This window comes from Balaenoptera acutorostrata, chromosome 3, assembly GCF_949987535.1.
Source record: "Balaenoptera acutorostrata chromosome 3, mBalAcu1.1, whole genome shotgun sequence".
NCBI lineage: Eukaryota > Metazoa > Chordata > Mammalia > Artiodactyla > Balaenopteridae > Balaenoptera > Balaenoptera acutorostrata.
Genome location: NC_080066.1, coordinates 104,667,694 through 104,730,280, shown reverse-complemented (window position 1 = coordinate 104,730,280; position 62,587 = coordinate 104,667,694). Strand labels below are relative to the sequence as shown.

The following is a 62,587-nucleotide window of genomic DNA, read 5'->3' as shown; positions in this document are numbered from 1 at the left end:
CTTCAGATTGCTGTCACTGAAGAGAGTAGTGCAAGGGAGGGGATGTGAGAGATGGCACTGCAAAGGCGGGGGCCAGATCACAGGGATCATTGCACCATTTAAAAAAGCTTGGAGCTGATCTTATAGGACGGAGATGACTGAAGAGCTTTTAAGCAGGGAAGCTATGTGGTCACGTTTATGTGGCTATGTGAAAGATAGAAACTATTTAGGAAGCTTTTTCTGTAGTAGGTGAGAAGTGGTGGGGGCCTGAACTAGGGCAGGGGTGGTGGTGATGAGGAGAAGACTGATTCAAGAGCAGGAAGAAAATCTATAGAGTGTGGTGAGCATTTGGCTACAGGAAATGAGGGAGAGGAGTTTAGCATTCAGCTTATATGACCAAGTGATCACACCAGTTAAGATGGAAAATTCAGGGGCTTCCCTGGTAGCGCAGCGGTTAAGAATCCGCCTACCAATGCAGGAGACAGGGGTTTGATCCCTGGTCCAGGAAGATCCCACATGCTGTGGGGAAACTAAGCCCGTGCACCACAACTACCGAGCCTGCGCTCTAGAGCCCGCGCTCCGCAACAAGAGAAGCCACCTCCATAAGGAGCCCGCGCACCGCAACAAAGAGTAGCCCCCTGCTCTCAGCAACTAGAGAAAGCCCGTGCGCAGCAATGAAGACCCAACACAGCCAAAAATAAATAAACAAAAAATAAATAAATTTATTAAAAAAAAAAAGAAAAACAAATGACGGAAAATTCAGAAGGGAGAATGGGGGCACAAAGAGAAGATTTAAGGTTTTGAGTGTGCAGTATGGTTCTTGCAGGTCTTTGTAGGTTCTTTTTAAATATAAGAATCTTGGAGAAGTTAAACACTAAGTTCTTGAAATCTTTCTGATCATATCTCTCTAGGGCATTGGTTTTCATGCCCTATGAGGGGGCAATTTTGCTCCCCAAGGGATACTTGGCAATGTCTGGAGAGATTTTTAGTTGTCACATTTAGGGAGAGGAGTGCTACTGGTATTTAGTGGTTAGAAGCCAGGGATGCTGCTAAACATCCTACAATGCAAGGGACAGCCTTCCACAACAAAGAATTATCTGGCCCAAATGTCAGTAGTGCCACAGTTGATAAACTCTGTTCTAGGGACTAGAGGAATACTTTACACTTTCGCCCAGCGCCGGTCATTCAGATGAGAGAGTATGGACGGGTCTACTGAAAAAACACCACCACTGCTGAGAAACCAAATCTTAGTGTCGGAGGAGAAATTAAAGGTTATGTATTCCAACCATTCAGTTGATATTTGAAAACTTGCTTCAACAACCTATCTGTGCAGAAGTGCATTGCACAAAACACCTCAAACATACCCAGAGGTTGACAGCCTAACTTCAAAGCAGCACATCTTTTGAAAGGTGTTCAGTTTCTCTTTTTTGGTCTAAAACTGGCCTCTGTATAATATGTAACCATTGGACCCAGCTTCACTTCTTAGGTTCACAAAGAACAGTTTCTCTTCCTCATAATTATCTTTGAGATTTACAAAGACATCCATCCCATTTCTCTTATGCCATGACTTTGAGTCCTCTCACTTTACCTAAAGCATAAGAGTGGGTGCAAAGTATTTCCTTATAAAGCGAGCATCTTCCTTATAAAGTGAGTACATAATTATAAAGAAGCAAAACAAATTAAATCATATCTGGGGAGCTTGGACTTGTGGAAAAATATTATAAACAAGAAAACTTTACAAAGGCAACGAAAAACAAACAAGAATCAACAAAGACGACTCATTCCCTCTGGACAGAACACAGGAAAAGTTTCTGATAAGAAAAATAAACCAAAGATTCAGATGATAAGTAGAATCAAGAATAACATGCAACACAAAATATAAATATGGCTGAAAAAATGTAGGCAAAGAAGGAAAAACAAGAGAAACAGAAGACAACTCTCATTAAGTAAGCGGCATCTGAATTTTAAAGAGCGGCAATGCACACCAGTTTTAGTAGCCTAGGAAATGGCGGAGGCCATACAAGGAGGCCCTTCCCCCTGAATTTTTATACAGGGAAAAGCAGATTAAAACAAACACTAAAGGCAGCGGTTTCTCCTCCCCTCTCCTCCTCCTTTTGCTCCTCCTCCTCTTTTCCTTCCTGTTCCTCTTCCTCCTCCAATCCTGGGGTTAGGGATAAGGGGGGCCTGGTAGAGTCAGGGCTCTCCAGAAGAAGCCGAACATGTGTAAAGCATACAGGTGGGGCTAACAACTAAGGGACAGTTCTACACATTTACTTTAACAATTGGAAGGTTTTAAACACATTATTATAATGAAAAAAAATTAGCACCAAATAAGATTTTCCTGCCTTTCCTCCTGCATGAGTCACTCACTGCTCAGTCACCAGTAACCCAGCTACTAGGGCAGTCTCCTAGATTCCCTGTGCCCTGGAGATGGACCTCTTATCACTACAGTGCTCAGATCCTGTCATATTTATAGGAGACACTGCCTAACAGTGACACACTGCCACTGTCCTGCTCAATCCAGCAATCAAACATCGAAATTGAGGCAGCACCGCTGGGCAAGTCAAGAATGAAGCGCGTGTATACAAAGCAACCCAAAATGGGCCTAGACAAGAAAACGAAATCCAGAAACCTGACGGGGTAATCATCTCTTTTCACTAAGATAAAGAATATCCCAGCCCCGGCTGGCGAGTGGCGAGAGGCCGCGGGGCATTCATCAGGCCAAGCAGGCGAGGTCAGCTCCGATTACTCCTGGGTAGTTGAGTTTACTGATTTCGTGGCTCGAGTCCAGGATTGCATAACACATAGAGGCCCAAGGGGCTGAGAATGACCCGGAAGGGCCCTGCGCCTCCAGCCTACTCGCGACGCACCAAGCGGCATGTGTGTCTGCCCAGGTGGACTCACAGCAGGGGAGGGATTTGGGAGCACGCCCCACAGTGAGCAGAGACTCCTTCTCCAACTAAGCCGCTGACACACGCCATTACCTTGCGGGAAGGCCCTTTGTGAGACCTCGACCGGGGCAGCAACGAGGCCACGAGATGGCAGCAGAGGACGCAGCCCAGGACACAAAACCTGAACCATCTGCAAAAGCAGATATTTCACTGGGGAAAGGTCACTTGTCTATAATCATGTATTCGAGGCCAGAATACATTACTGAATTTCAAAGAAATGAGGGTAAAATTCATCAACATGGAGAATTTCCCAACCACCACAGAATTCAGCTGCATATGAAGCCACATATTTCTCCAATGCTTAAAGCACGGATAGGGGTCAAGGCCTTTAAAAACTGACGTCAGCAGGAACCTTGTCACAGTCACTTCTTTTTGTGAAGTTCCAATGGGCAGCAATTCAAGTAAAATACGAGTGACTTTCACAAAGGCTGCCAAACTGATGAAGGGGCAGATACAGAGGTTGCTGGGCAGCATTGCAGCAAAGCAGAATGCTTTCATGGAGCAGCTGGGGACTCTGGCAATAGGCAGCGTTGGATGGGATGGGGGGGTGGGCATAATGAGGCCCACAGGCCAAGTCTCACACAGTCTTCACTTGCAGTTGGCAGAGGATAATGCACAGGAAAGGGGATCAGTAGCACTGGGAGTAAATCTCTGATCTTCCAACTTATCACCTAATGCCCCTTTGGTTATATATTCCTCCTCCCCCCAAAGCTGTCACTACCAAAAACTGCCAAATAACCCCTGGGGGCAAAATGCCCCCTCCCTGAGAACCAATATGAGAGGGATATGATAAAAAAAAAAAAGGTTTTAAGAACCTAATGTTAAATCTCTCCAAGACTCTTGAATTTCAGAACAGGCCTCAAGGGCCTACAAGAACCATACTGCATATCTAAAACCTAAATTTCTACCGTATGTTTGTATAATGGAGAGACAATAACTGAAGGACTATGGGCCAAATCTGGTCCTCAATTTTTAAAAAATCAGTTATCAACATTTTAAAAGCAGAAGATTTCACATTTAAAAAGTCAGAATTTCTTACTTTTATAGGAAAATTGGAACAATGGCAATACCAAGCCCACAGTCCCACATGGCAAATGGGTAGAGATGAGTGCGGTGAGTCTTTAAACAGAATGTGGGCTCTCTAGTTTGCCATAGTTCCCACCACTCCCTATTAACTCATACCTAATCTGCTTCACTCATTTACACCACTCCTCGTCCCTATAGGCAATTTATTTTCAACCTCTGAAGTGCTTTTTAGTTTTAAAGTATTTTTTCATGTGTGATTTTATTTGAGCCTTGGTACTCCAGTAAGGTAGAGAGGGTAAATATTATAATCTCCATTTAAGCAAAATGTAGTTCAGAGAGGTCTGACTTGCCCAAACTTACACATCAAAACCAGAGTCTAGATTTCCTGACTCCCAGTATTATTCTGGGAGGAAAATTTCTATTAAGAACTTCATTTTAGGGGCTTCCCTGGTGGCGCAGTGGTTAAGAATCTGCCTGCCAATGCAGGGGACACGGGTTCGAGCCCTGGTCCGGGAAGATCCCACATGCTGTGGAGCAACTAAGCCCGTGCGCCACAACTACTGAGCCTGCACTCTAGAGCCCACGTGCCACAACTACTGAAGCCCGTGCGCCTAGAGCCCATGCTCTGCAACAAGAGAAGCCACTGCAATGAGAAGCCCATGCACCACAACAAAGAGTAGCCCCCGCTCATCCCAGCTAGAGAAAGCCCCCCGCATAGCAACGAAGACCCAATGCAAACAAAAATAAATAAATCAAATAAATAAATTTTAAAAAAAGAACTTCATTTTAGTGGTTCATGGAAGAAAACCAAAGAAGTAGATATGGGCATAACTGCTAGAATGGATGAATTCCAACTGCTAAGCTGTTCAAGAATCATTGCAAATTACTACCTCCCCTTCTTTTAATGAAGTATTTCTACTCCCCTTCCAGGCATATGAAGAGATTGCCCTTCTCACCATCCTGAAATTGGGTGTGGCTATATGACTTGCTTTGGCCCATGAAATGTGTGTGGAAGTGATATGTAACCCTTTGAGGCAGAAGCATTTAAGAGCCCATGAACAATTCTTCATGCTTACTTCACAACTGGGGAAGGGGGTGGAGATAGGCGGGATTAGTCTCATGGTTACAAGATAGGATCTCAAAATGGTGGCGCTCCATGGGCTTGGTTACCTGAATCACTTACAAGGAGCAGAGCACCCTGCCAGACTACCCTAGACATGTAGTGTGAGAGATAAGCCTTTGCAGTTTTAGGCCACTGAGATTTTGGCATTGTTACCACAGCATAACCTAGCCTAACCTGATACAAGGTTCATCTGCGTGGGGACTGAACTTCTCCAAGAACTAAAATGCAATTTCTAGACATCTGATCATATCACTAAAAGCTGTTGCTCCTAAGTGGAAGACAGTGAGAATGAATTGATTTTTACCCCCAGCTTCCTCAGCTACCACCACCTTCTGATTTTGAAGAAAGCATTTTGAGTCCTTCACAGATGAGCTCTCCATTATTCTGGCATTTAGACTTGGAGGAGGAGAAGGGGGAGGCCCAGATCTTGTTTTCACCATTCCAGAGCCTAATCCCAGAACTGTCCCCACCCACTAATAGTCACACAATCTTGTCATAGGGCGACTATTACCACTCCCAAGGTGTCACAAACAGAAAGGAGCTGCCGCTGGCGCCACTGCAATGTCAGGGCAACGCAGCCAGGCTGCGCTCTTTCCTCACTGGTGCCTGGGCTTGGCTAAGCCCGGAGAAGCAGCATTCTCTAGGGAAAGAAGCCTTCTCAAGTGGGAACAAAAATGAGTGTGAGGCGCACACCCATCCTGGGCACTATGTGAATTTGGGGTGAGTTCTCTTAGTACTGCAGCTCTGGTCAACTTCTAGTTTTTCTAGCCGCTAGTAAGCTGTGGGGCTGGTGCTACAGGGTGCCCCCGTTTTCCTGGGCTTTTCTCAAGCCCACCTGAGCCTGCCATCCTTGCACACTTGCAAAGATCATAAACGGTGGGGTTTGAGCAAAACCAGAACTTCAGCAACCGCCCCGCAGCTGGGATCAAAGGTCGGCTGGGCTGCCGAGAGGCTGAGCCTGCGCAGTCCCGCTCCCACCTTGGAGAGAAAGGGTGGCGGCAACGCGGGCTCCTTACACCGGCGTGCTCGCAAGAGGCGGGAAACCTTAGGTCGGGTCGCCGTGTCCCTCCCTCTTCCTGCCCGGTCCACCCGTCTGCCCAGCCAGTCCGTCCTCCTCAGGCGCGTAGGCCCCGGGGGAGGGGGATGAGAAGTGCCCTGGCCTTCTGACTCATCATCTCCAACCCCTTTCTCGCGCGCGCTCCAAGTCTCAGGACTTTGCACCTGGGCACTGTGGGAGGGGGCACGGCGGCAGCATCTGGGAAACCCTAGCTCTGCCGACGGCCAGCCCTCAGCCCCTGCCCGTCTCCGAAGCTGCCGGATGTAGGAATGTAGACCCACAATCATCTCTCCGTTACCGAGGTTGGGGTGGTGGCGCCCCCACGCAGAATAGCCCGTCCGGCTCCTCCCTGCACGCTGGGCCAGTGGTCGCGTCCGAAGAAACTCTCAGCCAAGCCCCGACTTCCAGGGTTTCGCGTCACTTAGCAGATGCACAGCGCCCCTACCGCGGAGGGAAGGTTCTTTATTTCCCAGCGGGCCACAGGGTAGCGGGGCATCCTGGGATTTGTAGTCTCCGCTAGAGTAGAAAGGAACCGGATCGAAGCGAGAGAACGAAAGCACCCGTTGTGAATTGATTTCAGAGAGTGGGCGTGTACGGGTTTTTAGTGGATGGGATTGTGAAAGGTGGAAATCTTGGAAATAGTGAGATGAGGCACATGTGAAGCAGGATGGGGAGGCAGTGGGGAAGGAGGGTGAGGATAGAAGGGAGAAAATGGGTCTAGCTGAAAGTTGGTTTAAGGATATCCTGCAGGCGGGCAGATTTTCAGGGCGGTAAGGTGGTTTAAGACTCGGTCTAGGTATTGCTTTCCGCAGCAGGGAAGGAAAAAGAAAGGGGCCTAGTCTGAGTGAAGATTGAAGGCACTCCACCAGACTTCAAGTAGGTCTCAGGGGATTCCATCTAGTTTGAGTTCGGTGGGATGGGGTGCAGGAGGGTCTGGAGAACGCTCCCGCCGGGTAGGAAAGCAACACCTGTCTGCTTCCCCTTGCCAGCTCACTCATTTGTTCTGTTTGCTCTGCTAGCCACCGTGGGACCAGTCTCCAAATCAGGAACTTCCTCTAATTCTGAGAGACCCTGAAAACCAGACAGGTGTGAAGCAAGCAAACTGTAAGGGTGAGAAATGAGGAATCCCAGACAGATGCAGCTTCCTCCTCTCCCATTTTTTTTCTCGTGTTCCCAATAGCCCTTCCAATATTTACGCAGATTTCTAATGCTCTCCCACATTTTTAGCCCCATTTAGATACTCAATTCACTCTTACCCACCACTAGGGGAGAAATGTCCAAAGCCAGAAAACCAGTCAGTTTCAGTTTAGGACCCCTTCCTTTCCCTGCTGCCCCATTGTTTTCCCTTAAGTACCATCGACCAGGATAGCCAGTGAAAAAATGAAGTGCTAGCTAGCTGCTTCCTCCCTGCCCTCAATACCTCCTGCAGCTCCTGGTAGTGCAGACTCTGGCTCCGGCAGCATCCTGGCTTCCTCTGGCTCAGCAGGAACAGGGAGTATGCTGAGACCAGCACTCCCCCTAGGGTGAAGGCCTCAGCACTGAGCTCCAGCACCAGCAAGCCGGCTAGCTGTAGGTAGATAGGGCTGAGGGTGTGCTGCAGGGGACCCTGCACCTATTTGCCCCTGCCCTTTCCCCTCCTCTTGCCTCCTCATCCTCCCCCATTCTCCTTTATTCACTTGTACCTGGGAGGGGACAGTTGGGGCAGACATCAAGGCTGTCTTCACCACTTCGACCACGAACGCAATGAAGCCCAAGATCAGATTGAAGGTGTTGAATAGCATCATGGCGTGCACCTGCCAGTGAGTTAGTTCAGCCCTGCCTAGCCTAGGGGACTCAACTGCAACCCCAAGCCCCACCTGTAGCCTAGCTGAAAACAAAACTCAGCTCCTATTCTTCCACCTCCAAACGGGACCATCAGCCCTCCAACTTCCTTGTTTCCCTCCTCAGTCTTTTAGACCAGTCACGGGCAGATAACTAACACAATTAGTCAACAGTTAGAAATCCACTTCCTGGGCTGAGGTGTGTGTGTGTTTTAGGGGGTGGGAAAATAGTACTGCATTCTCTTCCCCTCTCACCTTCCAGAGACGGGGTGCTCTGCGCAGCTCAAGGGTTACAATCCCAGTGAGGAGACCCTGAATGATGAGAAAGGCAAGTGGTGAGCTCTGGCCCATTAGGGAGGGGCCCCCAGGACCTTCCTTCCACCCTCCCGTATGGTAGTTCTTACCAGTACGCCAGGCCCAAGTGGCAGTGCTGTGGCCATGTGACAAGCAGAGTTCAGGCAGGCAACTGAGATAGCAAAGGGCACCACAGCCACTGCCAGCCATAGCTGGCTCACCTGGAGGCCGGATGCAGGGTAGTTGAAGGAGAACTGTTAGGGACTCCCTTCCTTCCTCCCAAGTGGTGGAGAGTAGTCAACCAAGAGCCATAAAAGAAGGGGATATCATTTAATTTTTTCTGCCTCATGTCATAGTTCAGTTACTTAACTATGTGTTTTCCCCACATGATGGAAGCTACTTGGAGATGAAGGGTCTTGCATTGTTTATTCTATGTTTCCTCCACCCTCCTCCCACTCAGAGCCTAGCACAGTTTCAGGCAGATGATAGGTGCTCACTAAACATGGGTGGAATTGAATTGGGGTACAAGTTGGGGTGGGGCAGCCTGGCCTCACCGCCAGCACCAAGAGGTGCCCACTCTGCCTGTGCCTGGCCCAGTGCTGTAGCTTTTCCAGACGAAGGCTGGGTCTGTCTTGCTCTCGCTGACCAGCTCTCTCCTCCATGGCTCCCTTGACCACTAGAGCTCAGTGCTTCCTAGCCTGGGAAAAATTCATTATGGCACCTATCAGGAGACAGGACATGCAGCAACATCTCTTTCAGCTGCCCCTCTGCCTGCTTCCAATATCCAGGGACTTGAGGCTCGGGGCCTCACACTTACCTAGTCTGAAGCAGCTGCTCCAAAGGGATGGGTCCCAGCTGGCCCTGGAGCTCCTGGTAGGGCCCGGTAGCTCAGAGCAGAAGACAAACTTGTCCTGGCAGAGACAGGCTATCAGGTCTGGGGTGTGGTGGGGCAAAGGTCCCTATGAGGGCCTCAGGATCCAGGGAGTGGTGCTGGGTAGACACCAGCCTCAGTTCACTCCACAAGACACCCAGCCCTAACTCATTCTGTTCCTGTTTCCTACTGACCCCATCTCTGCCCATCCTGGGTTCCTCTTCTGATCACTCACCTTATCCACTCACCTTATACATGGACACTACCACCCTGGGCCCCAATTTCCCCCCATTTCCATCTAATCTTTCTCCTTTTTTTAGGGGGCTTCCTCCTCAAATTACTTGCTGTTCCCTAGGGAAATCCCACATTACTCTCTGAATTAGTCCCGTCATTACTGCTTGAAGATTTGTCCCAAGACCAGCCAAGACCTGGCTTCCTGTCTCTCACTTTCTGGACAGTTTCTCCTCTCTCATTCCTTTCTTGAAGGATTTACTCTGGATCGGACACTGACTAAGTGGATGGAGAGCTCTATTTATAGTAGGGATTGCTTTTGACTCAGTGATAACCTGCAGCTAGACATGTATAGAAGATGGTCCTTAAATGGTCAGTCTCGGGAAGGACACTATTGCAACAATTAATATTTTTGAGGGACAGAAGTTGCCTTGCAGCCGGGCAAACTCTGCCACTTTCTGAGCTGTGTGGCCTTGGATACATTATTCTACCAATTGAACCTCAGTTTGTTGAAACTGAGTGATTAAAAGGGGGATAATAATATGACTGTGAAGGGTTGCTGACTCAGGGTAGGTGCATAATAACCATTAATGGTGCTGATGAGGTCATACTGATGTACCTCATATACTACAGGGCTTATTCAGAAGCTAAGCTAGGGTCATTTATTCATACAATAAGAAGCAGAATCACATGGGCCCAAATATATATTCTGTACATCAAAAATAGGAAAAGTCCATCTTGGTGCAGAGCCTGAGGTCTGGGGGCAATCAGACCTATGTTCAAAGCCCAGATCTACGTGGGTGACCTTGGGCAAGGTACTTAATCTCGCTGTTTCCTTATCAATAAAGGGAATACCAATCTCAAGAGATTGCCTTAAGTATTAAAAGAGAAAATGCATATGAACCAACTCAGTCCAGCACCTGGCACATACATGCTCAGTAAATGTTAGTGGCTATTATTATTATTATTGATTACAGAAGACGACTGAGCCAGAAGACCCCCAGGAGTTAGTACCAGGAGGCAGGGTCCTGGGAGGCAAGTGGCCTTTGTAAGCCACTTCTGCCCTGCTCAGTGCTGGGCCAACACTCACTGGAACACTGTGCCCACTCTTCTTTCCTGGGGAGTGGAAATCACATTTAAAGGGATCCTGAGAACTGTTGTGTGTCTACCCCCTCCTCGATCCTTATGTACATTAATTTTATTTTGTGGCAATGGCCTGATAGAATGTGAGATGTTGGGCTGAGCATCCCTGAGCTGGTAGGCCAGTGGAAAGCGACTCTTTTGGCCTCATTTCCCTTACCTGTAAATGCAGACCAATTATATTTCACAGTGTTATTGGAAGGATTACATACTATTAAATATGTGAACAGGCATTCGGTAAATATTGATTAAATCTAAGTATCCTACTTACAAATTTGCAGTCCCTGTCTGGATTACAATCTCCTCCAGGGAGGGTACTACATTCCCCTCATGTGTTCATCCCCCACGGCGCTGAGCATAGGTGCCTGGTACTTAGTAAACACTCAGTAAATATTTGTTGTATTGAAGAGCCATTAAAGTGACTTAAGGAATGGAAAAACAGAATTCGAGAGGAAGGAGCAGGAATTGTTTATCAAGAAGGGAAAGGACCGGAGAGTAACTTTAATAATGTTTCTTATACGGCAGACATTAACTATCTCTATAATCGCCCCTCCTCCTCCCCCAAAAGAGAGGCAGAAATTGTAAGGGAGAGGCTTTGAGATAAAACCCTAGGAAGAACTTCCCGAGTCTGTGCATGTTGGGGCAGAAAGAGCGGCAGAGCCAGCTCCTTCCCTGGTATGTCCGGGTTTAGGGTGGGAGGGGCAGTCCGCTTGGAGGCTGGGGGAAGGACGAGATGACCTTTCAAAATCTCTTCCAGTCTCCTGTTGGAATCATCCGTGCGCCCCACCCCCGCTCCCTCCCTCCTTCCCTCCGACAGCGCCCCCAGTCTCCAAACGGCCCGCACCCCGCCCCTGGCGGCCGCCTCTCGCGGCTCCCGGGGTCCCCAGCTCCCTGTCCCCGGAGCCAGAGCCCCGCTCCCGCTCTCGCTCCCGCGCGGCTCCCAGCCCCGCCGCGCCGCCCCCCGCATGCTAATGGCCGGGCCGCCTCCCGCCGCACACAATGCGGGCCAGGGCCGGGGGCGGGGGACCGGGGAGGGGGCGGGGGCCGGGCCGGGGGCGGGGGGGCCGGGGCCCGGCGCATCTCCCCCGGCCCCACGTAACGCTGACGCCCGCGCCGCCGGCCCGCCGCCCGCCGCCGCCGCCGCCGCCGCCGCCGCCGCCGCCGCCGCCCGCTCCGCCGCCGCCCGCCCGGGGCTCGTGAGTAGCCGCTCCCCCCACTCCCGGCCCCCCCTCCGCCACCCGGCCCCCGCCCCCGGCCCCCGCCCCCCCTCCCGGACGGGGGGGCCGTTACGCGCTCCCGGCTCGGAGCAGGTGCAGGGGGCGGGGGCGGGGGAGGGGCGCCGGCTCGGCCCCAAGCAAACTTCGCCCAGAGCTCCTGGGGGGGCGGGGTGGGGGCAGCGGCCACGGAAGCCTGGAGAGCTAGGGGGGCCTCGAGGGAGGGGGGGCAGGTGGGGGAGCCGGGAAAGCGGACACCAAAGGGGAAAGGCCAGCGGGGGTGGGGGGGCGGGCGTCTTTGTAGGGGCCCGAAGGCAGGGCGCGAGGGGCCTGGGGTGCGGGGCGGCAAAGCTGGGAGCCAGAGTGGATGAGTGCCCCCCGGCCCAGGTAGGGCTGATGGAGGAGGGGGAAGGGACCCAAACTCTCCGGGAGCGGGGGGTGGGGGAGGGGAGAGGATGGGGGGTGCTTCCCTCTCTGCGTCCCAAACAAAGTGTCACAAAGAGCTCGGCCGGCGGCAGCGGCGGAGGCGGCTGCAACTCAGCTTTTGTTCTCCCGGCCCGGGTAGCTGAGCCCTGGCCTCCCAGTCTCCCAGCCCTGTCCCCCATCATCCTTCTGGTTTATCTTCCCCGGGAGGGGTCTGGGGTGCTGCTGGAAGAACCTCTTGTGCAGGATGAAAGGTCTTGCCCTACTTGCCAATCTACTTCTGGGAGGGAGATTTTCCCAGAGGCTCTCCTACCCACTCCCCACCCCCTAATCTGAGAACTGAGGTTCCTATGGGTGCCAAGACTCTGACCTTTCTAGGGTCAGCTCCAGCTAAAGGGGCTTAGGGCTGGCTACATGCCCCCTCCCCCAAATCCAGGTGTTCCAGAACTTTCAGAAGAGGGGTCAAGTTGGGACATGCCCCTGGGATAAGATTTTCCATGGTGGGGTGGCAGTAGGTGAGCAGGTGTACCTTCCTCTCACCTCATGCTGTACATTTGAAACCCATGACTGAGGTCTGTAACCCCAACTCAGGGCAGTGAGGATGGAGGGAAGGAGGCTTTCCCAAGAACTCGATCTAAAAGGTGGGCAAGCTATGCTGTGGGGTCAGTTTGGGGGAGCCACCTGAGCAATGAGGTTCAGAGGGCCATGGAGAGGAGACCATAAAAGTGAACTACTGACATGTCTGTGTGATAAAGGTGGTCTTGACTCTAGACCACCTAAGGAGTTCCCTTTCCTTTTAACTCCATCTAGTGCAGCGTTAATCAATTGTTAGGGGACTTGGAAGGTATAAGGATTCTCAGAGGGAAAAACATCAAGTACAATATTAGAAATGACCAGAGGCAGAGACCTAGTCACAAATATACTTCAAGTCCTGAACACTTGCCCCTTACACTTTGACCCTAAAAACTTTTGAATCACAAAGCTTGAGGGACAATCTTCATGGTCCTCCAGTCATTAGATGCTTCTATGTACTTGTCCCAGTTGTTTCTAAGAGTCTTCTCACCAACCCTTCCATCCTTCCCTACTCAGTAAGGTATGATGGTCCACACCAGCTCTCCTAGCACATAAAAGGAATTGGCCTGTTGCTTTGGAAAGATTTTAGATCCCTATCCCTGGCCCTGCATCCCTATAGAACCCAAATAAGGGTAAGGTAACCCTTGATTCCCAGTGGGGGTGGAAAGTAGGTCAGTGCTACTGTCTGGCTAAGTCTCATGGCTGGTGTTTAGGGCCTGACTATAGAAAACTCTGACTGTTGCCCACAGGCAGTACATGCATGATCTAGGTCCCAGGTCAGTTCATAAAATCTGGGGCTCTGTCAGTGCTTTCTCCTATTGAGAAAAACTCATGGGATCAGGTTCTTGGGACCCCATTTGGTGAGGAGATGATTCAGGAGAACTTGACTGGGCCTAGGAGGGTCTCTCAGTGGTTTTGTTGATTTGAGGCCACCCTCTGGGGAAACTTTCCCTTCTTGGGAATTCAGCTTCAATTTGGGCCTTCTTGTATATCACTGGATTTCCATCCTGGAAACTGCTATGTGCAAAGCAGGTTTTCTGTTTTTGTTTTGTTTGGGGGAGGAAGCTTTTGCCCAATTCCTACTCTACTTGCCTTGGATATGAGGTCAGCCTCCCGTGAGGTAGTTTGTTTACTATCCTATAGGCAGTTTTAGGGGCCCTAGAATCTTCTCAGAATCAGAGTATGTGCCCATAGGTTAGTCAGCTATGACCATGCAGTATTCCCAGCCTCCCCCCTCCTCCCCCACCATCTGCTTCCTCTGAATATACCAGATTGGCTGTACACCAGGATGTTCCGGGAATCCCCAGGAGAGCAACAGAATGTGATGGACCCACATACGATGCCTCAGTAACTCATTCCAGGATGTACAAACTGTAACTGTCAGAACACTCCTTAAAGCTAATTAAAATTCTTCTAGTTACATCTATTTTCTATTATATCTGTCTATTTTCAGTGACATCCAAAAGGCCAAAATAATCCCTCTGGTACCACTATTTTTTTTCCCCCTCTATGGTTTTACAGATAGGAATTTTTACAAATCCTCTGGCTTTTCTCAGTGCCTTATCTGTGGTGCTAAAATGGCAAATGTGGCCCCTCTAGTACTTCATTGCTCTATGGTACGGAGGTGGCCAAAGTGGCTCCTCTGGTAGCCCACTGCACTCTCCATGGTACTGAAGGAATGACCATTTGTTTCAGCATCTCTCTGGGGTCCAGAAGAGTCCTGTGACTCAGAACCACAAAACTTTTGAACTGGAAGGGACCATCAGTATAAATCAGTCCAACCCTCTTATTTTACAGATGAGTAAACCAGGAGGTTAAGTGATTTACTGAGGATTGCAGGGCTATTAATGGTCTGACTGGGCCCACAATAGTCTTGCACCCCTCAGTTGTACTCTAATTCACCTTTCATTATACTACTCAGCAAACTTGGCTAGGCTCTTGGTCTCAGGAAAGGGGCTTATTTCGAGGATCCAGAAAATGAGGGTGGATGCCTTAATTTGGAGCTACAGAAATACAGATATTAAAAGTGGTGCTGGAGGTTGTTTACTGATCCTTGGACAAAGACATTTTGTTAATTAATCTCCTCTTAATAAAATTCCCATAACACAGATTCCACATGTAACAGGTACCTGCCCCTTCATAGAGTCTTATCCTATCTACTAAATGTCAAAAATTAAAGAAGCCTTGGATCTCCAGAGCCTTTTCTCGTTGCAGGGCTGACTCCTGGCTCAGTTCTCTTCTATTAAAGATCCTTAAGCAAAGTAATGCTGAGTCCTTTTCTTTCTCAGTAACCGATTTCAGTTTCACAATGCCTATTGTAAGGAAGTTCTTTATATCTCAAATATTCTTTCTATCTCAGGCAAAAAAAAAAAAAAAAAAAAAAAAAAAAGGTTAGGCCCACATTTGTCTAGCCTTGACCAGATACAATTCTATATGTAAGTAAGAAAGATAGACTGGATGACTTCTGGTCCATTCTCCTAGGCCTATCTCCATGAATCTTAATTCTGGGGTTGCTTCTAAGTCCTAATGCTAACCTCCTCTGCAGCTTAGAATCAGGAGGTTCCACCCCCAACCCCGCCCCCCCTCCAGCCACCAAGTCCTCTTCCTCTCACTGCTCTTCATCCTCAGAACTGGAGCTCTGCACATCCCAGGCCCAGAGAATTTTAGCCTGGAGAACTTTAACCCTTTCCAGCTCAGAGTATGTGCTGAGCCCCTATCTGTGCAGATGGCCCAGCCCCGCCCCCCGTCCCTCACTCCAGCCTCTTGAGCTCAGAGCCTGTGTAATCCTCCTCTTGTGTGAGGGAGCCTCTCCCCTGCAGAGAGGAGGAAAGCCTGCTTTGGAACAGCCCTGGACAAAGGGGCTGAGATGCCCCATCAAACTGCAGGCTCCAAGGTTTGAAACAAGGGGATGAATCCTATCCGGTATTTGCAGTTTTTAACCCCTTCCCAAAGCCAGCAGCGCCCCTTAACTTCCACTCCTCCCCCAACTCTCTCTTCATTCCCTCTCCCTCTGGCTCTCTCCCCCTTCATGCCCCTCCCCCTCTGTCTGTCTCCAGACTCTCTGCTGCTGGGAGGTGTTTCTCTCCCATGCATGAATGAGTCTCTGTAATGAATGGAAATGAATGGATCAGGAATCCAGGCGGAGGGAGGAAGAAAGAGGGGGAAAGACAGAAAGACAGGGTAAAGGCAGAAGGAAGAACTATGGAGCCTGGAAGAATGTTTGGCTGGCTGGTCAGTTAGCGGTCTGAGAGCAACTGGTCCCACTTGGATAACTGGGGAGCATGGCAAGCCCACCCCATTTGCTCTTCAAGCTGCACAGCCCAACCTAAATGAGAGAAGGGTATACTGTGATGGTCTCCTCCACCACGAGGGTGGAGAGGAAGTGGGCGGGGGGGCTTGGTGGTGGTAGTGGTTGTTCTGGACAAGGCATTTAATACGAATAATTTGGGGGAAGAAATCTGGGTTATCAGGGAGACTTGTGGGCAAATAAAGGAGTACAAGTTTTGAAGACAGCAGCCTCCTCCTGTCTCAGGATGTAAGGAAGGAGAAGGGATAGGTTTCAGGGTGCTAAGAGTCTGGGGTTCGGGGTGACTCTTCCCACTGCTGAAAACCAGGGCTCACCTCTTCCTCCAAATCTGTCTCTCTTGCTTTAGCTCTTCAGCACCTGTTGCCTTCACTAGCAGCTTTTCCTCCTCCTCTTCCCTGCACTCCTCAGAACCAAAGAATGTGAAGGGGGTCCATGGAGGTGAGTGAAGCTCTGGCCTGAACCTATGAGTACCTGCAACTATACTTCCTCCCCTCCCTACCTCTCTCTCTCTCTCTGTTTGGCCTCCCATTACCAGAAGTTGTTTTCGTGGCCCTAACAGCTCAATTCCCATTCATCCCCCAGCCTCCCCAAGGTGAGTGGGAGGGGCACCCAGTGTTCGTGGTTAAGGCCCTGACCCACCCTCCCTCGGGTTCCTCTGGCTCTCCATGTCCTTGCTTTCCCCACAGCTCTCCCTTCTCCACCTTTTTGCTCTACTCACATCTTTCTCCACAGGGCTCACGTCCCCGCGCCCCGGGCGGCCACCTAGCGCCGTCGCCACCGGCCTTCGACGGCGAACTGGATCTGCAGCGCTACTCCAACGGGCCAGGCGTAAGCGCCGGGTCTCCGGGGATGGGAGCAGTGGGCTGGTCTGAGAGTCGCACAGGCGAACGGCGCTTCCCCTGCCCTGTATGCGGGAAGCGCTTCCGCTTCAACTCTATCCTGGCTTTGCACCTACGGGCGCACCCAGGCGCCCAGGCCTTCCAGTGCCCGCACTGCGGCCACCGTGCTGCGCAGCGGGCGCTGCTGCGCTCGCACCTGCGCACGCACCAGCCTGAGCGCCCGCGAAGCCCCGCCGCGCGCCTGTTGCTGGAGTTGGAGGAGCGCGCGCTACTGCGGGAAGCGCGGCTGGGGAGACCCCGAAGCTCAGGGGGCCTGCAGGCCACCCCTGCCACTGAGGGCCTGGCGCGGTCCCAGGCTCCTTCGTCGTCCGCCTTCCGTTGCCCTTTCTGCAAAGGCAAGTTTCGCACCGCGGCGGAGCGCGAACGCCACCTGCACATTCTGCACAGGCCCTGGAAGTGCGGCCTGTGCAGTTTCGGCTCCAGCCAGGAGGAGGAGCTGCTGCACCACAGCCTGACGGCCCACGGAGCTCCTGAGCGCCCCCTGGCGGCCACCTCGGCTGCACCCCAGCCTCAGCCTCCACCCCAGCCTGAACCCAGATCCGTCCCTGAGCCCGAGCCGGAGCCTGAACGTGAGGCAACCCCCGTCTCCGCTCCTGCTGCTCCCGAGGAGACCCCCGCGCCTCCAGAGTTCCGCTGTCAAGTGTGTGGCCAGAGCTTTACGCAGTCCTGGTTTCTCAAGGGCCACATGCGCAAGCACAAGGCCTCCTTCGATCATGCATGTCCTGTTTGTGGCCGCTGCTTCAAGGAGCCCTGGTTCCTTAAGAACCACATGAAGGTGCACGCCAGCAAGCTGGGCCCGCTGCGTGCCCCGGGGCCTGGTTCTGGGCCTGCCCGGGCACCCCAGCCTCCTGACCTGGGCCTGCTGGCCTATGAGCCTCTGGGCCCCGCGCTCCTCTTGGCCCCGGCGCCCACCCCGGCTGAGCGCCGTGAGCCTCCGAGCCTCCTGGGATACCTGAGCCTGCGAGCCGGCGAGGCCCGGCCCAATGGTGAGGGCGCTGAGCCTGGGGCTGGCCGCAGCTTTGGAGGCTTCCGCCCACTGCCCTCTGCTCTCCCAGGCCGGGCTCGCCGGCACCGCGCGGAGGAGCCAGACGAGGAAGAGGAGGTGGTGGAGGCAGAGGAAGAGACCTGGGCCCGCAGCAGGGCGGTGGGCCCTCTGGCTTCACTGCCCCCGCGCTCAGGCGAGGGCCCAGGGCACTCTGCGACTGCTGCGGGGGCCCCGGCGAGGTCCACCGCCACGCAGGGTACGTAAGGGTCTCCTTTCTCTGAGGATTTCGGCATCCTGGGCGCACTCTGACGCCACCACTGCCCTCCTGTCCCCTCCTTTTTAAAAAGGACCTGTTTCTTATTTCCCAATTTTCCTCCCCTGGAGGCTTTACAACCTTTTGAGGGTACATTTCCACTCACAGCAAATCAGACCCCTCAGGTTCCCGCAAACATGCTGTTTCCTTCTGGGCTGGGAGGGGAAGCAATACTGTGGGTGGGTATGGGGACACACGGCCCTAATAGGGTTAGGGCATAGGGTCCCTCTGACTTCTTTTAATGTGTGTATTGCAGAAGAGAATGGGCTCCTAGTTGGAGGGACCCGGCCTGAAGGGGGCCGGGGGGCCACCGGCAAGGATTGCCCCTTTTGTGGAAAATCCTTCCGCTCAGCGCATCACCTCAAAGTGCACCTGCGAGTGCACACAGGTGAGGGGGGCAGCTTCCGGGGTGGGGAGGGGACTGGAGGGCAGGAAGGGGGGTGAGAGGTTCTATGGGAAACGCCGGGAGATGACATTCGGCTGCCTAAGGATTGTCCAGATGAGATCGTTAGGAAACGCCTCTTAATTAAATCGGAGGGGTGGGAGAGGCGCGGTTTTCTTCCTGGCCCGGAGGTCTGTACGTGGAGTGAATTGCGGGTTAGGGCTGGCAGTGATGGTGACTCGGGCCCTATCGCACCCCCCTCCCTCCAGGAGAGCGCCCCTACAAGTGTCCGCACTGCGACTACGCGGGCACCCAGTCCGGGTCGCTCAAGTATCACCTGCAGCGCCACCACCGGGAGCAGAAGAGCGGGGCAGGCCCCGGGCCTCCTCCAGAGCCGCCACCCCCTTCCCAGCGGGGTGCAACCCAGTCGTCGGGAGCCAAGCCGGCTGCGCAGCCTGCGACCTGGGTGGAGGGCACAGCGAGCTCCCGGCCTCCCTCGAGCGGCGCCGCGTCGGGGTCCCGTCGGAAGCCCGCCAGCCCCGGGAGGACCCTGCGCAACGGGCGAGGCGGTGAGGCCGAACCCCTCGACCTGTCCCTGCGGGCAGGGCCGGGAGGCGAGGCTGGGCCGGGGGGTGCCCTCCACCGATGCCTCTTCTGTCCCTTCGCCACTGGAGCCCCCGAGCTCATGGCCTTGCACCTGCAAGTGCACCACAGCCGCAGGGCTCGGGGCCGCAGGCCGCCCCAGGCCGATGCATCCCCGCCCTATGCCCGGGCACCGTCCGGAGAGACCCCTCCCAGTCCTCCGCAGGAAGGGGAGGAGGGCCCCGGGCTGTTGCGTTCAGGAGAGGCTGGGCTGGGGGGGCAAGAAAGGTAGGGAGCCCTCTTACGGGCTGTTAGCTTAGTGAGTTTACCCCGCAGGAGCGGGGCCGCGCTAGAGGTAGTTGGGTAGAGCAGCCAGCAGGGGGCAGCGTGGGACCCATATCCCAGCCCCGGGCGGACCAGAGGTGGAGGGGGCAGAGGGCGTTAGGAGGGTAGGTGGGCGATACTCACCCAGCCCAAGAGAGAGTCACAGTGCCTTAGAAGTGGCAGGGGTGAGGATCAAAGAACGGGGTCCCAGAGCTGGCAGAGAGGAGTGTTCCTGGTGAGGGGCAGCTTTGCCAGTCTTTGCTGGTCCATAGGCGTGAGAGTTTATTTTTGTACAATGGGTGGGGGTGGGGGCACTGTACCCTTCTAGCCCCTCCAGGGGCCCTGTAGACGTTGCTATTTTTGGTACGATTCCTGTCATCCCTGTCGCAGAGTTGTGTCCCCAATAAACAGGTGTCTTGAGGCACAGGGCACTGTGTCTGCCTGCCTATGTCCTGTCCTCCTTGGGCCACTGTGTCCAGAAAATAGTCATCTCTTCAGGCACTTTTTATCACCCAAAGAGCTTGGTAAGAAACTTGGGCTTTACCCTCAGGCTTTGGCTTAAGTAGCTCAGGGACAGGGCCCAGGAACGAGCATTTAACAAGTAGCCTAGGGGGTTCTCATGTACTGTGATCTGAGGACCTCATTTTGAGAACTGCTGAATGGTGCTGGACCCCAGCTTGACTGTAACCAGCTAAGCCTCAAGAAGTGGGTGCAGCATGAGAGCAGGAACTTCAAAGGGTGCATTGAGCCTCTGGGGGCCACTCCTCTGGGAGGGCGCACATTCACCCAGGCACGGGCCCAGCTTTGGCCCAGTAAGGGGTACAGGGTACCTTGCAGCCTTGGTTTTATCTTCTGTGTTCTAGTTAATGGTTGGGTGAGCGGAAGTGCTCAAGTTAGTGGTATCACCCCAACCCTGAGGTCTGCTCTAGCTCTTCGGAGACAAAGTGTGAGTAAATATATTTAATATAACAATAGTATTAAAATAACAGTTATTACATATATAAAGTTTGCAGTTCCCTAGCCCACCCTTCTATAATGGTTTGCATAGCTCCGTTTCCTATGACACCCCAGAATGGAGTCACCAGGAACTGGCAGAGATGAGTCTTCTCAAGGAGAGTCGGGGCAGGACGAAGGGGCGAACACAGGCTGTCGGGGAAGGGCTGACATGGAGCGGTGTCTTGGGAGTATGCAGTGGCCCCGGATGGGGAAGGACTGGACGAGGGATAATTTCCCCACCTCCAGGGTATGAAGGCAAGCAAGTGTGGACACTCTGGTTCCTGCAGGAAGGCACCTGGCTGGGGAGAGCTAGAGACAGCAGTAGCAGGGAAACACACTGGTCCTTTGACCTCCTTTCTGTCCAAGAAGCAGAGGGAAGGAATTCAATGCTCTTCCAGTCCTCCACTATGTCCTCCCAGCATCCCAGCCCAAAGCGTGCTGAGAGGAGGGGCTGTAGCCAAGTTCCGGATCTTCTCTAGATGCCAGGAAAGAAGAGGGAAGATGGGTTGGGAGAGAGAAGAAGCTGACTCCCAAGCAGCTGGGGAAGGGAAGAGGGAAGGCTGTAGGATGTGGTAGAAAGCGGTACCAACTCACCCAGTCACAGAGGTGTGGTGGGGTCACTCAGGGCTCGGGCATGACTCTGAGGGAAGAGAAACTGCGGTGAACTTAAAGGATAAGAAACGACCTCTTATATAGAGAGGTTATATAACCTTTCTCTCTCTCCCAAGCCTGTCAATTAGTTCACCCCTCTTTCCTCCCCAGCGTTCCTGAATTTTGCTGATATAATCCAAGTCCAGGCTGTTGGAATTCTCCCCTTTCTATCACTCCTGCCCTCCACTCCTTATTAAAGACTCACTTATGACCTTGAGCCCTCTCAACCAGGCCTGGGGAAGAGGAGAAAGGCAGACTGGACAATACATCCATCCAACCTGTAGCCTTGCTGGGAGCACAGGCTCACTGGTCCCCCTGCCCCTCATGGGTTGAATGATCAGAAGAGCCCACCCAGAAAGTGTCCGAAGAGACTACCCCGTTCTCAGCCCTATTGCAAGGACCTACCTGTCGGGATAGCCCTAAGATCCCTCCACTGGCCAAGATGGGAGTGCTGCTCCCAGGGTGTGGGCGTTGCAGGCTGGGGCTGTTTCTTGGTCCTGGGGACACATCTCCAGAAGAGGCAAGTGTTTCTGGGGCTGGAGGGGAAGCTAGGGTGAGAGCAGGGTATAGAACCCCTCTAGATTACCTTAAGTAACCAAGCTGCTCCATCAGGGAAGAAAAAGCTCCAGAGCAACAGGAAGCTGTAAGTCACCATAGCAATCCAGTTGCAAGAGAACCCCCCTACCAAGAGGCAGGAAACTGTCAGCAGCATCATTAGAGCAACCAGAGAGGAAGCGACAGGAAACTATAAGGATTGCCGTGGTGAACCAGGAGGGTACAACAGGAAGCTGAAGCAGTTTCCATAGAAACCCAAGGAGAGCTAGAGAGAGAGAGGTACAGAGGAAGTGCTTCTTAGCAACAGGCTGCTGTAAGCATTACCCTAGCAACCAGATGGAAGGCTCTTTTAGCAATGAGGAAGCTGTACATAGTTGTCATGGCAGCTGGGCCCCTTGGCTAGAGAAAGGAATTGCTCCGCAGCAAGCAGCCTGAACTTCACCATGATGACCCAGCTGTTGGGAGCCACCCCTTGAGAGGTGCCTCACCCAGGGAAATTTGCTTGACGTCCAGATCCCAGGCCTCCTCCTCGACGCGGGCAGGCAGGGAACAGGCTCCCGGGGAAAGACCGGGAAGGGAGGGGCCGGCATGCTCAAAAGATGACACGGCCACCGAGGCCCGGGTGCGGGCGGCTGCAGAGAGTGGGGGGTGGAGGGGTGGGGTGCTGGCGTGGGAAAGCCCTCCTGGCTCCCTGAAATGGCCCTCAGCTCATAGAGGGCCTCCCAGTCAGTCCCACAGTTTCTGGGAAGACATATCCACTCATGACCTTTCCTCATTTTCCACCATGCCTGCTCACTGCGCTTTCGCTCTCAAGGTCTTGACTGCTGGAGGCCACCCCCGCCCCCCAGCACTCTGGCCCTCACCTCTTCCAGTGAGCAGGGCACTCAGCGTCCGCTCCCCAAGGGCCTTGATGTCCAGGAAGGGTTTATTCCCAATGCCCATGGAGACCATCTGCTGCACTCGGAGCTCTAGGGAACAGAGACCCTGTTACCAACCTCTTTGCTCCTTCCCAACTCTCATTCCTCCCTCTCATTCCTCTGGTATCTCTTGTCACTCTTCCTGTTGACTGTTATGACATGGATGGTGATCGTGGTCCTCGACTTCCCCCTCAGACATCTGTCTCTTCTCTCCTATATGCTGCATCCTGCCCACTTGTCATTCCGGCTTCCCAGCTTCTCTTCTAATACCTTCTTCCCTTTATCTTGGGCATTAAGGGCAAAACTCACGTTTTTACATACCTTTACAGTTTATCAAGTGCTTCCATGTATATCACCTTATTTAATCCTTCCTATCATACCGAGATGTAGATGTTACTTTCCATTTTTCAGATGAGTGGAATGAGGTTCAGAGAATCAAAAACCAAAAACAAAAACTAGCAAAAGACCCCCCAAAACAAAACAAACAAACTAGTCCTGGTAACACCGCAATTAAGTTCTGGAAGGCAGGTCCGGTGAGCAAGCTCTCACTCTCTTTTGCCCAGCCATTTGCACTTGCCTCCCTGAAATTTGCTAGTTTCCTCTTTCCTTTTGGTGCACCTTAGATTAAGTTCTATGTCAGCAATCTCTCTCATGTCAGATCTTCAGTCTTCTCATACGTCATTCTCCATCCTACATCCTCTTTCCCCTGGGCACTCTCCAGCTAACCTGCCATAACCTTGATCCCAAGCACACCCTCTCCCGGCTCTGCCTGGTACCCTTGTTGTGGGCCGCCTGTCTCCACAGCAGCTGGGCAATAGAACTTGTCCACTTGAGTTTGATCTCTGGTGAGGCTGCTTGCAGAGTGTACGCCTCTCGTGCACGCCGCCGCCGAAACCACAGCTCAAAGCAGAGCCCACTGTCCCCGATGTTTTCTGTTAGCCCCATGTCAGCAGTCTGAGAAAAAGCGGAGGAGAGTGGGTGAAGACGGAGTGCATTCTGGCTAGATGGTACCACGTGGAAAAGCACTACACTTAGCCTGGCATCTGGTAGATGCTTAGTAAATGTTTGCTCAACACCTACCATGCGCCAAGTGCTCTGCATTTAGTCTTCATAACAAGCACGATTTACAGAAGGGGGGGTGCCCAGACACACAAAGCAACTTGTCCAAGGGCTTATCATAGCTTATTGGAGAAAGAGTTCAAACTCATGGCTATGTTATTCCAAACTGAGGCTTTTTTCTCTATACTGGACTCTGCTGGAACTAGTGTAGGGGGACAAAGTCAGAAACTATTAAGAGTCATGCCATAACGCCTGATCTGGGACTAGGCCGCTATTGATGTTTATCTGGATATCAAGGCTGTTTCCCTAAAGCAAGGCCTCCCTCCTCTTGGGTTCTTCAGTTCCATCAAGTTAAGCTATATTTATAGTGTCCTTTCTCTTCCTCCCCCAGGGACCATCCCTAACTCAGAAAGCATGTGTGTTCTTAATGGGAAAGGTCCTCCCCGCTTCTGGTTTGGAATGCCTCATGAATCTCCTGCATGAATAAGGAGAACCCCATGGAGTAGACCAATGACAGGGACTTCTGTCACCTCGACACCCTAACCTGATGTTTGATTACAGGCCAAAGCCTGTTCTAGATGATACAGATTCTGAACCTGGGTTGGGATTGAATTTCCAGAACATCCTGCGTTCCCAAGAAGAGCATGACTTCCTGTCCCATCCCCATGGTTTCCCACCCCCACCCCACCCCCCAGGCATTGTACCTTAAAGGCCTGCTTATAAACAAAGGTCTCTGACCCCCCCTCAGGGCCCTTGAGCTTGCTGAACAGGAGGAGATGCTCAAAGAGAAAGACGTGGCGAAGGCACTTTTTCCGGCCACAGATGACTGTGAAAGGGTCCCGGTGCAGGAGTTGTCCCTGCTCCTTCAGATCTATCTGGGGAAAGCAAAAGGAAAGGTCATTGGCCCTGGAGCCCTTTGTATATATTATACAGGGAGTAAAAATGGGATTTATAGGGCCAGGGGCCGAATGCACTGGTTCTCAGGCAGAGTCAGGAAATCAGGGAAGCCCTTGGCCTAGAATCCATCCACTGGTCACCATGCACAGCACACCTGGCCCAGCAGCACAGCCCTGCCTCTGAAGATAGAAGGTACATCACACAGTAGGGTTTATAGCCTCCAATGGGTAAGCCTTTGCATGTTGGGGACCAAAGTACCATTTTGCCCCAGGAAGAGAATCAAATCAGCAAAGAACTGAAGGGAAAAGAGGTCTATCCTAGAGGAGGTAGGTTTCCAACCTGTTCTGGAACCTCAGGACTGGAAAGAGACTAAGAAGAGGAGAATAAGGTATATGTTGAATGTTGAGATACAGGATGAAGTGCAGGGTAGATAGAGATAAGAATTAGGAAAGGAATAGGAAAGCACAGGCACATATAGGGTCACAGGATGTCGGGCAGGACATAGCTTCTTTATTTATAGACGAGGAAATTGAGCCCAGTGAAGTTCAGTGACTAGACCAAAGCTATCCAGCTGGTTAGAAATTACAGCCTGGAGCCCTCTGACCTTGAGTCTAGTTTTCTGGTCACCAGCCCACACTGCTTCTGAGGCTACAAGGCTAGGCAGCCCGAGCTGGAGCGTCTGGAGCCATGGCCTCACCTCGCAGCCACGCACCGCCTCCACAGCCAGCAGGTCTTTGCCGCGGGTCTCTTGTTCCTGGAGCAGTTGCATGGCAGCCCCAAGGGCCTGGCGCTCAGAACTTGGTTCAGGCCCAGCTTCCCTTAGGAGCTCCTCCAGGAGCCGCCCATACCTGGCCAGCTGCTCCAGGGGCTGCTGCAGGGCCCGGGGCAGATGAGGGCCCCCCTCCATGGTGCCCTAGTTTGGGGCGGAAACAGATAGGAATGAGGGGAGGGGCTGGAGCTGTTCGGGTCTGAGCCCTTCGGGGAAGATGCGTGGTACTCCGGGTTTTTAGGGGTAGGTCAAGCCCAGATACACCCAAAGGTAAGGCGAAAAACCTTCCCCTGGAAAGAAAGGAGGCAGGAGGGCTGCAGGAGATTCAGCTGTCCTCTATATCTTGAAGGAGAGTGGAAGAGGAGTACAAGTAATCCCTTATATTCTCTGGCTTTTAACTTTTGAAATCACTTTCACATCTTTTGATGTGAGGCCTTTTGACCCTCAGAGCACTCTCTTAGTTAGCTATAGTGAATACTGCCACCATTTACTGGATGAAGAAACAGCGGCCCAGAGGAATCAAGACTATTGCCCAAAGTCCTCAGGTGGGCTTGATAAGAACCCGGGTTCACCTGGCTCCCAGTCCAGTGCTCGTCCCACCCTCAGCAATTCTGGGAGATTATTGGTAGGTGACGTTCCTGGGTACATCCAGGAAAGCTTTTCTTCCCTGAGAGATTTTGAGGTTGGGTGGATTTTAGGTCTTCCTGGCCCCTCCCCTTCTCATGAGGGTTGGAGAAAAAGTTACCTTGGTTGGGGGACTGAGGGCAGCCAGACCATTCTCCAGTTTGTGCTGGTGCTTCACGTACTGGGCGTAAAGACTGAACTGGTCCCCCTGTGCCGGTAGGGAAGCGGTAAGTCATCTCCAGTGAGGCCCTGCGGACAAGCCTCTCCCTTTCCTCCTCCGCATCCTGTAGAGCCCAAAGGAGGGACAGGCCACCAGGGGACACTCAGTCTGCCTGGGGAGTGACAGGCTCCCGTGGAGAGAGCGAAGGCCAGGCGGCACTGGACGTCAGGGACACATGAGCTGAGTGGATCCAGGAGCCCAGCAAACAGCAGTAGGCGCCGGCGTTTGGGGCCACAGGTTCTGGTGGTGGGTGGGGTCGGGGGGCCGATACTGAGGAGGAGGGACAAGCAGATGGGGCTGAGACGTGTGAAGGGAGAAGCCCTGGAAGGAGTTTCAGAGGCTGACTCACATGGCGAAGGAAGCAGGCCCCAATGCGCAGGGGGTGGGTGGCGCAGCCCTGAAGCTCCCGCAGAAAGTGTGTCCGGTGGAAACTGCGGAGCCTCTCCCGGGCACTCAGGGCCGCGGCCCAGGTGCCCCGCAGTTCAGGGGTCAGCTCAGGCCCAGCGGGTGGCACTGGCTCACTCAAGGTGGCCACGTACTCCTGCTCACAGGCAATCAGCTCAGACACCAGACGCTGCTGGGCGCTGCAGGTACAACGAGGAGTGATAGGGGAGGTTGTGGCATGGGAGGAGCATGCCAACAGTATCATATTCTTTTCCTGCGGGCCAGCTGGGCCTGCCTCTCGGGCTCCAGCTGGGCTGGGCTCTCACCTGATGCTTCGCTTGCGCTCCATCCGGGGGGTGCCTACTCCCCAGGGCCCTTCTGGGCCCCCGGCCCGGCCCAGCAGCACGTGTTCCCGGGGTGAGCACGTCCTGTCTACCACCTCCGTACTGGTGACCTCCAGGCCTCGGATCAGCACGGTCCTCGGCGGTCTGCCTTCTGCTTCCGGAGCCAGCTCGGGGCCCTCCTCCTCACAGTCCTCCCCACAGGGGGCCAGGGAGCAGTGGGACGGGGCTGCCCGCGGCCCGGGACTGCTGGGGAGCAGCAGGGAACGGAGGCTGGGTGAGGGGCTGTGGGAGCCCCGCTGGGCCCCTCCGCTGCTGGCACTGTCTGCCCGTCGTCGCCGGTGGCCCCGTGGACTCGCCTCCGCTCCCAGCTGTTGCTGAACCCTCTTCTCCAGCTCTTGGCAGCGGGCCCGGCAGCGGCCCCACTCTCGCAGGGCCGCCGGGCTGCCCAGGTCCAGGGCCAGGGCCCGCATCTCCTGGAAGGTGCCGGCGCTGGGCTCCGGGGTGCGCCGCAGGGCCAGGGCTGCCAGCACTGCTTCCCGCCCCGGCCCAGCTCCTGCTAGCCTCGTGGAACCTTCGTCCACCCATTCATGTGCCTACAAGGCCAAAGGGGTGGGGAGTGGCGAGGGGAAGGAGTGAGGTCCTGTGCCCCTCCCACACGCTGCCCGGTGACAGCTCCTGTCCTCCTTCGCTGGTGGCTTCCCAAGGCCCACCACACCCCAGTCCTCTTAGAACACCTCCCCTCACTGTCCCAGCATCACGGCCTAGCGTGTCACTCTGAGCTGGTATGGAGACAGCGGGGCCTCGATGAAAGGATGGCCGATACTTACACAGAATTTACAAGTGGCAGACTCTGTACTAAGTACCTGTTACATACTGCTTACGTAATCCTCACTCAGCCCTGTCAGGGAGGTGCCACGAGGCACACTCAGGTTTAGTATCCTGTCCCAGGTCATTCATCAAGTAGGCGGCAGAGCCAAGAGTCAAAGCCCAGGAGACGGCCTCCTAAGTCCCTGCTTCTAACAACTGCCCGATCAGCTTCTCCAGGCAGAAGAAAGGCAGTGGTGGGCATAGAAGGAAGAGGCTCAGCACATACCTGCTGGAAGAAGCGCTGTAGCCGCAGAGCCCGGTGGAGGCCACTCTCAACCTGCTCCAGGCGCTGTTCAAAGATATCCAGAACCTTCTGGGAGGCAGGGTCCTCCTCCAGGGCCAGGGCCTCCCTCGCCTGAGCCAGGCGCTCCTGGAGAAGGGAGGCTGCTCTCAGACCTGGCCCTCAGTCCAGTCAGTCTCCCCTTCCCTCCCCGCGTGTTTCCTCTCACCTGCCCCTCTCCCCCTTCTCACCTGAACCTCAGCACTGAAAGCCCGGAATCGTAGCTCTGTCTCCTGCAGGGCAGACAGGGAGTCCCCGGGCACAGCAAAGCTCACCAGCTGCTCCTCCCCCGGGCCTGAGAGCCACTGCAGCACCTGGGGCAGACAGGGTGGGAGAGCAGGGCCATGAGGGAGAAGGGGCCATGCAGTGGAAAGGAAAGCTTAGATCCAGCTCCGATCCCACCGCCCCACCCTGTAGAACCTTTGGGGAAACCATTTCATCTCAGCTGTAAAGTGGAAATGATAACAGGGAATGGTGCTAGTTTCCACAAGGGTCAAGTAAAGTGAGTAAGCCATCTTTGTAAAGCACCAGTTGAAGGGGAGGCTGGGCTGGAGGAAGCACTGAGAGACGCATGCTAGGGTTCCAGGGCTATGCCTCTGGGTGAAATAGATAAAATTGGTGTGAGCCAGAGGCGCGAGGGCCAGGAGAAATTTCACATTCATAGAGCCTAGTGACAGGGACCAGGCTTGGAGATACAACCCAGGCATGTGTGTGTGTGTGTGTGTGTGTGTGTGTGTGTGTGTGTGTGTGTGTGTGTGTGTGTGTAGCTCCAGTTGCCTATTATGGGGCTCTAGGTACTCTCGTGTTGGTTCTGGGATATCTGACCAAAAAGGGATGGTAATTCTTCCCTCTGAAGAAAGGTTGGAATCTGGGGCGAGGCAGCCTGAGGACGGGAAGTTTGAGAATGTTCCCAATAACCCGTGCCAACAATAAACACTTTTACAGTCCTTTGTTGAAATCATTTAATCACCCTAACACCCTTGTGAGGTAAGCCTTACTATCACCCCCATTCTGCAGATGAGGACTTGGGGACTCAGAGATGCTTCCAGACTTGTCCAATATCTCACTCCTAGCAGAGAAGAACTCAAGCTGAACACTTTAGACTCCAAATCCTGTGTGCTAATAGTTTTTACACAGGAGGAAAACAGCTAATAAGCAAACAAACAAACAGTAGGAGATACAAACCTTTGGATGCTGGGATGGAGGAAGCTAAATAATATGCAGAAATCTCAGGAACAGAGAGCCCTGCCCCCACCCTCCTTTAACACTGACCCTGAGATGACCTTTCCCCTGAGGCCACATGCAGGTCCATGAGGTGTTCACTCACCACACTTAGGAGCTATGGAGGAGCAATCAGATTTCAGTGCCCCTGCTACCCCACAAGGTAGGGTGGAGAGCAAATCCCTATGGAGTTCTTAACCACAGGAGAAAAGAATCAAGGCTCAGAGAAGCCAGCTTTATTCCTGAATCTTTCCCACAAAGAGGCCTTGGTTTCCAAGGCCTTTAGCAGTTTCCATTGTCCTCTCCTTCCAAGATGGAGGGAGGTGGGACCTTTCCATCCTCAGGTTTGGGGATGACATTGCATAAGGGGTGGAGGGAGCTGGTATCACTAGACATTTGTTGCTTTTAAGCTAAGGAGGTGGGCACTCAGAATCAATCGGCTCTTCCCAGAATCCCCTAGGGCACCTAAGCATCTCTCACAATCTCTAAGGATCCTTGATCAAACATCAACAGTGGGAGGGGGAGATCTGTCTTCTCTTCTTTGCGGGTGCTGAGGTGCTATCTCCCTCTTGTTGAATCTCACAATGACCATGATCAACTTCCAGGGGAGATGAGGAGAGAGGGAGGGCCGTTCGACCAAGCCAGGTTAGGAGAACACCATCAACTGTAAGTATCAGTGGGAAAGGGTGCTGGAGGCCAGGCCCCCAGGTGGAGTTAAGAAGCATGGGGGAGGAGGTCCTGGCTCACCTGCTGGAGTCGGTGCAAGCGTTGCCGCTGCTCCTGCTGTTGCACATGTAGGTTGGAAAGGCGCACGAGCTGGTGAATGGCTTCGTCCACCTCCTGATACAGTGTAGCTGGGCCTGGGCCCTCCAGCCTGGGTAGGGAGGGGGGCAGAATGAACCACTGCCTTTGTCAAGCCTCCCCCACAACCCCATCCCATCCTTGCATCCCAGCGTGAGGGGTGGCACAGCATCCTGGGTCAGAGTATGGGCCTGGATCTGAACCCTTACTCTTCCATTTACTGACCAACCTTGGCCAAGACACTAAACATTTCTAATCCTCCAAATCCCCATTGATAATCATAACTAGCACCTAGGGATGCTGTGAGAGTTATGAGATAAGTGGAGAAGCATATCTTGTCCAGATACATGCTTAGTAAGAATTATCTGGCAGCTAAGGTGAATTGGCAGCCCTCTGCTCTGTCTCCATCCTCCACGTCCACCTGCACCCACACACCCATCCCTCGTACTTGCTGCTGTGGGTGGAGCGCAGCCTCATCAGGATGGCTCCCCCATCCCTCTGCAGCTCCGTCAGCCGGGGATCTGCCAGTACCTTCTGTAGGGGCTCAGGCATTCCTGCCACCTCCTGGGAACCAGGGAGAAGTTGACAGTTGGGGTTCCACCAGGAGGTCCCCAGCTCAGCCCAGCCCCATCCCCACCTCATCCCCTTTTGTCCCATCTCATTTCCTACCTCTCCCTCTGGCTCTGCTGCTCTCTCTAGCTCCTCAATGGCTCGCCGTACAGAGCCCAGCACACCTCGGCACAGGCGGCACAACCTTTCCACTTCCTGAGACAAACACACAGGAATGGAGTCCAGGGACAGAGTTCAGGATAAGGGGCCTAAGCCCTAGGGTGGAGGAGGGGCAACCCCAGAGACTTTTATGGGGGCAATGCTGGGTTCAGTTCCTGACTTTGTCGCTTACTAATTGTATGACCTTAGGCAGGTCCAGAAACCTTCCTGAACCTCAGTTTCCTCAACTGTAAAGTCATGATGAGACACACTGGATTTAAATGTTTAAAGAGATGATGCTAGGTAAGCAGCTCTCATGGGCCTGGCACATTTTACAGCTTAGTAAACATGAATCTCCTTTCCCTCATCTGCACTGGCTCTTGACCCTATAAAACCCTTTTCTCTGCCTCTTCAGATGCACTTCCCCTTTGATCCACAGCTTAGAGACCATGTTACAGACCCCCTTTAATACTTGGCTCAGATCATGCTCATACCTCTTTTCTTGAATAGTCACAGAATTTAGATTCATAGAATCAGAGATTATGTCACAGTTGCTGTACTGTGAGGGCAATGATCTTGAGGCTGGAATGCTGGTGCAGGGAGCAGGTACAGAAAGGCACCATCTCCAGAAGTAAGGTACATTAGCTTGCTCAAGGTCACATGGAACCAGAACCAGCCTCTCTGACTCTCAGCTCTTTCTAGAACCCCAGTGATACTATTTTGCACTCTTCTCCAGTTATTTCTGACTTATCATCCACCAAAAATGATATGCTGTTTAATGTCATATTAAGAATTGCAAAAAGAGAAAAATACAGGCCAATATCACTGATAAACATAGACGCAAAAACACTCAACAAAATACCAGCAAACCAAATCCAACAGTACATTAAAAGAATCATACACCATGATCAAGTGGGATTTATTCCAGATATGCAAGGATGGTTCAACATCTGCAAACTGATCAACATGATACACCATGTTAACAAAATGTAGGATAAAAATCATACGATCATCTTGATAGATGTGGAGAAAACTTTTCACAATATTCAGCATCCACTTATGATAAAAACTCTCAACAAGGTGGGTAAAGAGGGAACATACCTCAACATAATAAAGGCCACTTACGACAAACCCACAGCTAACATTATACTCAATAATGAAAAGCTGAAAGCATTTCCTTTAAGATCAGGAATAAGACAAGGATGCCCACTCTCGCCACTTTGATTCAACATAGTTTTGGAAGTCCTAGCCACAGCAATCAGAGAAGAAAAAGAAATAAAAGGCATCCAAATTGAAAAGGAAGAAGTAAAATGGTTACTATTTGCAGATGATATGATACTATACATAAAAAATCCTAGCGACACCACCAAAAAACTACTAGATCTCACCAATGAATTCAGTAAAGTTGCAGGATACAAAATCAATATATAGAAATCTGTTGCATTTTTATACACTAATACTGGACTATCAGAAAGAGAAATTAAGAAAACTCCATTTACAATTGCATCAAAAAGAATAAAATACCTAGGAATAAACGTAACCAAGGAGGTAAAAGACCTGTACTTGGAAAACTATTACACAGTGACGAAAGAAATTGAAGATGACACAGATGGAAAGATATACAGTGCTCATGGATTGGAAGAATTATTATTGTTAAAATGTCCATACTACCCAAGACAATTACAGATTCAAGGCAATCCCTATCAAAATATCAATGGCATTTTTCACAGAACTAGAACAAATAATTCTAAAATTTGTATGGAAATACAAAAGACCCTGAATAGCCAAAGCAATCTTGAGAAAGAAGAATAGAGCTGGAGGTATCATGCTCCCTGATTTCAAACTATACTACAAAGCTACAGTAATCAAAACAGTATGATACTGGCACAAAAACAGACACATAGATCAGTGGAACAGAATAGGGAACCCAGAACTGAATCCACACACATATGGTCAATTAATCTATGACAAAGGAGGCAAGAATATACAATGGGAAAAGACCACCTCGGCAATAAATGGTATTGGGAATACTGGACAGCTACATGCAAAAGAATCAAACTGGACTACTCTTTCACACCATGCACAAAGATAAATTCTAAATGGATTAAAGACTTGAATGTAAGACCTGAAACCATAAAACTTCTAGAAGAAAACATAGGCAATACACTCTTTGACATCTGTCTTAGTAATATGTTTTTCGATACTTCTCTTTATGCGAGGGAAACAAAAGCAAAAATAAGCAAATAGGACTACGTATAACTAAAATGCTTTTGCACAGTGAAGGAACCATCAACAAAATGAAAAGACTGCCTACTGAATGGGAGAAGATATTTGCAAATGATATATCTTATAAGGGGTTAATATCCAAAATATACAAAGAACTCACACAACTCAACGTCAAAAAACAAACAACCCAATTAAAAAATGGGCCAAGGACCTGAATAAACATTTTTCCAAAGAAGACATACAGATGGCCAACAGGCACATGAAAAGATGCTCAGCATTACTAATCATCAGGAAAATGCAAATGAAAACCACAATGAGATATCACCTCACACCTGTCAGAATAACAAGTGTAGGTGAGGATGTGCAGAAAAGGGAACCCTCATGCACTGTTGGTGGGAATGTAAATTGGTGCAGCCACTATGGACAACAGTATGGATATTCCTCAAAAAATTAAAAATAGAACTACCATATGATCCAGCAATTCCACTCCTGTGTATTTATCCCAAGAAAGTGAAAACACTAATTAGAAAAGATATATGCATCTCTGTGTTAATTGCAGCATTATCTACAATAGCCAAGATACGGAAGCAACTTATGTTCCCATCAATAGATGAATGGCTAAAGAATATGTGGTATATACATACAATGGAATATTACTCAGCCATAAAAAAAGAATGAAATCTTGTCATTTGTGACAACATGGATGGACTAGAGAGTATTATGCTAAGTGAAATAAGTCAGACAGAGAAAGACAAATACTGTATGATTTCACTTATATGTGGAATCTTAAAAACAAGTGAACAAACATAACAAAACAGAAGCAGAGTTATAGATATGGAGAACAAACGGATGGTTGCCAGAGGGGAGGGGGGTGAGGAGAGGAGAGAAATAGGTAAGGGAGATCAAGGCATACAAACTTCCAGTTGCAAAATAAATGAGCGACAGGTATAAAATGTACAATGTGGGGAATAGAGTCAATAATTACGTGATATCTTTGTATGGTGACAGATGACAACTAGACATTATGGTGAAATGCATAGAAATATTGAATCACTATGTTGTGTACCAAGAACTAACATAGTGTGGTAGGTCAATTATACCTCAAAAACAAACAAACAAAACAAACTCATAGAAAAAGAGATCAGATTTGTGGTTCCCAGAGGCAGGAGATGAGAGGGAGGGGGAATTGGATGAAGATAGTCAAATTTCCAGTTATAAGACAGGTAAGCACTAGGGATGTGATGTACAACATGATAAATATTAATATAATTAACTCTGCTGTATGTTATATATGAAAGTTGTTAAGAGTAAATCCTAAGAGTTCCCATCACAAGGAAAAAATTTTGTTTCCTATTTCTTTAATTTTGTATCTATAGGAGATGATGGCTGTTCACTAAACTAGTGGTAACCACTTCATGGTTGTATGTAAGTCAAATCATTATGTTGTACACCTCAAACCTGTTCAGTGCTTGTTCAATTATATCTCAAAACTAGAAGGAAAAAGAAAGAATTTATTTAACATACTCGTCCCATCTCCCCAGTAGCCCAGGGCACATGCACAGTCTTTTGCTCATAAACACTTGTTGAACTGTGAACCATAAATATTTATTGAACTAAATGGAAGGGAAACCACTTTTTCTCAACCCCTTGGTCATGTCTCAGATCTGTCCTCTCTCTCCTAGAATGTCCTCTTCTGGGTCACTCCTGGCTCCCAGTGTCCTGAGTGGGGGAGGTGAAGCTTACCTTGTGTGTCTCTACCCAGTGGCTGGGAGAGGGGTCCCTGTGACCTCCCAAGTCCCACTGCAGCTCCTCTGGCTTGGCCACTCTTTTCAGATCACTCTCTGACAGCAACTCAGCACCCTGTAGACATGTGAAGGCAGGGGGTTTCTGGCCTGGGCACCTAGGGATTCAGGGACTGGCCTGGGGCTCCAGCCAGCCTCTTCTTCTCTCTCCACTACTGATGGGGACTAGGTGGGAGTGAGGGGCTCAAACCTGAAATCCATGGAGTTCAGTTGGAGGGTCATCATGAGTGAGAAGCAGCAGCCGCTGAATGAGGGGAGGGTCTCCTGAGTCCTGAAGGCAAAGAAGAATAACCCTAAATTGTGAGCAACGGGGTGGCCTGGAATGACCACTAGGGAAGAGTCAGGACCCAGAAGAAGTACTTGTCTCAAGGGGTTGCTTACCTGAAGTTGACTCAGGACAGGAATGAGTGCTGGAGGCAGTGCGGGTGCCTTGCGAAGGTCCAGCAGGACTGACAGCCCCAGTACCTGTAGGTCAGGCCTGTGGGGGCAGAAGAGCCAAGGAGGCTGTATGTGTGTGTGTGTGTGTGTGTGTGTGTTAATGTTACTCATCCTCAGGAAAAGTTAGTTCCTGGAGATGGGCAAAGTGTCAAAGTCTCGGACATGTGTCCAAGAGGTAGTGACCTAGCAATTAGGAGTCTATATTCACCCAGTGGCTACTGGGTCATGGGATCAGGGATTAAAAAGTTAGGAATTCTGTGCTCTGGAAGGGTATGACTTCAATGCCAGCACCTAGCATACTGCCTAATAGGCTCTGGTGCTCAAGAAAGAGTTGTTGAATGAGTTAATCAAGGTTCTGATAAACTAGGTTTTGTCTCAGGATACTGAAAGTCAGCAGTGTTGATTTTGAGGATTGATGAAGATATGCTGCAAGTCAGGGGTCAGTAAGGTCAGAGAGCAATGACTTGAAAATCTGAGGGTTGAAGAAGTAGGTATCCTAGAGGTCAATGTCTTGAGGAGAGAGGAGAGCAGGGTCCTCACGACCCAGGAGGTTAGTGTGCAAGCTGCCAGCCTGGGCCTCAGTTACCTGAGCAGTGAGTGGAGGTAATGAAGAGCAGCGCTCAGCACGTCTTGGGAGGGTGGAGGCTCCTCAGGAGGGCATGGTGGGGTAATGGTCAGCAGAGCTCGCCCACTCTGATCCACCCCTCCTGAAGACACAAAATGGTCCCGGCTGGGGGCAGGCCTTGCCTACCTCCCATCCACCCTGCCTGCCTCCCCAGCCCACCCGGGAGGCTTCTCCTTCCTCCACCCCTTTCCCTTCAGCCACTGCTGCCCACTGACCAGTCAGGACGAGACATCCAGACGACATTAAGTCCCAAGCTACACCAGGGTCATCAGAGCTGGAGACTGGAGTGGCCTCTTCCGGGATGCTGTCCCCTTTCACTTCCTGCACAGTCTCTGGGGATGGTGCCAGGGGGTCAGACAGGAGCCCTTCTGGATTGCTGGGCCCTGCAGGCACAGGCAGAGCTATGGGCCTGAAGTGAGGACAGGTCTGGCTACTCTGCTCCCACCCTCACCTCCGCTCTTCCTGCAGCCCCGTTCCCTAGGCCGCACCTACCCTGGCCATCGTCCCACTGGCCTCGGTGTCATCTCACCTGCCACGCACACCAGCCTCGGCCCCTCCTGCTCTCTTTCTCTGGCCCTCTCTTCTACAGGCCCACAGGCTTCTGGGGGCCGAGGCTCTTTTTCGTCTGCTGGTTTGAGCTCCTCTCTCGGCTCAGGGTCTGGCTTCCCCGAGCCTTCATGCTCCTCCTTAACTGGGCCGCATCCTGGAAGCTCGTGTTCACTTGGGAGGTGCAGACTGACAAGGGCTTCCTGGTGGCTGGTCTCTTCCTTGTCCCCAGGGCTCAGTGGGGCACTGTCTCCTCCTCGGTTAAGAGCCCCTCTGCCTGCAGCTCGCTTCTTTCTCCTGTTTCCTTTGCCTGCTCTCCGAGGGGTACCGGGCGGCCCTTCAGCCCCCTGGCCTGCTCCTCCTCCGACCTCCCCTGGCCTCAGGGGGCAAAACTCAGAGGCTTCCCCCAGCGCCTCTGCTGGGGCCTCAGATACTTCCAGGGCTGCTGCCTCAGGGAGAGCCTCAGCCTCGGCTCCCGGGGGAGACCCAGGGGAGGCTCCAGCGCTGCTCCCCTCACCGGGCGGGCGGGCTCCATCCTGGTCCCGAGGCCCCAGGCCCTTCTGGTGCATCCACGCCCGGTGTCTCCGATGCCGGCCCTTCCCCCCAGCACCCTTGCGGGTGGGTACCGTCCGGGTCCTGGAGAGGCCCGAGGAGCTGTCAGCATCCGTGGGGCTCCCCCTCACAGGCAGCGTCACCTCCAGCAGCTCCACGTACTCGCCCTCAGGTCCTTCAGCAGGGGCATTGTGCCCATCGCCGGGACTCCGAGTGCCCAGGGCCTCCTCGGGGAGTGGAGGGCTGGGGAGCCCTGGGGGTCCGGAGGGCACTTCTGGGGGTAGTGTGCTTGGCCGATGTCCAACCATGAGGCCCCCTTTGTGTACAAATCGAGGGCAGATGAGCTCGGCCCAGGGCAGTCGCTGAATCCCAGAGGGTGCGGACAGAAGGCAGGTGCTGAGGCGACCTGTTGGCCTGTCCTTATTGACGCCTTGTAGCCACTCAGGTGTGAACAGGTAAGCACAAGCCTCATTGGGCACAGGCAGTTCCTGCACTCGCCCACCCCCTGGGGCCAGGCACTTGAGTGCCAGGCGGGGCGCTTGGGCTGCTGAGGGCACCACTTGCAGGTAGAAGTCTCCTGGGCGCAGCAGCTGCCAGGGGAGTGCTGCTAGCTGCACCACTACCTGCTCGTGCAGGCAGAGGGGCCAGCCCTCGTGGAAGAAGAGGAAACCGCTGTACTGGGCCTGGGGAGAGAGGTGGCAGGCTGTGCTCAGGCCTCTGCTGATGAAACCAGCAGGAGGGGGCAGTTAGAATGGGGCTGCCCTAGGCAGGAGTGGCCTTATGCCTGGTGGGTTATAACCCCAGGGGAGCCGGAGGAGATATCTTGGGGTGTGCATGTGACAGAGGAAAGGATTGGGACTGATCAGTTTTCTGGTGGTAGGAAGCTTCTCTAGGAAGCTAGTTCCATGAGTGGGAGGGTAAGAACTGAGTCATTATAAAGACATGGTCAGCAGATGCCATTGTCTTGGAGGAGCCAGAGACTCTTAGGAATTCTTTATATCTGTAGAAGTGACTCTCTTGAGTCATTTCTGGGGGAGTTGGTATCTTGAAAAATTGATATGAGGAGGGAAATGTCTGGAATTGGGTCTGGAGGGTCAGGGTCTTTGGGAGCTGATGTTTCTTAGGGGTCAGTATTTGGGGAAGATGAGTGTCTATGTGTTAGCATGCGAATGGCAAGTGCCTCTGGGGGGATCAGTACCAGGGGAGGCGATGTCTCTGGGTGAGGGGAAATTAGTCAGTCTGACTGGTGTCTCGGGTGAGGCAGTGGCTCTTAGGGGAGATAGAACAGGGATGCATTCACTCACACAGGCTTCCTGCTGGACCTTGGCAAGCAGGTGCTTGGCGGGCACCAGGAAGTCCAGCGTGTACCTCAGCGCATCCTCCCGATAAGTCCTCTCCACCACCTGGAACACTTGGCCCAACAGTGTAGGGGCTGTTGCCTCGAAAGGTGGGTACAGGGCGGCCAAAGTACTCTGCACACAGTCCTCTACTGGCTCAGGCTCCTGGGAGAGACGAGACCAGGCTGCAGATCCCTAGAGATCACCCGAGCATGGCTCCTTGGAGGCTGGCTGTGTCCCCCAGGGGCCCCATCATGTACAGAGTGTGTGCAGAGAGACGACAGGAAATGCTGGCTGAATGAGATGGGAGTGGGGCTGGCCCAGTCAGAGTGCACAGTGTACTCTGAGACCTTGGCTTTGGAGATCTGAGGAGACTTTTTTGTGAAGGACTTTGATTAGGGCTGCGCCTAGTTCTTGTAAATTGCAAGGATTGCATAGGCCCTCCTCAGGAAGAGATGGGCCCCTGGGCCATCAGGGAAGTCACTGATGGCTGAGAGCTCTGGAGGGTGGAGCCCTTTTACACAGCCCTCCTGCCAGTCCCTCTTCTCAGGGCCTCCCACAGAGACCCCCATCTTAAGTAGAGGTGCCACCACCCATGAACAATCATAAGCTAGAGATGATCATTGGGTGGGAAGAAGGAGGACTGAAGGGCTATCTGTGTTGAGTCTTTCGAGCACCCCTCATCCTCTCCCAGAGTGGCTCTAAAGCAATCACCCATTCCCGGAGCATGTGGGATTGGGTTACAAAGACTTGGGTGGGGAGAGTTGAAAGAGGAAAAAGTCACAAAGGGAACTTGTAGGGAAGGGAGGAGGAGGCCTTGCTGGTATGTATTGGAGCTGAAATATTTTCTGATTCCTGTAGGGCCTCTCCACCAACCTCCACCGGGAGCCACTATCTCAAAAGTCTCAGCCCTGCTTCCTCCAGACTCGTGTCCCTAAGTGAATCAGCTGGATATCTTTCTCCATCTCATACCCTAAACAGCCACCCCTCAGGCTATTCCTCTGCAAACCTATTTGTCTTTCAAGGTGGCTGTGAAATTCCTTTTATCAGATTTCTTTGCTGTAACGGGGCAAGGGGGATGCTCGCTGAAGTGTTTATCTAGGTCTCTACTCCCCATTGCAACCCGCCCCCACCCCATCCCCCGCCTTCGCCCTGAGGACAATACTGCATATTTCACTTTAAGTCCTCTCAGCCTGAGCGTTGTCTGCCTGTCCCGACCGTCTGAGAAGCGAGGCAGCCACTCCGGAGGCCGACAGTCAATGCGTCAGCATAGAGACCCGGCCCCAAGGTGTGTGGGCGAGCAGACAGACCCCCCAGTGTTCCGGGGACCCGGCCAGCGCCGGGAGCGTGGGTGGGGGGAGGGTGGAGATGGGCGGGGGGGAGGCAGAGTGGGCCGTCCGCTCCGAGGCCTGCAAGGGGGAGCTAGAGTTGGAGCTGCGAGGCAGCTGCAACCCATTAGGGGCGGTGAGCTCATGGCTGAGTGAGAGTCCCAGCCACAGGAAACGGCAGCGGCAGGAGGGGAGGAGGGGTCTGGGGTGGGAGGGGGCGGGCAGGAGCTCAGAGACCGGCCTCCAGCCGGGCCGGACCAAAGAGGAGACCAGAGAGACTGAGTCAGCTCTCCCTGGCCCAGTTCCTCTTTCTTCTTGTTCCAGCCTCCCTGCCAGGGGGTGCCCTTCCTTCTGTAGAGGAGCAGCCCCGGTGGTGCTCCTCCCCCTCCTCCACCCTGCGGTGAGCGCCCCCTGGCAGGGCCTCTCCCCCTCCTCCGTTCCCTGCGGTGAGCGCCCCCTTGGCCGTGCTCCCCCCCACCCATCCCTCCCGCAGTGGGCGCTCTCCCTGGCAGTGCGCACACCTGCAATTACTCTTCAAAGAGTACTTTTGGAGCGAGAGTTCACAGGATAGTGTCCACTCCTGTTGGCATGGACGTCCCTTAATAGCGCCCTCCTGCTTCCTGTGCCCTGAGTTGCTGCTGCCAGGGTCCCCAACCCGCGGCAGGGAGCTTGTGCCAGTGTCCCCTCCCCTCTGCAGCGGGAATGCTCTGGGACAGTGTTTCTGTTCCCTGCAGCGTGAGCTCGGGGGCACTCCTCTCCCCCCGCACCGCATCTCGTGTCGCCTCTGGCAGCGTCACGCCCCCAGGCACTGTGAGCCCCCTCCCCACTCTGTCCACCACTCTGAGGCAGCCTCTCTTTCTCCGCGGGAATTTCCCTTTTTGGCCAGGTCCCTGGCCCCAGCCCAGCCACAGCTGTGGCCGGTCCCCCAGGGCCGGATGGGTGGGCCCGGCTCACCGGGCTGGGGACTGGGGTGGAAAATGGTGGTGCCAGGCAGGTCAGTTCTCATGACCCGAGCCCGGGCCCCTGCCAGGGCCGCTGCAGCCTAATCCCGCAGGGGTCTCCCGCGGGTAAGGAGCTGGGACCGGGAGGGGGAGGGAGGATCCTGCAAAGGAAGGCACAGGTCGGGACAGAGGAGGGCGACGGGAGGTGTGTGGATTAGAGGGAGAGAGCTAAGGGAGGTTGGGGGAAGGGGCGGAGAAGAGGATGAAGAAAGGAGTGAGGGCAATACCCAGTGGGGACAGAGCCAGACAGCGGGGCAGACAGACAGATCAAAGAAAAGAAGGGGGGATGGGAGGGAGGAGAGTCCCAGGAGCGCTCAAGAGTTCCAAGCAGGAGCAAGAGGCACCCAGCTAGGGGCTGGCGGTCCACAGCGGGCTGCGGGAAGGCGGAGGGGACACCGGGTTGCGACGCGGGACTCACCATGGCTCGGCTCGGGGCCGCGTCCGACGCTCGGGCGGGCGGGCGGGGCCGGGCGCGCCGCCGCCTCCCTCCCGCCGCTCGCGTCTCGCCGGGTCTGGCTAGGGGACAGCTCCGGCCGCGGTGGCGGCTCGGCCAGCTCGGGCTCCCAGGCCGCGGGGCCCCACCAGGGAGGGTCGAGACGGCCGCCCCTCCCCGCCCCGCCCTTCAGTGCCCGCCTCCGCCTCCGCGTCGGACCCCCAGCCGGGACTCCCTCTCCCGCGCCTTGCCTCTGGCCGCTCCCCCTACGCCCCCACCCGATCTGCCCAGCTCTCCCGCAACCCTCTTCTTCCTTCTCCCCGCCCTCCAGCCGGTAGCCCCGACCCTGACCCTCGGAGGCCCGTCCCGCCGAGGACGCCCCTCTTTTCCCGCCACCGCCTAGCTCCCTACGGGATCAGTTTAGTCTCCGCAAGGGACAGTCCAGAGGCTGGGGCGTGCGTGAAATCCGTGGGGTCCCCAGCCTAGGACTGGAGTCGTTTGATGGCCGGAAGCCTCCTGACTCTAACTCGCCTGGGAACCTCTCCACCCCTCCATTGCCAGACTTCGGCAGCACCTGGGGCTCAGAAGAGACCTCCCCCCCAAACCCCTGCCCGCTTCCCGTGGAGCCGAGGGCAGGAAAATCGGGGGATTCCTCCCACTCTCCAGGGCCTTGCCCGCCTTCCTCCTTCCCCTCCCACCTCCTCGGGCCTCGAGCCTTCGGGCTCCGACAATGGGCTCCTCTGTGCGGCCTGGGGAGGGCGGAGGCGTGGGGGAATTAGGGAGCGGTGAAGGCCTGGGGAGGGTGGGTGTCGAGGCTGAATGCGCGCAGGGTCCCGGGATCAGGATCCTCCTGCAGGGGCGTGCGCTTCGGCGGACGTTTTCTGAGTTCTTTCCTCGCTGCCCCTTCCCCTCCGCATCCCCTATCTCTCCCTGAGCTAGCGGAGGGAAGGCACCAGACCCCCGTTCAGCCCCACGATCCGGTACTGGATACCAGACCCTTCCTTCTTATGGGGTGGCGAAAGAGAGTCTCCCAGGGCCGCTAGGGCTCTTGGCAGTGGGGATGGCTGTCTGACGCAGTAGACAAAGGGGGTAGGCTAGTTAAGAAAGTTCTATTCTCACCCATCCTCCACCGCGTCTGGATGGGAAAGGAAGCCCTGGCGAGGGTCCCCCAGGAGGGCTGGGGGAGGCTTAGGCATAGCAGGGAGATGCCTTGCCCCTCCTCTGAGCAGGCACCGGGAAGCCCTGCAGGGGTGGCGGGCGTGGGGAGGGGCGCTTCTAAAGGGTGGGCATTTGAGAAGATAGGAAAGCCAAATAGACCCCAGAGACGGACGTGAAGGCAAGTACCACTGCGACTGGGGGGTGGCGTTTGGAAAACGTCCTGCCCGTGGATGCAGCTTCTACGAAGCCAGGAGGCCGGAGCCTCAGGGAAGTCTTTGGCACAGAGGCGGGCGGCGGGGGAAGGGCGGGGGGGGCGCGGCGTCGCCTAGGTGATGGGCTCTTCTCTCACCTCCTCAGAACGCTAATCTCCGTCCTTTCTCCACTCCTCCGGGTCTGGAAAAGAGGAGAGAGAAAATGTTCATCTTTCTTGGAGGCAAGAAGATCCCTCTGCCCATAGCATCAAAAAACAAACAAACAAACAAACAAAAAAAACACCCAAACATAATCTAGGGCATCAAACCTCAGTGACCATCTTCCCAGCAGAGTTAGAGGCAGGGAGCTGGAGCTCTTTTCCATCAATGGGTTATGGGCCCTCTAGTCATCCAGACTCTCCAGCTTCCTTATAATTAGTGCTGAGAACTGGGAGAGTGAGATTTTGCTACCCCCTGGTGTCCACTCTGTAAATGCTGCCCAGTGGTTGGTTACAGAGACCAGAATTTAGGAAACTTTCTTAGGGGGTGTATTATGAACCTTATTCACTTGTTTCAAACCCAGCTCGCCCATTCCTAGTGTTGACAGAGTCTGAACCTTCCCTTACCAGGTCTTACATTCTTTATACTCAAGCAAATTGGGGAAGAGTTGGTAGAATCCAAGGTTCCCACAATTAGGCAGTGGCATACAAATTAAACTGGCTCTTGGAGTCTGTGGACTCCTGGGGAAAAAATGAGTGGATCATTTTTTTCCCCTTGGAAAAAACGGAGTTATTGAAAGTTTTTGAGCCTATGGGGTGAGGGATTTTGGATGCAGCGTCTGGGATCCAGTTATTCCTTTCCAGGAGTTTTAATCTGTGCTAAATTAGAAAGGTTTATTTTATTAAATAAGGTGACAGACATGCTTACAGTGGTTAAATACCACTTTCTCCAAGAATGCAGGCTCTTACCTAATAGTGAGTGTATGTGTGTGGTGCCTGTGTGTCTGTGCAACAGAGTGTGTGTTGATGTGTATGTTTTGGGGGAGATGTGAAGTGGAAAGATTAAAATGAAGGAAATAGAGGCTGGGAATAGACCAGATTTAGAAGCTCTCTCCAGTGTTCACAAACAGTTCTCACTATATTTCACCAATTACAGAGTCTTTGGAGCTTATCAAACTCCCATTTTACAGATGAAATTCTGGCTTATTGAAATTAAAAAACTAGCTGTAAGCTACACAGTAAGTGGAGAAGCCAGGATTTGAACCCCAGCAGTCTGACACCAGAGGCTTCATTCTCAACCACTAAGTTATAGGGTTTCATCTAAGCTGTCAAGAGTCCATAAAAGAAGCATTTTGAACACTATATCACCTTTTCCACCACCTAACCATCATGTTAAAAAGTGTTAACTTTATAGCTGATTTACTTTGTTATAAAGCAGAAACTAACACACCATTGTAAAGCAATTATACTCCAATAAAGCTGTTTTTTAAAAAAAGTGTTTATTTTTGTAGTAGCCAGTGCTGAAAGAGTTTCTAAAAGTGATAAATATGTCACTGTGGGTCAGAAATTGAAACCATTTCCCCCCTAGTCTTGTTCTAGAGTAAGTAATACGTAAAATAATCCCCAAGAAATTTCCAATATGGTTCTTATGGGGAAGTAGTGTTATGCAAACATGAGAGATGGTGAAAGAAACATTTGTGTTTTTAATGTTTATTACCTGGCTTATGTGCACCAAGAGATGTAATGGCCATTCTACCTAGGGTTGGGACTTTAGGCTGCTCACCACTTGTCCACTTGGAGAGTAGCAGTGACTAGGGCTCTGCTTGAGCTGCATGCCTCAAGTTAAGGGAGAATTAATGAAGGACCACAAAGGGGAATTTGGGGGACAGGAAGGGACAGACTTGAGGGAACATGTTCTTGTTACTCATGCCTTCCAAGGAAACTAGGGGCCAAACCTTAGCTATTGCAGGATAAGAGATCTGTGTAGTATACATACGTTGATTCTATTTTTTGTTTAATTTCCCCTTAGTTTTGGTTTTATTTTATAGCTAATATTCCTTTAAATATTTATATTTAACTTGTCTGCTCTGAACTGGGTGTCGCCAAAGCCCACACCACCACCGTCTTGCCTGCACTAGTGCATTAGTTTCCATACTGGTCTACATGCTCCACTCTCGCCGCCTGAGAAGGCGTTCCTTGCACCCTCACTAGAGTGATCTTCTGAAAACCTCAATCATATCACACCAACCCTTTCTAACGGCCTCCCATTTGCATCATGACTCCTTTTGTCCTCTCTCTCCAGCCTCATCTCTTACCACAACCCTGTTGTGGGAAGCCACTAGTGACCCTGCAGCCGTGGTGGGCTTCCAGTTCTTCACACAGGTCTTGCTTATTCCTAATTTGCGGCCTTCTTACTCTCTTTTCCTTCTGTTTGGAGGCTTCTGTTCACAATTCTAAGGGCTGGCTCTCATCCTTCAGGTCTTAACTGAAGTTTTACATCCTCAAATGTCTTCCCTGACCTAAAGTGGACTAAACTGGTCTCTCACCTGTTGTCCCTCCCAATAATGTATGTTTTTGTTCTGTTTTCCTCACAGCATTTATCTCTATTTGATTACATATTCATTTCTTTGGATATTTCTTGTCTCTCATAATAGGCCCACCTCTGCCACCACATATCATTTGAAAACAAGCTTCGTGAAGTCAAGGACCTTGTTTTATCACTGCTGTATACTAGATAGTGTCTGACAAGTTTCCAAAAGATGTCACCAATCCAGGTGAAGACTATAAGGGGAGCAGAAATCCCCATATAATAAGAATTGTGGTGGGAACAGGTGAGAGACAGAAACCGGGAGCAAGTGGGGAGGCCAAGGCATGGAGTCTGCCGCTTAGCTTTCCTTTCTTTCTGGCCTTAGCTCTCACAAGTTCTTTGTCTGTTGGTTGATATTTGCAAGTGGAAAATACACAGGACAGAATTAAAAAGAAATGTGGGGTGCAGCCCTTATGGAAAATAGTATGGAGTTTCTTCAAAAAATTCAAACTAGAACTACCAGATGATCTAGCAATTCAACTTCTGGGTATTTGTCCAAAGAAAATGAAAACACTAACTTGAGGAATTCCCTGGCGGTCCAATGGTTGGGACGTGTTGCTTTCACTGCCAAGGGCCCTGGTTCAATCCCTGGTCAGGGAACTAGGATTCCCACAAGCTGCTCAGTGTGGCCAAAAAAAAAAGAAACGAAAACACGAACTTGAAAAGATATATGCACCTCCATGTTCATTGCAGCATTATTTATAATAGCCAAGATATGGAATCAGCCCAAGTGTCCACTGGTAGATGAATGGACAAAGAAAATATGGTATGTATATACAGTGGAATATTATTCAACTGTAAAAAAAGAATTAAATCTTACCATTTGCAACAGTTTGGATGGACGTGGAGGGCATTATGCTAGGTAAAATAAGTCAGAGAAAGACAAATACTATGTGATCTCACTTACATGTGAAATTAAAAAAAAAAAGCTCATAGATACAGGGAACAGATTGCTGGTTACCTTGCCAGAGACATGGGTGGGAGGGTGAAATGGGTGAAAGGGATCAAAAGATACAAACTTCCACGTATAAAATAAGTCATGAGATGCAATGTACAGCATGGTGACGATAATTAATAATACTGTATTGCGTATTTGAAAGTTGCCAAGAGATTAGATGTTAAAAGTTCTCATCGCAAGAAAAAATGTTTTTGTAACTATGTATGGTGACGGATGTTAAGTAGACTTATTGTAGTGATCATTTTGCAGTATATACAAATATTGAATCATTATGTTGTATACCTGAAACTGGTATAATGTTATATGTCAATTATACTTTAATTAAAAGAAAAAAAAAAGCACATGTGGAATGTCTTCTGGGTCAGATGTAGGTTCACTGGGCTAGATGAATCTGGAGGAAGCATTGGTTTGGAGATGGAATTCTGGAAATGTTCCAAATTCACTTATGGACTTTATTGGTGTACAAAACCAGGGATTCTTTTACATAGTTGTAATCCATTTGAAAATATGGGTGTTTTGTTTTTTGTGTTTTTTATTTTGGCCACGAGGCATGCAGGATCTTAATTCCCTGACCAGGCATTGAACCCGTGCCTGCTGCAGTGGTAGGGCGGAGTCTTAACCACTGGACTGCCAGGGAAGTCCCCTGGAAATACAGTTTTATGTTCTCTTTTCTTCATGTAGCATTGCCCACACACATTTCCATGCATCAGTGTAATTTCTGTGTATTTGTCTTCAGTTAAAGTGATGACTTGACACTTCAGTTAAAGCACTATAAGTAGTTGCCCCATCATTTGTTTAGTCACTCTCAATTTTGGGGAATTTGTATTATTTCTAAGCTTTTTTTTGGTTACAAAAATAAAAGTATAAACGGGTTGCACAAGTTTACTCCTCCTCACTTTATTTCCATTTAGCATATTTTACCAGGTAGAATTATTGGATCAAACATTAGAGGCCATTTTATAGCTTGTGTTGTTGTCTGATGAGGCAATTTTGGAGGGCAAGGGGTGTGAAACACTCTTGAAAATATTTTAAAAGTTGAGTGTGATGAGGAATTGGATTTATTCTGAATGGCTCAAAGTGATAGGGCATCAGTGAATTGCTGTAGTGACGCAGATATAGATTAGGTTCTCTATAGGAGAATTTTTAATATTTAGAGCTGCCAGAAAATGGCACAGGCTATCTCCATAGGTAGTAAATTCCCCCTCTCTGGAAATTTTAAAACATAATGAGAGAGTTTTAAAATAAATTGTTTTATAAACTTTCCAGAGTTGTGATTTGTATATTTTCCTAGCCCCATTCCTTTGCTCTGAAAACAAATTGTGTTCAGTGAACATTTATTAAGATCTAAATGTGCCAGGTATATCCAGTGGCAGCTGAAGCTCTCATTGGCAGACTCCCAGCTGAGCCTCCAGGGGCCGGCAACCTGGGAATTACAACAGCATGAAGTCATACCTCCATCCCCACTCCCAACCCCCGTCTTCAGAACTGCTAAGCAGGTGGGTGCAAATTTGTCTCCAGTTCCTTGACGTCTTGTTTTCTGTGCTCATTTTCTACTTCCACGTCTCTGCCCATATTCCACCTATTTTTAAGACATTTGTTACAAAACTTTCAATACACTATGCAATGCATCCAAATGCTCCCAAGCCAAATGCACCAGTACCTAAGTGATTGATTCCAAGTAATTGTTACATTATCTTGTTTTTTATTTCTGCCAAAAGATATTTGTACTTCAAATGAGGAGTTTTGGTCCCCAAAGAATCTGTAATTGGTGGAATATAGCACTCCTAATTCCACTAACATAACTTCTCCCCACCATGAACACGTGTGTTTACACACACACACACACACACACACACACACACACCCTTCCAGGCAAGCAGCCTGATTTATTGAAGGAACCAGTTGCTTAACAATCTTTTGTTTTTCTGTTTTTGTTTTTTTAAAGCCACCTTACTTGGAAATATGTAGTCTCAAACCTCCGATTTTGGCCAGGGAGGAAAAGTCCCTATTGAGGATGGAAACTCAATTATATAGTCTCTGAGTTTTACTTTTTCTTAGAGTATATTTAGCTGAACTCCTCTGCAACGACCACACCGGCCTCAGGGGAGCCCTGCTCCCCTTTCTCAGTTCCTCCACAATGCAGTGGGAGACCCTCTTCAAGTCAGCAGAATGATCCACCTGGAGGCGGCACAATGCAGAGAAAGGAGGGCGCTGGGGAGAGACAGTTCCGGGTTCAGTTCCAGTGCCACCACTGCCAGCACTGTGCCCGAGCCTGGCTTCAGCTATTGCATCATCAGAGGCCACTCTCTCTTCTGAAGGCTCAATAAAACCAGCAAACATGGGAACACCAGGAAATACAATCAATGAAACTACTCTGCACTGTGTAGATGAAAACAGTCCAGAAAATGAACTGGTCTCGCAGTGTCAATACGAATTTTTAAAATGTTCTTTTGTGCCCAGGAAAGAACATTTAAGGGGCTACTTTGGCTTTTTCAAATGTATGTTCCCTATGTTAAAGATGCAAATCAGAAGCTCAGTTCTTCCTTAAGCTTTTATGTTTAACTTACAAACAAGTATATTTTAATAATCACTTTAAATGGTTGTATTTCAGGACTATTTGGTACCATTTATAAATGTAGTTTAAAAGACTGCTTTAAACATTTAAAAATATACTTTATAAGTTTAACATATTCCATGTCCTTACAAAGTAATTCAGTTATCTGAGCTAACCAACTACACATTCCTAAATACCTAAAAAAATTCTTAGAAATCTGACAATTTATGAATATGATGATTAAAGTCCTGTTTTCTTAAATGTTCCAAAACTAATTTTAAAGGAAAATTCTGTTTCAAACCACACATCTAAACTAATTAAACGTTTAAAATTAGAATGGCGGACTTCCCTGGTGGTGCAGTGGTTAAGAATCCACCTGCCAATGCAGGGCACACGGGTTCGATCCCTGGTCCGGGAAGATCCCACATGCCGTGGAGCAACTAAAGCCCGTGCGCCACAACTACTGAGCCTGCACTGTAGAGCCCGCGAGCCACAAGTACTGAAGCCCGCGCGCCTAGAGCCCCTGCTCCGCAACAAGAGAAGCCACTGCAATGAGAAGCCGCGCACCGCAACGAACAGTAGCCCCCGCTTGCCACAACTAGAGAAAGCCCGTGTGCAGCAACGAAGACCCATGCAGCCAAAAATAAATAAATAAATAAATAAATAAATAAATGTATTAAAAAATAAAGTTAAAAAAATTAGAATGGCAAGACCAATTTCTTACTGTAACAGGCTAAATTCTCTTACACACTGCAAATACCTAAAATACCAAATATGCACAAAATCCTTAATACAGACACATTAATGCCATGTATTTGATTCACGTAAATATTTTTATCCTTAATTTAAAAATTTCTGGATATTAAAACAACTTACCCACTAGGTAATAATTATGTCATCCTAAATATCTGGGAAGTTCCTTCCTGAGTGACTTTTTTGGAAACACATTCTCAGTGGCTCAGAGAGTATAACCAGCAGAGATTTAGTCCCAAGGCTTTTGGGTAGCTCTTCTCAGGCCCCAGCTTCCCCACTGGGCCCTGCTTTATGGATGCTGTGTCATTAGTCTCCGAATGGGCCAGTTTCATAGTCCATGGCCCCTAGATTCAAGTTACACTCCATCTAATTCTTCAACCTACACACGGAAGTCAGAAACTCCTACCCAGGCTGCTACACCACTTGTTTGGATATAATTAATCTATTTCAGGATCCATTCTATTCTGGATTCTTTCCACACTCCTGCCAGCTTCTAGAGCCACAACTCTTACAGATATTGAGTGGTTTAATTTCTCTGGTGTTGCCTGACTCTGGTTACAGACCTAACATTATGTCAGAGACATGTATCAGGAATACTAACATTTAACAGGGAACAAACTTTAGGTTAGGATGAATGAAACCCTGGGAGAGGTGGGAGAAAAATGTTACAGAATCCATTTGATTCATTTCACTCTTCTGTTATTGTTTGATAGTGTTTTAAAGGTATTATTTTTTCTTGCCTCCTAAGCTAGACAGTAAGTCCTTGATTGCAACCACCTAGGTGTCTTTGCTTAGCTTCAATTTACAGCCCCCTCCAAAATCATAATGTGTGTTGGACCCATGTTAGGAACCCAGTGATATATGGAAAAAAGAAAATCCAAGAACTTTTGTGCCCTCCGAAGGTAGTATCTGGGATAGATGGGGAATTACTGGAAAAGGAAGTAAACAAAAAAGAATGAGTAGACACAGGTGTCTCTTAGATTAGGGTCTTGAATGATTGGCTCTGCTGTTTCCCCTAACCAAGACTGAGAGATGGCAGGAGGAGGGGCGAGTTTGGCAGCCAGGCAGATTTGAGCCCAGTTCTGAGTGTTTTTGTTAAGATGTCTGCAGGATGCTGAGGCAGGTAGTAACAGTAGGGAGATGGATATATGTGCCTGGAACTTGGGAGACTGGAGCTGGGGAGGTGCTTTTGGGAGCAGGTAAGTGGCACTTGAAGCCATGGAACTTTATCAAGTCACTCAAGAGAGTACAGTGTGAGAAGAAAAGAGAGCTAAGAATAGGACCCTGAGAAACACCATCATTTAAGGTGCAGACAGAGAAAGTGGAGTCTGCCCACGACACTGGGGCAAAGCCAGAGGAGTAGAAGAATGTTGTTTTCCTCTCATTTGCAGTACATCTTCCTTGGTCAGAAGCACAGGGTGGGCGCAATAGTGATAGTGATGGGCAGAGTGTGGTATGGCAGGGCCGCCTAGATGCTGTTGGGGAAGCTATATTTGGGATAGGATAGTGTGGGTGTGGTAGGTAGCAAGGAGTTCTACCTTAGATCTCTTTCTAGAAAGCAGGGAAGCGGGCTGGGAGTCAGAATTTTTGGATTCTCTGCTTTTCCTGCCATTTCCCGTTTCACCAATCATCCTTTCCTTATTCTGAGCCCTAGTCTGTGTAGGAAAATCGCTTTCTAAATATGGGAAGGGGGGCTTCCCTGGTGGTGCAGTGGTTAAGAATCTGCCTGCCAATGCAGGGGACATGGGTTCGAGCCTTGGTCTGGGAAGATCCCACATGCCGCGGAGCAACTAAGCCCGTGCGCCACAATTACTGAGACTGCGCATCTGGAGCCTGTGCTCCGCAACAGGAGAGGCCGCAACAGTGAGAGGTCCGCGCACCGCAATGAAGAGTGGCCCCCGCTCACCGCAACCAGAGAAAGCCCTTGCACAGAAACGAAGACCCAACACAGCCAAAAATAAATAAATTAATTAAAAAAAAATTATAAAAAATAAATAAATAAATAAATAAATATGGGAAGGGAAGTGTATGGGGGAGGCAGAGTCAGAAGAGGGAAGGACAGTGGTTGCCTTATGGTTGAGTGTGTGTACTTGTATACGTGTGTTTGTATTGTGTACACACGTGCACGTATGTGCCCCTGTGTATATATATGTGTATGGGCGTGTATGTCTTATGTTGGTGTTTAATTTATATGTGTACATGTATATATTTTTCGCTGTGTATCTATCATGCTAAGTATAGAAATTGAGAGGAAGCAGTGAGAAACTTTTATGCCAATCTGTTACGCTGATTTTATGTTAATTGAATCTAATAATAAAAAAATTGGCCTTGTGTTTTCTATATCTGTATGTTCTGTTTCATTTTTCCAGCAATTCATTTTATTGTATTTTATGAAAGTGCTGGTCTGTGGCAGATTGCATATAAAACTGCTCCTTCACCACAGTTAGTTGGAGAAGCACTAATTAGAACCAGATCAAGATTTTTGGAAGGTCCTGATTCTGAAATTTCCAAGGGGGGGAGATTCACTTCAGAAGTCTGAGGTTCTTGCTCTGGGTCATACCAATGAGGCATGAGGTCAGGTCTTGAGCATAAACAAGGGGGTCCAGCCTCAGGTTTGACTGGCATCCCAGGGTTCCGCCTGCCCTTCCTCGCCTTCCTCCCCTTCATATGACGTGGGACCACCAGGCAATTTTCAAGGGGGTGGAAGGCAGAGCCCAGGCTGTTCCTCCAAGCCCAAGCCTGCTCAGGGAGCTGCCCTTCCTTCTGCCTGCAGGGCATGTGATACTGAAGCTTCACAGAGATAAGGAGGGGTTTCCAAACCTCCATACTTTCACTTGGATAGTAATACACACAATCAGGAAAAGCAGGGTCTTTTATTGCAGCAAAATCAGACACATTCCTTTGCCCAACACAGGGAACCCGGCACAGATTCTCTGGCCCTCCTTCCTTAGATAATCTCCCCCTCCCCCGACGGGGTTCCCTCTGAACTGTCCAGCCACAGCTCTTCTAAGGTCCTGACTGTATTCTTCTTCTTTAAGATGGTCTCCAAAACTGCATATGCCATAAGCCCCACAAAACCTGGATCCACCTCTGCTAAGAGCCTTAGTGCTTGAAGGGCCACATGGTATCCACACTCAGACAGCAATGTAAGCAACGGTGAAGGGCTAAGAAGAATCACCTCTCTTCCCTCACCATTTGGAGCATCCACAAAACCCTGTAAGTAATTAAGACTATGTGAAGTTGGCTGCGTGGGAGAGAAGTGGTATTTGCAAAAAGGGTAAGGATTAGTGAAGAACTCAAGGGAGGAAATGCAGCTGTAGCATCGGGAGTCTGTAGAGCTTGGGGTGAGGGAACACCTGACCTTAGACAACATTATCCAAAAGCACAGGACCAGCTGGTACCTTAGGCCATCCTTTGGTTGTGGAGGATCACAGGCCATGATGAAGAATGCCTCCAGTTGCTTCTCCTTGTACCTGCAGTCTGAGCACCCCCCTGAGATGAGCTTATACGTGGTCAGGCGTACAGGCTTCTGGCTCCGGTGGCAGTTTTTACAGCCATTCTTGCAGGTTATGATGGGAGTCTCCATGCTGGAGAAGGATTCATGCAGGAAGGTGTTGAGGCCTTTGCAGCTTTTGGAGTACTTGCTGATGTTGCCATCGCAGCATTGCATCCCTGAGGCCTGGGCTGCACGTGCTGAGTTTCAAACCACCGAGCTGAGGTCACGTGTCTGGACTTGGCACCGACTGGGTCCTCGGCCATCCACAGCCCCAGCAGCAGGAGCAGCGGCAGAGGGCAGAATCCTGCTCTGGCTGGCGCCATCTCTCCCAAGGGGCACAGTGGCACCGAAGAAGTGGGAGGTATGTGACCGGGTCACCATGGGTGGTGCCCTGCTGGCCCTTCTAAGAATTCCATACCGTAAGTCAATTATTGCAGGGCTCCTATAGCCTCAGATATTTAAGAACACTACTGGCTGTTTATCGTTCAGTCCCAGCAGATAATGTACATTTTTATGCCCCCAATAAACACTTAGACTGTTTTTCCCTCATAAGAGTTTTATGAGGTATGATTTCTTTCTTTCTTTCTTTTCTTTCTTCCTTTTTTTAAAATATATGAGCAAACTGAGACTCAGAAAAGTTAAGGAAATTGCCCATCATCACACAGCTAGGGAGTGTCAAACACAGGATTTGAATCAATGCTTCTTGGCTTCCAAAACCCCTGTTCTTTCCATATTCCCATGTTTCTTGTTTGAAACTCTGAGAAGTCAGACCACAAAAGGAAACTAATCTTGGAAGAAAAGTAGGCCAAGCGTCCGTACCTCACTCTCCCAGGCTAGCTCAGTCATTCCTGAAAGTCAGTATTAAGATTGTGGAGTCAGGCTAATTCCTCTCTGCTCTGTGGTCCAATTTCTCTCTGAAGCTAGAAAAAGTCATTCTCACTGCTCTAGCCAGCAAAGCAGTACGGTGAGTTGAGTTCTTTCCGTGGCTGACATATTGCTCTATTGGAGAAAGTCTTGGAATGATAGAGAATCAGAGCAGAAGAGTTTTTCAAGATCATCTCAATCAACTCTATTTTACAGATGAAAGGGCTGGAGGGCCTGAAAGAGCAACTGCCCTTCCGAAGGCCACCAGGTGAGTGGCAGAGCTGGGGCCGGAGCTTCTTGACTTTCAGCCCATCCCGTTGGTCTAGTGCCAGGCTGAAAAGGGAAGGAGAAAAGTGTTTCCCATAGAAACAGAGCACAGTGAGTGTGTCTGTTTGTGGTTTATTTATTTATTTATTTTTTTAAAGGATTTTCTTATTTATTTATTTATTTATTTTATTTTTGGCTGTGTTGGGTCTTCGGTTCCTGCGAGGGCTTTCTCCAGTTGCGGCAAGCGGGGGCCACTCTTCATCGCGGTGCGGGGACCGCTCTTCATCGCGGTGCGCGGGCCTTTCTCTATCGCGGCCCCTCCCGTCGCGGGGCACAGGCTCCAGATGCGCAGGCTCAGCAGCCGTGGCTCACGGGCCCAGCTGCTCCGTGGCATGTGGGATCTTCCCAGACCAGGGCTCGAACCCGTGTCCCCTGCATTGGCAGGCAGATTCTCAACCACTGCGCCACCAGGGAAGCCCTGTTTGTGGTTTAAATGAAACATGAACATTGCCTTCGATAATTCTCTTCTAATCCTTCTGATGACATTTAGAAGAAGGTCTCCTATTAGAGCAAGAAGGTAAGCCTTTGTTTCTCCCCACTTTTCAGTACAGACAACAGACCCCAGGCGGAGCCTGCAGCTGAAAGCAATATCTGTATAGAATTTTTAAAAATTGGATGGCATTCATTATATTTATTTTTACTTCTATTTATTAAGTGACCCTAGTATTCTTTGAAATATGATGTTACACAGTTTCATTTTCAAAGAACTATTTGAACTAAATGCATACATACATATTTAGTAAATATTATACTGGCAGTATTGAAGCAATTATCAAGGGAGGAAGCAAATGACTGAAGTGAGGGATCTCGCTTTGGCTATAGCCTCTCAGGTTTTTGCTGGTGTGTTGAGCCCTACCCAGCATCTTGACCTCCATGTGACTTCACTGCCTTTGAGATAAAATGCTCTGCAAAGTGACAAAAATCACTTAGGCTCCTATGATCTGCATTGCCAGATGGGAAACTTCTGAGATGTTTGCCTTTCTCTCTCCAAGGTGGATCCAGGTTCATCAACAGAGCTCACCGTTTTCATAGTGGGGAATCCCTTCCTGCATTCCTCCCCACAAAGCTAACAAAACATTGATTTTTCACCCCAGGAGAACATTATCCAGCAAGCAGTTGACTTGGGCCTCAGAGAGCAAATATATATATATATTTATTCAGGAAGTCATTTCTCTTTTGCAGGCCCTCAGCTGAGCCTTTCCCATGGGGATGGAAGGATTACCATGTGATTATTCATTTACAGTTGCAGACCCAAGCCTCTGGGCTTTTGTGCAAGAGGGTAGGGATGGCAGCAGGAGCCAAGGGTTGGCACGAACATTTCGTGCCGACCAAGATGACTGACCACAGACTTTGCAAGCTCTGAATCCAGTTAAGTTGCAAACATGCTTTTCCTCAAGTAGGTGCTGACCCTGCAGCTGGCCAGCCCCACTCAGGGAGGCCTGAAGAAGGGGTTCCTTTGATTGTGTATTTGATCCTAGTTATTCATCACATGTCTTCCCAACTGCTACAGTCTCAGGGCTGTTTTATCCATTAAGCACTGGAGGCCCAGTGACTAGGGTCTGGGAGGTTTTCAAGGGCCTACAATATTTGAGACTAGGAAAAAAAAAAAAGATTGGCTCCAATATAGGAAAAGTCAACTATAAAATCAAATTTAAAATATTTACTTATGTGCTACCACAGTAACATGGTGGTAGCAGGTAAGTTGATTTCACTTATTTTGGAATTTGGCACCCATAAGAAGTTTATTATGTTGGAAAACAATCTTAGGTTAGATTTTTTTTCTCCTTTTATGGGAATTCTCAATACCACAATTGCAGAAGGAGCAGTGCCAATCCCAAATTACTTGGAGTCAAACAATTTCAGAAGTAAAACTTTAAAAATCATTTCAGGTACACATCTGCAAGAATGATACTGAATGAGGAACATACATTTTATATATTCAATATGGCATGATAAAATGTTAAAATGCCTAGTGTGGTACGGGCGTATTAAACATAGCCCTTGACATTCTAGGGCCAGTTGCCTTGAGTGTATCACTTACTACTCTCCTAAAGTCGGCCAGGAGAATACACGCCACCTTACTTTAGGGTCAGGTCAGCACAGGGCTGTACCACAGCTGCAGGAAGAAAGGAATACTGCTGACCATCATTTAGTGAACATGTAATATGTGCTTGGCACGGTGCTAGGTACTTGGTTACGGAAAATAGCTTTCATTTAAAAAGTGCCTTCTGTGTGCCAAGGCCTTGTGCTTTATGTGTAATGCTATATGCAAAACAATATTGTGTGTTCCATGTTATTATCTCCATTTTAGAGAAAAGGAAACTGAGGCTTGGAGAGGCTAAGGTCACAGATGTGTTAAGTGGCAGGCCCAGGATTGAAAATGAGGGAGGTCTGCCTCCAAAGCTGTTGTTCTCTTCCTGCCACACTGCTTCCCTGTTTACTGATAGTTACCTTATGGGCTGACAGTCACTCTGTGACTATTCTAATAGATAGGGCTCCTTTTTGTCTCCTGGACAGGTTTTGCTCTCTTCAACTTTACTTCTGTTTTTCTTTCTCTTCCCTAAGGGCTCTCCCTCAACTATTACCATCCTTCAGATCTCCGCTTGGTCCTATGAGCTTGTGCATAACCACCTGCATGAACCTTCCTGTACAACTCTACCTCGGGTGAATCCTTCCTGAACGTAACCTCCTTCGGCATTAACTCCTGGTACCACTCATTTGGGTGCTCCATCATGTACTACCTTGTCTTGTTATTTGACTCTTACGTGTGTATCAGGTCTTCCCAACTAGACGGTAAACTCGTGGGAAAGAAATCAGGCCCTTTCACGCTTCTGTATCTCCATAGTGCCAGGCATATGGATAGCTCAGAGGGCTACTCAGTAACTGTGTGTTGAACTGAATCGCCACTCTGGTCCTCTTAGTCTCCTCATCATTTGTAACCCAAAGAGTTTCAGCTGAATAATTTCTAAAAAGCTCCCCCGCCCTGCCCGCTTCTAAGACTCTATGAGACAAGATGAAACATCAAAATGCTAGTAGCCAGACTAGAATGTGAAGAGGGGCCCTTCAGGAAGACCCCAAAGGTAGCTCAGAAGAGGGGGAGTAGAGAGTACGCAATGATCCTGTAGAGACTAGTTTTTTCAGGATAGCCTAGAGGCATGCGTGAGGGGGCCAGAAAAGTCTGTCTGGGTTGCTGGCCTGAGGTAGTCTTTGAACTCCAAATGCCACCTCCAGGATGGTTGTCAGGCTTCACCCTGGAGGTGAGAGGTAGCTTCTTCAGGAAGAAGGGCGTTCTGGAAGAGCGGGGCTGGTATAGGAGGAGCCGGGGCCACTACAAATGACCAGCAGTGGCTAAGGGGAGAATGGGCTGTGCATTTTCTGATCCTCTGCTTGGGTCCTGTGTGAGATTGTCCAGAACTGATTCCTGGCCCCTCAGTAGAGGACACTGGTGGGATCTTTTCATAGAGGTTGTGTCCGAGGACAGGTTCAACTGTGAGTAACCAGCTGGAAGCTTCGCTGCTCCTCTAAGTCACTCCTGACAGCCTGTGAAAAGAGCTGTTGCTGACGCCGCTTTCCGCTTTTCGTAGGTGCCAAGGCTGAGCTGGGCTGGGGTGCAGATACCCTGAAGTGAAATCCACCGGAGAGACAAGCTGAATGAAGGTGTAACTTTAGCTTCAGGAGGCAGGTGGCTGCTGATAGTCTTCTGTTTCTCTGAGCACAGCGCAGAAGATTTTCAGCTAACTTTCTGCCAAACATCTCACACATCCATAAGGACCACCTAGGGCTAGGACAGCTGACTGGAAGCAGCACTTACTCCTAATGCTGGATGCCCTGCCGCCCTGGCATTTGACTAGCTCTGTTGTGAAACACTATTGCGATGCTAATTCAACAAGGAGACTGAGACTGTGAATACTCAGCTCCTCGATTACTTTGTGAGTATGTATAAGGATAGCCCCAGGAGAGAGGGAAGAGGGTAAAAAAGAGAAAAATGCAAATAGAACGACCGTGCAGGAAGCTGGGTAGAGGCAAGCTCAGGCTGGAGAAGCCCAGAGGGAAACGAGAAGGGTGAGCAGCTCTGGAGGACAGCAGGGCTACCTTGCCCCACTTCTCTGAATGTCCTCCTTGCTCTGCTTGCTGAGACCTGTGGTCTTGGCAATGAGTCAACAGCCAGGCCAGAGGAGTTGGGTTGGTCTCAGATTGCCAGAAGCTTTCACAGGGAATCTCTCCAAGAAGGAGTCTCCTCCAAGAGGGGTCCCTGACCCTGAAGGCCCATGGCCATGAGATGTCCTGGATCCTGGTTTCTAAACTCCGAGCCTCAGCACAGGAAATCTGGTTGCTGGACTCCTACTGGGAAGCCTCCTTCCGTACCCAGTGGCTGACCCTCTCTCTTACCAGGTCCATTTTTCTTTACTGTGTCGCTCTTTGGGGCCTGCTCAGGGAGCCCAGCGCCACCATGATCTTGCTTCAGTGAGTGGAATGCCCCCCTTAGTTCCTGACTGTAGGATCTGTCCTCAAGAAGGAGAGGATGTAGTCTTCAGTCCAGCCAGAGTGGAGGCATGTGGCTCCCCTCGCATGTGTTTTGTTGCCTTTGACTTATTTCAAGCCCGTGTTCAGTGTTTGGACCTCCCAGGGATGATGATGACGATGATAAAAACAGAGCAAACACTTACTGAGGGGTTTCTAGGTCCCAGTCACTGTTGCAAGTGCTCGATGTCTATTTTCTCATTTTTTAGCATATGAGGAACTTTCCTATTGCCCTGGCTCCATGGCTACCTTATCCTCCTCATTCAGTTCCTAAAGAGAAATACTGGTCAGAGGCATAGCCCATAGCGAGCAAGTTAAGGAAAACCTCATTAAGGCCAGTATACTCCTGTCCTAGGTTGAATGCAGATATGCACAAAGTACACAGAAAGCCACAAGATAAATGTCTTCTATCCCAATTTTACCAAAACTATTTTTTTGGAGAAAGGAAGTAATTTAAAACATTGTTTTTATATAAAATAAAACTTTGATGGAGTATATTGAAAAATTCAAATCAACTACTTTAAAAAAATAATTTTAAATGGTTCTGATTTGAAATAATTTCAAATTTATATATGTTTCAGAAATAGTACACAGAGCTCCCCTATCTACTTCACCCAAATTCCCTAATTATTAACATTTCTGAACTATGTGAGACTAAGTTACAGACAAAATGCTCCATTACCCCTTTATACAGAAATGAATATTTCCTAATTACAAGTACTCTTGCCTACATAACCACAGTACAACCATCAAAACCAGGAAATTAATGTTGATCCATTATTACCACATATAATGTTTGAAGATAACATATAAAACATCTTTGGGGGAATTCCCTGGTGGTCCAGTTGTTGGGACTCTGCACTCTCCCTACCGAGGGCCCGGGTTTGATCCCTGGCTGGGGAACTAAAAATCCCACAAGCCTCACAGTTCGGGGGGAAAAAAATTCTGTGCACTTGGTTATTTTATAAATATTAGTTAAGTAAAAGAAAGAGGCTTCAGAGAAAGCTCATTCCTGCTGGGCATGACTTTAGGTGCCTAATTCCCCTCGGCCATTACTAGCACTTTGGGGAAAAGTGTGAGAAACATTGCTCTGTGGGCTCTAGTTGACCATGAAGACCCAGCCCTGGATGTGCCAACTTTGAGGGTAAAGAATGTTGATCCCACCTAGAAAAATGGTACAGATGAACCGGTTTGCAGGGCAGAAACAGAGACACAGATGTAGAGAACAAACGTATGGACACCAAGGGGGGAAAGTGGCCGGGGGTTGGTGGTGGTGGTGTGATGAATTGGGAGATTGGGGTTGACATATATACACTAATATATATTAAATGGATAACTAATAAGAACCTGCTGTATAAAAAATTAATAAAATAAAATTCAAAAAAAAAAAAAGAATGATGATACTTACCAAAGAGAAAATATTTCGGATGTTTCAGGCCCATCTGGAGGTCCACCAAATGGGAACTCTGCAATGTTTTCACCCTGGCCCCAAATAGCAGATGGGAAGTGAAGACTTTTGTTCTTGCTGCATGCCCTTATTTATGTCTCCAACAGCCAATGGCATGGTCCAGGGACATGCTTGACTAGTTTACCATCAAGTTCTTGGGTGCTACTTTTTTTCCATCTCACTGATACAATGTGAGCATTCAGGTGAAGGGGATGTGGTCCACAAGTGAGAGGCAGAAATGTAAACACCTCAGGATCATGGGCACTGAACACTCTCTTTTGAATGAACATGCTTTTGTCTCAGTCTGGGAACCTGCCCATTTGCTGATTGATTTGCCAGTCCAGGTATGGTGAGTTTGACCTTGGAAGATGTCTGAGATCCATTCGGGACCATTAACTAGAATGACACTTTGGGAACATCACTGGACTGGTTCAAGAAACCTGAATTCTCACTTAAACTAATCATGTGATCTTGGGTCCCCTCGGTCTTCTTTTTCTCATTGCAAAATGCGGAGGGGAGGACTAGATGATCTCTGAGGTCACTGGATACAATCTCTTAAAACATGATTTTACGAATATCTACTGAAAGAGCCTAAAGCTATGCAGATGTGAAGTTCTGTCTTGTGCTAAATGCCATGGCCCAAGCAGGAATTTGTATTGATTCTCACCAGGTCAGTTTGTTTGCTTGTTTGTTGGTTTTGTTTGTTTGTTTATAATGGAAATATAGTTGATTTACAATGTTGTATTAATTTCAGGTGTACAGTTTATGTTTTAAATGTGTAACTTCAACTAAGTTTCTATGTGAAGACCATAGAAAGTAACAAGTGTGATGTTTTCCCATTGTAACCAATCCATTGGAAAGCAGTGGACCACCATTGGTGGTAGTCTTGTGTAATGGAAGACAAACTAGGAAATGGAGCTGAATCAGAGGGTGGGAAAAATACAGGTGATCTTCCACAAGGGAGGTGAAGGGACAGTAAGCTTACCTAAGGACTAGTTTAAATGACTCAGGAGGGGAAGTTGGAAATGTCACTAGAGCCTTCTCTCCATCAACTGCTGTGATAATTGAACCCTTTGGAGAGGAGCTGGTAAGGAGGACACCCTCAAAAGTTAGTGGCCCTAAATCTTCTGCCTTCTTTCCATATCTTTGGATTCATGGAAGGTAGAGATGAGAAAAAACCCCTTAAGTAGTCTTAATATAAATACTCAATAGCCTTTTTTTCCCCCTCTAATTGAAAACATTGCCCCCACCCTCCCCACTCCAAATTGTCTTACCTAGAGAAATTAATACATATTTTCCTTTTTGTCTAACCTTGAACCCTACCTTATATGCTCTTGGCTAGGAAGTTTTTTTTGGCAAGAGGAGGCTGAGGAGGAGTTTGGCCTCCTTTGTTTAAGTCCTTTGTTCTTCTGTCATGGAAGTCAGGCCTGCTCCATCCATCACAGGTTTGGCCTCTCAACATTTGACATCACAGTAATAAATATAAATGATTACATCTCTCAAACTTTTCCTACACACCAGCCACTGTACTAAGCCCTTTATATATGTTGTCACATTAATCTGCATAATATTCTATGAAGTAGGTGACCTTTGCATAGATGAGGAAATTCCAATCTCTCTAAATCAAGAGGACTTTTCATCATGGGTGTATTTCCATTATGGGTAGACATCTTTCCTTATCTCACCGCTTGTGAACTTCCTACAAGGCCTCACTAGCAATGTTTTCTCATGCCCCCATCGCTTCATAGATTCTCCCAAGCTTACTGGCCTTGGAGTCCTGCACAGGAACACATCCTGGTAAGAGCTGTGACTGCGCTTTCTATCTCTCCATGGTAGAATGCGGGGGTGGGATTGGGCGGGTGGTGTAGGAGGAGGACTTTAAAATGAAGATCTGAAGTCTTCGAAGCCCTTTTGGAGGCCCAGTTGTGCAGGAGCGTAGGAGGAATGTGGTGAAATGGGCCAGGGTTCTCACAGAGAAGTCTCCCTGGACGCTGTTGCTGTGTTGGTCTGTTTTCTGCTGCTGTAGCTCTAAGGTCATCCCCTAGGGCCAGAGACACTATGAAGAGGGCTGTCTGAATCAATGTGAGCAAAAGGGTCCCAGTCTCAAGGGCATTTCCTCTTCCTACACCCTGCCCTTGAGATCAGGACCCTTCTCTCTCTGTTGACTCAGCTGGCCCTCTTCATAGTGTCTATGGGTCATTTTCTTCAGAGTGTGGAGACTTTGGGGAACTAGGGTCACGTAGAAAAGTATCCTACCTAGGCTATCTCAGATGGTCTCACTCCTAGAAAGCTAGTTCACACTAGCTCCAGTTCTTGGCTTACATTCTTTACAGGACTCTGTTTCTGCTCCTTAGATCCAGGTCAAAACAATTTTCTTTAGAGCCATCTACACAAGGCTGGGCAATACTCCCCTAGACACCCTCCTCCCCCCTCCAAGCTCCCACCCCCAGCAACAGAAATCTCATAACTAATCAGTCTCCTTTTCCCATTTTTCAGTCTTTAAGTAGGAATGTATCAAGATGCAGCCTTGGTAACTGGCGCAAACCTGTTATTCGTTTTGGACCTCAGCTTCAGCCTTTGAAAGGCTGAATAGCCAAATGCTTATTTCAACATAATTCCTGGCATCCCTGAACTTGGCTGTGATCAGGATCATGTGA

At 50.1% G+C, this 62,587-nt stretch overlaps 3 protein-coding genes and 1 pseudogene across 6 annotated transcripts; 1 reads left to right on the top strand and 3 right to left on the bottom strand.

Moving 5' to 3' along the window:
• Positions 1-7,126: 7,126 nt before the first annotated feature.
• TMEM253 (transmembrane protein 253) lies at positions 7,127-11,074 on the bottom strand. Its single transcript, XM_007180505.2, has 7 exons — positions 10,764-11,074; positions 9,068-9,161; positions 8,805-8,948; positions 8,361-8,471; positions 8,212-8,268; positions 7,557-7,703; positions 7,127-7,207 (listed from the first exon to the last, which is right to left on the bottom strand). The coding sequence occupies exons 3-7, from the start codon at positions 8,910-8,912 to the stop codon at positions 7,127-7,129; spliced, it is 504 nt and encodes a 167-aa protein (XP_007180567.1). The 5' UTR covers positions 8,913-8,948; positions 9,068-9,161; positions 10,764-11,074.
• Positions 11,075-11,280: 206 nt separating this feature from the next.
• On the top strand, positions 11,281-19,930 carry ZNF219 (zinc finger protein 219). 2 transcript variants are annotated; one of them, XM_057542585.1, is made up of 6 exons: positions 11,281-11,688; positions 16,356-16,447; positions 16,742-17,894; positions 17,964-18,149; positions 18,463-18,594; positions 18,858-19,930. In XM_057542585.1, the coding sequence occupies exons 2-6, from the start codon at positions 16,442-16,444 to the stop codon at positions 19,460-19,462; spliced, it is 2,082 nt and encodes a 693-aa protein (XP_057398568.1). In that variant the 5' UTR covers positions 11,281-11,688; positions 16,356-16,441; the 3' UTR covers positions 19,463-19,930. The 2 variants fall into 2 exon arrangements, with proteins under 2 accessions (XP_057398568.1, XP_057398567.1); XM_057542584.1 differs by having other exon boundaries at positions 11,282-11,688; positions 16,742-18,149.
• Positions 19,931-20,439: 509 nt separating this feature from the next.
• On the bottom strand, positions 20,440-41,328 carry ARHGEF40 (Rho guanine nucleotide exchange factor 40). 3 transcript variants are annotated; one of them, XM_007180503.2, is made up of 24 exons: positions 41,061-41,328; positions 38,281-38,478; positions 36,408-37,659; positions 36,094-36,261; positions 35,840-35,960; positions 35,197-35,293; positions 35,006-35,086; positions 34,757-34,873; positions 30,749-30,844; positions 30,528-30,643; positions 30,026-30,152; positions 28,249-28,371; positions 28,004-28,147; positions 26,893-27,503; positions 26,532-26,766; positions 26,084-26,170; positions 25,267-25,482; positions 24,377-24,547; positions 23,390-23,567; positions 22,560-22,664; positions 22,185-22,328; positions 21,547-21,677; positions 21,085-21,130; positions 20,440-20,965 (listed from the first exon to the last, which is right to left on the bottom strand). In XM_007180503.2, the coding sequence occupies exons 1-23, from the start codon at positions 41,061-41,063 to the stop codon at positions 21,089-21,091; spliced, it is 4,563 nt and encodes a 1,520-aa protein (XP_007180565.2). In that variant the 5' UTR covers positions 41,064-41,328; the 3' UTR covers positions 20,440-20,965; positions 21,085-21,088. The 3 variants fall into 3 exon arrangements, with proteins under 3 accessions (XP_007180565.2, XP_057398566.1, XP_007180566.2); XM_057542583.1 differs by having other exon boundaries at positions 36,094-36,210; positions 41,061-41,325; XM_007180504.2 differs by lacking the exon at positions 22,185-22,328 and having other exon boundaries at positions 41,061-41,327.
• A 682-nt stretch (positions 41,329-42,010) lies between these two features.
• Positions 42,011-53,094, bottom strand: LOC103014565 (ribonuclease 7-like; annotated as a pseudogene).
• Positions 53,095-62,587: the final 9,493 nt, after the last annotated feature.

Bases quoted from the DNA above. Each gene is read 5' to 3' on its own strand.
- ZNF219 (XM_057542584.1), top strand. The intron at 18,150-18,462 runs GTACGTAAGGGT...TGTGTATTGCAG, and splicing joins GAGGTCCACCGCCACGCAGG to AAGAGAATGGGCTCCTAGTT. The intron at 18,595-18,857 runs GTGAGGGGGGCA...CCCTCCCTCCAG, and splicing joins GCACCTGCGAGTGCACACAG to GAGAGCGCCCCTACAAGTGT.
- ARHGEF40 (XM_007180503.2), bottom strand. The intron at 30,845-34,756 runs GTAAGCTTCACC...TGTTTGTCTCAG, and splicing joins ACTGGGTAGAGACACACAAG to GAAGTGGAAAGGTTGTGCCG. The intron at 21,131-21,546 runs GTAGGTCCTTGC...CTCTTCCCTCAG, and splicing joins TCTTAGGGCTATCCCGACAG to AGTCATGCCCGAGCCCTGAG.
- TMEM253 (XM_007180505.2), bottom strand. From the start codon at position 8,912: ATGGAGGAGAGAGCTGGTCAGCGAGAGCAAGACAGACCCAGCCTTCGT. The intron at 8,472-8,804 runs GTGAGGCCAGGC...TCCGGCCTCCAG, and splicing joins GGCACCTCTTGGTGCTGGCG to GTGAGCCAGCTATGGCTGGC. The intron at 7,704-8,211 runs GTGAGAGGGGAA...ATCTACCTACAG, and splicing joins GAGCACCCCGTCTCTGGAAG to CTAGCCGGCTTGCTGGTGCT.